We start from the raw sequence: 72,089 nt of genomic DNA, 5'->3' as shown, positions 1-72,089 counted from the left end.
GGGCCGAAACCCAGGGATATCATGGAGAGGAGCACAAAGGCCCCAAATCTGAACGCCATGCTCCAGAAGAATGCACTGCCTAAATGTGAGATGGTATAAAACTTATATCCCCGTGAACACGGCTAAGGAGGGAGATCTCATTTTGTACAAAGGTAGGAATGCAGTTCAGAAAATCTATGTTCGCTATAATTTCCTACTGAAATTCAGCTAAACGTGCGTAAAAATACGTAAAGTTTAGTCCGTGCAATAAAAATCAACTAGAGACTTTATAGTAATATTCACAAAACAGTTTCATAATATGCCTGGATAGTGTATACCAATTATTATTTCCATAGATCACCCCCAAACTTCATAATGGTTCTCATTGACCCAAAAGCACGTTTGAAGTTGCTGGAAGTATCGGAGGTCGGTACAAAAAGATCAATGTCCAAGGATCATTGCAAGTGTTTATTATACCATTTCATAGACTTTAATCTTAATGACGTCACGAAACAATAGCCGAATGTGACGTCTCTCTCTCTCTCTCTCTCTCTCTCTCTCTCTCTCTCTCTCTCTCTCTCTCTCTCTCTCTCTCTCTCTCTCTCTCTCTCTCTCTCTCTCTCTCTCTCTCTCTCTCTCTCTCTCTCTCTCTCTCTCTCTCTCTCTCTCTCTCTCTCTCTCTCTCTCTCTCTCTCTCTCTCCCCCCCCGGGGTAGTACTAGTTTTAGTACGTGAACTAACTGAATTTTCTTCAATACGACATTTGTCTTATCTAGGTTCTTCACACTTCTTGGACTATGGTTCATAATAAGTAATCAACATTATCATGAGATTGTGATCATGATATTTTGATCCCAACACTTGAAGAGCATACAATGATTGCCATAGTTACCATATATCAAGCACAACAGGTGATCTACCAGCAGATGTAATTGATAAAACAGCCCAACACAAACAGAAGCGCACAATACAATACAACGTAAGGTAAATGTCCAGAGATCAGATGGTGATGTAATACTATGCAAACGTTGACTTGTGTTGTACTCTGTGTGACCCCTGATGTTGTTATGTCTTTCTCTAGCCTAGATGTATTCACTATTTCTATCCACATAATACATAACTTGATAAATTGTTCATGACAAAAAATATTAACACGTTGTATTGTGAAAAAACGGTTGTTTTAATTACTTTGGGAATGCTTTAAATAACATGATAACAATATACAATGCTTTTTTTTACAAAATGGAATGCACTAACATTTCATAAACTACATTGTAACATCAGAACCAAGTACACCACTGTAATGGTTTCATACTGGTCTTCATAAATATTGATGTCATGTTCATCAGCAAAACTAAGCAATCAGAAATTAACCATCTTTCAAAACCGTATATCTACACACACAAAAAGTTGTTTTACATTCAAGCTGAAGCAGAGCCTGTGATTAATTAGGTGTCATACTAAACTAAATCGATATAACGTTCTGTCAAATACTGTTCGATGTCATCCCTCAGACCACGTCGTCTGTACGGATTGCGGCCATCGTTGATTCGAATGTATGGGAAGCCGTTCGGATCGATGATGAAGCGCTCTCTGAATGTCCAGCGGATGTCATCACTATGATACGGGTACCAAAACAACGTTGTACTGTATCCAAGATAACCCTCCGGTGATTTGCAAGTATCCTGTGTTGATACAGAGGTAAGGATGATTAACAGAAAGCAACAGGTAGAAAAAAGAAGCTGCCTGCCCTTTATAGATCTAAATATTATCCTAAAATTATTGGCTTTTCTTGGCAAATGTTTGTCACCTTGTTGAAATCCAGAATTAAACTGGAGTTATATTAACAATTACGTTACTCCTATAATACGCATTATAGAATTATATCAGTATATTGATGGCGCAAATCGAGCGATCTGATTGGTCTAGACACCATCTAGATCATGGCCATCCTAGAGGTACCCATTTGGAATATCTAGTTTGTCTAATATTCTAGTATTTGGAATATCTAGTTGTCTATCCTAGTGGGATCTAGTTTGGCTATACGAGTATTTTAAATACCATACCCTAAGATACTGCCAGACAGCTTGTGAACGACCTCCGTTGACATTTCCCTTCTGGAAGACAGGGAAGTTTGGCTCATAACCTCCACCAGGTCTCACATACTTAAGAGTATTCAGTATCTCACTATTGGAACCAGGCTCCTGCTTTCCTACAAACAGACAGTAACATAAGAAACTGCTTAGATTTTGTAACAATTACCATGGCCAATTACTGAAATATCTACCTAATGGGTACTAATTTGGTGAACCTAAAGATGAGCTAGAACACCAATTGTAGAGCTCCATCGTCACTTTCACCTCAGTATCCTATATACTAGAATTGTTCAAGTTGTTCCCTTGGTGACTAGTAGGCCTATGTTACAATTCCAAAACTAACGTCTAGTTGTAACAACCTAATATCATAACTCTTCTGACGTCATCATATCATTGAATACATGTGGGAGGGGTTGGCCGATGTGTGAGGGCGCCCCGTCACGGCGTACCTTACAAACGAGCAATCATTACAAAGACGTCTGAGTCTATGCGTACACATACTAAATGGCAAAGTGTAGTACAATCTGAAATTTGACAAAAGAATTAAAAAAAATACACAACTTACCAAAGTGATTGGTAGGATAGGCTAGGACAGTGAAGTTGTAATCTCTGAACTCATCCATTAGTGCATTCAGTTCAAGATACTGACGGGTGAGTCCTATAAGAGGACAACATGTCAGACATTCAGAGCTTAGTTTCTAATTATCATTGTACCTGAGTATGATCAAGCCCTTTGTTTATACATTTGAAATACTTGTCTTCATTTGCGATCAACCAATTAACCTTCATCTGTACACCTGTGTTCATTTCACTAATTTACGATCAACCAATCATGCTGTATCTTTACATCTGCGTACGCTTCGCACTAATTTGCGATCAACCAATCATTCTGTATCTGTACACTTGTGTTCATTTCACTAATTTACGATCAACCAATCATTCTGTATCTTTACATCTGTGTACATTTCACTAATTTGCGATCAACCAATCATTCTGTATCTGTACATCTGTGTACATTTCACTAATTTGCGACCAACCAATCATTCTGTATCTGTACATCTGTGTACATTTCACTAATTTGCGACCAACCAATCATTCTGTATCTTTACATCTGTGTACATTTCACTAATTTGCGATCAACCAATCATTCTGTATCTTTACATCTGTGTACATTTCACTAATTTGCGACCAACCATGTCATGCTGATACTCTATAGTTATTCATTACAGCTCATTGTGTAAACCACATATTTTGCCTAGTGCGCATGCCCTGCCCTTGCTATGACCTCGTTTGTTTTTCATGAATCATTGTACGCTATGTACAAGTTCGAACATTCGACTCCTTGTCAGTGTTTCTTTGTTATTTTAACTTTGTTTATTTATTTATTTATGCAGTTATTTATTTATTCATTTATTATTTATTTTATTGGCTGACTGGCTGACTGACTGACTGACAGACTGGTAGGAAGGTGGGCGGATTGATTGATTGATTGGTTGGTTGGTTGGTTGGTTGGTTGGTTGGTTGGTTGGTTGGTTGGTTGGTTGGTTGGTTGGTTGGTTGGTTGGTTGGTTGGTTGGTTGGTTGGTTGGTTGGTTGGTTGGTTGGTTGGTTGGTTGGTTGGTTGGTTGGTTGGTTGGTTGGTTGGTTGGTTGGTTGGTTGGTTGGTTGGTTGGTTGGTTGGTTGGTTGGTTGGTTGGTTGGTTGGTTGGTTGGTTGGTTGGTTGGTTGGTTGGTTGGTTGGTTGGTTGGTTGGTTGGTTGGTTGGTTGGTTGGTTGGTTGGTTGGTTGGTTGGTTGGTTGGTTGGTTGGTTGGTTGGTTGGTTGGTTGGTTGGTTGGTTGGATGGTTGGTTGGTTGGTTGGTTGGTTGGTTGGTTGGTTGGTTGGTTGGTTGGTTGGTTGGTTGGTTGGTTGGTTGGTTGGTTGGTTGGTTGGTTGGTTGGTTGGTTGGTTGGTTGATTGATTGATTGATTGATTGATTGATTGATTGATTGATTGAGCCTGTCGATTGGCAAACTACCAACTACCAAGTTTTCTCAAGTTTTCTAAATCATTATCAAAACGACTAGATTGACATTAAAAGTCGGTATCTTGAATTACATTACAGTAATAGATAGTTGTTTTCACTCAAACACGTCTGTACTATTGACACTTAACAGGTTGTACATCCAAGAAGAAGCTTGTTGGAAATAGTCAGTTACGTAGTCGATTATTTCTATTCTCTGAATTGTAATCGCCATCCCGGACGTATCTTGACTTACACCTAATCTGCCCTGGCCACTCAGTAGTATACATAGTCTGTAAGGTACGCCGTGACGGGGCGCCCTCACACATCGGTCAACCCCTAATAACAGAGGAGGTGTGACAGGAGGCCGGTGAGGGCGAAATGTCACGACGTAGCTTACAATCTATAGTATACATAATGTGAGTTTTAATCAGAGATGATCACAGAGATATGGTTGTTATGCAACAACCCCGAGTTATTATATAATATATAAGAGTTTCGGGTGATTAAAGGATATACGATTGGTTTGATAATATTTCAAGGATGGGATCAGCCCACATGGTACAACAACAACAACTGAGTTATAAATCACACCCTTTGTAACGTCAGAAATCAGAGCAAAAGAGGAAGCAAGAAGTCTTAAAATAGACACGTGTATATGACTAAATATACCGCCAAAAACAACATAATAATGATCAGAATATGCTACCAGAGCGCTATCAGAATCTGTACTTTGTGTAATTTGTAACAAGAAAGTTGTGCGACACCAAAAAGACACAAAAAACATTCGCCTATGAAATTGAAACTCTACTCTTTTCCACCTATGTAGTATAATACACTACACTCATTTCAGCCCACCGGCATGCAAGACGGATTTTCTGTCAACACTACATTGATAAAGTTCATTCTTCACCTTAAAATTCAAAGTCATAAACCTGTGTAAAAATCAACACCACGATATCGTAGTAATAAATTCTATATTGGCTCACCTCAGAATGACGAAGTTGGGACGATCAACAAAGTTGAACCTTTAAATTGTGATAAAGAAGTCACTTCATAGGAATTCTGCAAAGTGATTCCAGTAAATTCATGAATTGACCTTGAAGTAGCATCACAATACTTCTTCTTCTGTGAATAAACCCCTGATGGGCCGAAACCCAGGGATAGCATACAGAGGAGCACAAAGGCCCCAAATCTGAACGCCATAGTTCAGACACTAGCAGAGTCTCTTGAAGTTTCGCCTTCGGTCTCCCTCTTTAAGTAGCATGTTGAAGTTGCGTAAAAAACGATATCTTAAAGTTACGTAAAACTTGCGATGGGCTGACTGATTTTTACAGAGGTACACGTCAGTTTTGTCCTGTCGGTAACAGTTGGATATTTTGAACTTAAAGGGTTTTTTGTCACAGTTCAATGAAAACGTGCAGTGGACTCGAAATAGTGAAGAATTTCACTTTTACTTCATGTATACCAGTGATATCAAAATTCATCTAGATTCTACTGTAGTGTTATAAGAAGTCTTCGTTTGTTATCTTCTGTCTCCCACCAATTTTTCGAAAACAGTTTTGGTATTGCCTACAACCTCGCCCTAACTCACAAGATAGACAATTGTAGATTTTGATACGCTATAACTATAGCCTCTACAGGGTCTATGCTTTAACATTCCATGTTGAAATGTTGTATATATAATCGCAACAACTAAGTCTTTTAATATTAAAAATCATTACGCTGATAGAATTAGAAACGTGTGTATGTGTGTGTGTGTGTGTGTGTGTGTGTGTGTGTGTGTGTGTGTGTGTGTGTGTGAATGGCAGTGTTGGCCAAGTTAGACATTGCTCAAGAGATATTTTATCATTTGACTAGTCTTGTCACCTGTTCAATGACTTGTATGCTACCACTCTGAATTCAGATCATAACTCACTTCTTACTATACATTTTTTTACATCATACAGATCGACTCAAGTGCCTGTGGCTGATAGTCTGGTATGAGTAATCAAAGTTAGCAATGTACAGCTGATAGTCTGGTGTAGGTGATCAAAGTTCAATAGTACTTCACAAACGTCATACACGCCCTCACACACTCTTTCAAACAAGAAGACAACTACTGGTAAATTCAATATATTCATTTAATGAGATAGACAAAGAAACTTGTACAGGTTGACTCTTTACATGATGTGTAGCATATATGACACCCAAGAAGGTCGAATGCAGTTTTCATATGCAGTATACACACTGTAACTTTATACAACAGCCAATATCAGACCGTGGACGAACAGAACATGTTACAAACAGGGAAAGTAAACAACTGAACTGGATTAATAACACTTGGCAATGAGCATGTTGGAAAAAGAAAATTGTATTACATTCCATCATTTGATAAGAACACTTTTATAGCCACATTACATAATAGTTCATGTTCACAAACAAATTTTGCAGTTCCCCTGCCATTTCATGTACACATAAAGTGGCCATAAAACTGATCTTATCAAACCATGATGTGTATTACAAGTCTCTGCTGTTCCAACTTGCTGAGCCAAGTGTTGTTAATCCAATTCAGTTGTTTAGTTTCCCTGTTTGTAACAGGTTCCATTTGTCAACGGTCTGATGTCTGCAGTTGCAAAACTGTGGGCTCCCTATACATTGGCATGATGTGACCATTAACTACTGTGTATCTAAATCAATCACTTAGGGAAATGCAAAACATTCTACTATTGAAACATCAAAATAATTCCTATCTACACAGACGACTATGTTAAAGCTGTACTAGATGCAACTAGAACATTCTTTTGAAAATGTTTTATCAGACAAAATAACTTACAGGTAATATTGTACAACCTGATTAGCATTGTGAATCATCTGTGGGTTACCATATTTTTTTTGTAGCTGTACACATGATATGGTGCAGTAAATCAAATCAAATTGATTTTGGGGTCCACAGCCAACGATCAGCATCCTCACGATTTCAACCTGTTACTGCACGACTTGCGGATATGATCAACCACTGATTTACATGTACAATGTCTAAATATTGGTATTCCAACATAATTTCAGTGAATGGATTGCGGAAAAATGATACTACAGTTACCAACTAGTGCAAATATAACATGGCGACAGATCCAAAAACGAAAGCTTTAGCTCAAGATTTAAACTTGTCACTACACCACCCATGGATAATATTGACCACTAATTAACAGATACAGTGTCTTTTTAATAAGTAACTGACCAATTTTTAGTGAATATATCTTTAGTTATTTGATGAAAAAAAATGGCCCAGGTGTAGCTACTGACATTATAATTAACAGGAAAGAGTGAAACTAATGCATCCATCTGAAAGAATGTGTGTAATAAACTCCACCCTCTCCTCGATATTACAGCTTTGTGTACTTATTTCCTGAACAAAGTAACTCAATTATCCATCCGTACATTAATGCATGCAGTATATGATTGTTATCGTTTTGCTGCTTTCTTTTTCATCATTTGTAATCGTTTCATGGCATTAGCTGTACTGGTAGCACTAGATGTTCTGCTCGTTGTACCTGACTTCCCTGTCTGTAGACTCACAGGTTTACTGGGAGGAGGTTGTATGACTGGTGACGGTTTACTTGATGAGCTAGATGTCATCCCCTGTCGTATAGGGGCACTGATTGCTGATTTGCTGGCCACTGTACTGGTAGAGGTTTTCATAGAACTTGTAGAATGAGCTTTAGATGACAAGATGCTGGGTGCTACTTTTGTACCACTCTGTTTACCACTTAGATTTGCAGCTAAACTAGCTAATCCTACCAATGGTTGGTGACTGGTTGATGAAGGGCCTGGGGCCGAGTTCTGAAATAGTATATGTGTATGTGTGTGAGTCAAAGTAAGACAAGAACATTATAGGAAACAAGGACTATTCACAGAGTACAAAAACAGCTTTCTACCATGTATTATGTTATACACAGTACATAGTCACAGCTAGATACTTAGAGGTAAAAGCATGTACAAAATGTATTATGTTACACACAGTACATACTCAGAGGTAAAACCATGTATTATGTTATACACAGTACATACTTAGACTCAGAGGTAAACCATGTGTTTATTATATACAGTACATAGAGCTAGATACTCAGAGGTAAAACCATGTATTATCTTATACACAGTACATACTCAGCGGTACATACTTAGACTCAGAGGTAAACCATGTATTATGTTATATAAGTACATAGTCACAGCTAGATACTTTGAGGTAAAAGCATGTATTATGTTACACACAGTACATACTCAGAGGTAAAACCATGTATTATGTTATACACAGTACATACTTAGAGGTAAAAAAACATGTATTATGTTATACACAGTACATACTTAGAGGTAAAAAAAACATGTATTATGTTATACACAGTACATACTCAGAGGTAAAAAAACATGTATTATGTTATACACAGTACATACTCAGAGGTAAAAGTATGTATTATGTTACACACAGTACATACTCCGAGGTAAAACCATGTATTATGTTATACACAGTACATTCTCAGATGTAAAAAACATGTAGTATGTTATACTCAGAAGCAGATTCTCAGAGGTAAAAACCATGTATTATGTTATACACAGTACATACTCAGAGGTAAAACCATGTATTATGTTATACACAGTACATACTTAGACTCAGAGGTAAACCATGTGTTATGTTATACACAGTACATTCTCAGAGGTAAAAAACATGTAGTATGTTATACTCAGAGGTAGATTCTCAGAAGTAAAAACCATGTATTATGTTATACACAGTACATACTCAGAGGTAAAAAAGCATGTATTATGTTATACACAGTACATACTCAGAGGTAAAAACCATGTATTATAATTATGTTATACACAGTACATACTCAGAGGTAAAAACCATGTATTATAATTATGTTATACACAGTACATACTCAGAGGTAAAAAAGCATGTATTATGTTATACACAGTACATACTCAGAGGTAAAAAAACATGTATTATGTTATACACAGTACATACTCACAGCTAGATACTTAGGGGTAAAACCGTGTATTATGTTATATACATGATAGCATTCATTTACTTTGGAAGTACAGATGTATATATTGCAGTATTGTCATTTTATTACCTTACTGGTTGCCATGGATGATTCACTTCTTTTAAACAGCAATACAGGTTCTTCATTTTTCTTACTGTCTTTACTACTGGACGACATCGATGATTTACTCTTTTGTTTACTAGCCTGAAATTCAATAAATACAATACAAGATTATAAATAATACAACTCTGCCAAAAATTGGTGAATGTTATTTCCATCATTTCTTTACATTAAGCAAATAATTTTGTACATTTAAACTAATACGTACACATACAAGTCTTAGAAATTAATAAATGTTGTACTGTTTTGTTTGGTAGTATCTTTTCCATTTCCTGTCCACTTTTACATGTAGTACACTATCGTTGCATCAGTTCTTTCATTCCAACAATCTCCCATACAGTATCTTTGGCAGCCTCGTTTTAATGAATTACTTAGAATCTACAAACAATGCACATCTCACTTTCCAATGTTATACAATGAAGATATTAACACCTGTTAACAATGTTGGGTATGATCAATAAATCACGGTGTCAATCAAAATTTTGTTACATTTCATACTTACCATCTTTTTCATATTTCTGCTGCATCTATTACAGTACCATACAACTCTGGGATCATTGACATCAGCATCACTCAATGTTGGCTTGTGGCATTTCTAAAATTAACATATATGTGGATTTTATTATGTGGGTGTCACTATAAAACATGCGAGTCTGTTTATTTATCAATACATGTTATATATCATAATAGCCCCATTGCAATGCAACATTGTGATGCAACTTAGCTCCTACCTCAAGATCATATGTCATTCACATACATTATGGTAAATACTACAGAGTCAACCAAACTCACACAAAATGCAGTCATACTTATACAGATGTAAATAAGTAGTCTGTACGACACACCTCAAGATACACCACATCAATCAATCATATGGAAAGAGATGATCCAAGAGTGTGGCATGACACAATGTATCTTACAGTCTACCATGTTCATATTCAGTCTAGTTGCTAGACCCTTGGGTTAACCTGCTTACTTTAAAAGCAACTGGAAGTTGCCACTGAGGGCGCCCATATAGAGGTACTCCTCACCTTTCAGCTTTTTTCAGTAACCCCCTATGTCTTATATTTACTGTAAGACTGACAGAAGAAAGTCATGACAGTTTCAGGAGGGATAGAGGAAATCTCCCATAAGTGTCCTAGGTCATGTTCACATTTAGGCAAATAAAATAAAATGTTTCTTTTTGATAACCCGACCGACCCTTGTTTAAGCCGCTGACCCAAAACATTTTTCACACATTTAAAACCAATAAATAAGAAATTCTTTGTCTTCTTGACCTTCATGCACAATTTTTGTACGTCTATTTTCTTTCCCCAGCGATGTATCTATATATTTCATCAAACTATCACAGAAAGGGTATTCTGTCTGACATTTCATTTGCTTTTGGGTCGAAGTAATATTTTTCAAAAAATAAAAACAATTAAAAAGATAAAATACAATAAAATAAAATCCTGACCTATCTACCCTATTCTCTGAGGCCATGTTATCGGAAACACACAATTATTTTTTTTCGCCTTATGCAAACATCAAATTTTGCTGACTCCTATCCAAGATAGGAGTTTGGAGGGTTTTTGGTGTCAGTGGTGTTAATTTGTTAATTACTAATTAATTACCTGATGGTATAAATTATGACATTCTTGACATTCAACCAGTTGGTTCCCTGAAGAAACATCTAGTTGTCGACATAAAACACAGGCAAGCCCCATCTCCATGGCAAAATCATCTGCATCAGTTGTACTATCCTCTGTCTTCTCAGTACTGTCATCTTCATCAACAAGGTCATCACGTAGAAATGTGGATTCATACTTCTTGGGTTTGGAAACAGTCTCATCAAGTTTGGGTTTCTTAGCTTCTCTGGATGGTTCTGTTGTCTCTGGTTTGAACTGAGAAATATAACATTTTAAGTATGTGATAGTGTTTGGTGAAAAAGATGGAAAGAAAGAGAAACATCTATGGCAGCAAAAGTCATAGTAGTCTGACAACTGTCACAATCCTGGTAATCAAGCCTTTGGTTTACTGAGAAAGACGCAAACTAAATCTATTGTTCTTCAGTGTGGTAGATTACAGTTCCTTTGTTGGGTGATAGCAGTTCCTCTGTTGGTGTGATTCTAATTACCCTGTGATCAAGATAGTGTAAACATTGGATGTCCCAAAACAGTACACTGCAAGTTCATGCAATTCTGTCAACAAAACTCCTTACTGAGACTACAATTAAACCAACGTCCATTCAATAGCTTATCACTATTTTATCAACACATTGCACCAATAGTTTTACTTTGTGTCTATGCTCACACCACTAAAAATTTGTTAGTGGTCTGAGGTCTATGTTAGTAAACTGAAGGCTCAACTACCAGAGTAATAAAACAAGTACTCACTATGTCTTTCTCCTCCCCCTCCCTCCTCCCATGGCACTATTGTAAGATCATATGAATTGAAAACAACTTTTCTTGACGGACAAGACATACCTTTTCTGCACCTCGTTTTTCTGGTTCCTTCCTCTGTTCTGAGGACCTTGAACTAATGCTAGATTCCTTTTTACTAGCAGCTGAAGACTTGCTACTTGTGCCTTGTGATTTGCTGTCTGTATTCTGTATTGATTAAATAAAGTTGATGACAATGAAATAGCTACAATGTACATGTAGGTTGTGTGATTCTGCATATACATAAGATCATGCAAAACCATGTATGGTTCCATTATTGCATGACCTAAGCCGACCTTCGACTTTCCAATTATACCAGTAGTTTCAGGAAATATATCTCAATTTTTTTTTTAAAGTTTAAATGCTGACCTGCCCATGTATGAAATATACTGTAAACTTAGATATTTTCACTACTACAAAGTTTTGCAATTTTACAGTCTTCAGTAAGTTCTGAAAGAATAATTTTTACTCATTACCAGACTGGTACATTGTGTTTACATACATGCAGGCATTGTAGTCACTACTTATTTTTGAGTTTTTGTTTTCCAGCGTAATTAGTGAAAATAGGGTCTTTAGCAAAAATTTCCAGGTTAAGAGCCCACAATTTGCCAAGCTGTAGTTAACTGAGTACATTGACATGTGTTACCCAACACAACATAGAAACATTTCTTCAATATCCATGTTAGGAAACCTTCAGTAGTTACTACGATGTCGGGTTAAATCCAGCCCGGTCTGTGGTACCCGTCCCCTTGTAATTACTGATTACTGAAGGTTCCCTAAAACAGGATTCAATCAACACTGACACAACTTCTCACCTTACGATCTGTCCCAGATTTATCTTGTGTCGCTGCTAGAACGTCATCTACCATTTGTCTAAGTTGTTCATCCGATTCTCTGTTTTTAGAATGCAACAAAGTCAATGCCTTCACAAATATTGGGTCTAACTCAAAATTGGCCATGTTTTGGCACTGTCGTCCACGTCCGTCGCCTGTGTACGCGTACGTTGTGTTATTTTGATGTCTGTAGTTGGTGACTATTGCAATCAACCTACGCGTGATTTCTCATCTACAGATGAAATATAAATTATTTTAAGTTCTCACTAATCTTGCAGTTCGACAAGAAATACCGACTGACTTCTAATTCTAATGCTCGATGCTCACTCTTGAAAGTGTTTCCTACTAGATTACCTTTGACCTAGCCTCGTTTTCACATGGATTTTCGTGGCTGTGAATAGCGCCCTCTATGAATGATTTTGACATTTTGTGTCATTATTGAAGGGGGCCCGGGGGTGAGGATATATGTATATGTACAGCTCCTGCCATGATAAATTTAAATGATTTTTTTACAAGAATTTCGACCAGCTGTAGTACAAAAGAAAAAAACAGAAACAGTTCGGTGCAATAATGCAATAATGTAATCACTTTGTGAAAATTGATTTAATGATTAAATGATTCGACTGAAATATTATAGGCCGGTCATCTTTAACCGACGGGAGGACGTGTTGTTTTTTTGTTTTTTGTTTGTTTGTTTTTTTGTGGGGTTTTTTTTGGGGGGGGGTTATGTTTTTGTTTTTTTGTTTTTTTGTTTTTTTTTGCGGGGGAGTCATTTTGAAAAGCACCATTTGAAGTGGTGGGACCATGATGGAGAATACCACTTTGGAAAACAACAACATAAATGTCATTTTTTGTGACATGAAATGACTCCCAAACAACCCTAAAACGAATGGCAGCATTTACTCCATGAAATCGCTGGAATGACACTCTTTACTGCATTTAATAAGTTGAATGATATCTTCTGCTCTATTAAACAAGTGAAATGACAGCCGCCACTCTATAATAAAAGTGGAATCGTGACAGCAATTTACAATTTTTTGTTACGAAAACGGTAGAATGACACCTTGTATTGAAAGCCGGGTTTTCCTAAAGTACAGGATGGGGAGGGACCACAGTCACTGGAGAAATAAGAACACACACACAGACAGACAGACAGACAGACAGACAGACAGACAGACAGACAGACAGACAGACAGACAGACAGACAGACAGACAGACAGACAGACACACACACACACACACACACACACACACATACATACATACATACATACATACATATATATACACACACACACACACACACACACACACACACACAGGCTTAACTTCAACCAGTCTAATTTTTTATTAATATTTTTAATACTATTATCATCAAACATTATAAGTTCTGTATCATGGTAATTTTTTCATTATTATTTGTAAGTTTCTCTTGCTGTAAATGTTTATGTATTGTCTAATTTTCTTCCTTGAGTGAGGTCAAACTCCATTACTTGTTTTGTCAACTCTTTTTGTCCTCGTTTCCACGTCTTCTCATTGACAAATGTATTTTTGTTCTTCTCTCAATTTTTATAGTTTCAGTTGTATAATTTTTAATCTAGTGGAAATAAAGTCTTATTATTATGAAATACAACACTGTGTACAGCAAAATTGCTTGTACGAAAAAACTATGCTCAAATCTATAAACATAAAGTTCACTTGGAAATTACTGATGGTTGGTTGTGGCAAATTACACAAGGAATGCTTTACAATATTTAAGTTGTATTCTTTCAGCAGACTAATACTGGTTATAACCCCAAATTTTTGCACCATAGGTAATTACTGGTAAAACGAAATTCTTTTGTGTGGCAAAGCACCCAAAATCACTTGTATCAAAGATAGCGTTAAAGATAAAATAAAGTACCAGAATGAGTTTTGACTAATGTCTTAACTTTTAACTCTTGACTCGACTTAACTCAACTTGAGTCTTAACTCGACTTGACTTGAATTAAGCTTAATGTTTGCCTTGCCTTGCCTTGCCTTGACACTTGCCTTGACTTGACTTGACTTGACTTGACATTTGCCTTGCCTTGACTTGACTTGACTTGACTTGACATTTGCCTTGCCTTGACTTGACTTGACTTGACTTGACATTTGCCTTGCCTTGACTTGACTTGACTTGACTTGCCTTGCCTTGACTTGACTTGACTTGACATTTGCCTTGCCTTGACTTGACTTGACATTTACCTTGACTTGACTTGACTTGACTTGCCTTGCCTTGCCTTGCCTTGACTTGACTTGACTTGACATTTACCTTGACTTGACTTGACTTGACTTGACTTGCCTTGCCTTGACTTGACTTGACTTGACTTGACTTGACTTGACTTGACTTGACTTGACTTGACTTGACTTGACTTGACTTGACTTGACTTGACTTGACTTGACTTGACTTGACTTGACTTGACTTGACATTTGCCTTGCCTTGACTTGACTTGACATTTACCTTGCCTTGACTTGACTTGACTTGCCTTGCCTTGACTTGACTTGACTTGACATTTGCCTTGCCTTGACTTGACTTGACATTTACCTTGACTTGATTTGACTTGACTTGACTTGACTTGACTTGACATTTGCCTTGCCTTGACTTGACTTGACATTTACCTTGACTTGATTTGACTTGACTTGACTTGACTTGACATTTGCCTTGCCTTGACTTGACTTGACTTGACTTGACTTGACTTGCCTTGCCTTGACTTGACTTGACTTGACTTGACTTGACTTGACTTGACTTGACTTGACTTGACTTGACTTGACTTGACTTGCCTTGCCTTGCCTTGACTTGACTTGACTTGACTTGACATTTGCCTTGCCTTGACTTGACTTGACATTTACCTTGCCTTGACTTGACTTGACTTGCCTTGCCTTGACTTGACTTGACTTGACATTTGCCTTGCCTTGACTTGACTTGACATTTACCTTGACTTGATTTGACTTGACTTGACTTGACTTGACTTGACTTGACTTGACATTTGAATTGCCTTGACTTGACTTGACTTGACTTGACTTGACACTTGCCTTGACTTGCCTTGCCTTGCCTTGACTTGACTTGACTTGACTTGACATGCCTTGCCTTGACCTGCCTTTGACTTGACTTGACACTTGCCTTGACTTGCCTTTGACTTGACTTGACTTGACTTGACATGCCTTTGACTTGACTTGACACTTGCCTTGACCTGCCTTTGACTTGCCTTGACTTGCCTTTGCCTTTGACTTGACTTGACTTGACTTGACTTGACTTGACACTTGCCTTGACTTGCCTTTGCCTTTGACTTGACTTGACTGCTTGACTTGACTTGACTTGACTTGAACTGACCTGACCTGTCCTGTCCTGACCTGACCAGGCCTAACTTGACTTGACAATTTAGAATACATGTACCATATGTCACAATCGCCCGTCTATTCCCCAGCCGATCAAACCATCGGCCATAGACAGAGCTGTGTAAATTTACCTTGGGTTCCCGCTGCTGAGTTATATTGGAGCGCGTCCTCGCCGTGGGGTTAACGTCCCACAGGATGCGAACAAAACGATAACCAATCGCCTACAATTCAACACACCAGCCGTACTTTATTCTCCACCATCAACGTACTACAGTTCACAGGTTTGCACTACCAGACCTTACATACTACGGTCTGCATACTACAACTAACCGGACCTTACAACACACCGGTCCGCACTACTCGACGGTTCACGCTCGACTCTCCGTAAAACTACAAACCACATGTAAACCTGGGTATTTCCCGCCCAAACTGGCTACAATGTTACTAACTGTCCGGAGGTGACGTAGTTCTTCCGGATTGGTCCAGAAATAGTGAAAATGACCCAGCTCCACAAATTAAAGTACTAGCTGTCCCAATAACACGCTTTGGGTCTAACAAACAGTAATTTGGTAACTACTAAACAAATCTTACGAGGTGGCGGCTCGTACCGTCACATAGCCCCCTGCTGAGACTTTGAAGTCCCAACCAAAGTCAGTAACTTACCTAAAAAATGAATTGAAAGAAGAAAAGCACTACTAAACTACAAGCATGCAAATGTTGTCCATGAAAATGTTCCTTTAGGGTTCAATTTTAGACTTAATTTGCAAGGGTCCAAACAAAAATGCGATAATTACAATAAATGAAAAATTTCACAAAGTTCTCAGCGAAAGTTTATCTTCAACTGTCCGACTGTCATAATAAGATTTACTCTTCTTATTAACTAACGTCCATTGGCACACGATAACATCCCGAGGGTAGAGTCCGTTAAATTCCATTCAATGAGGCACAATTTGTCAAGGATTAACTCACAGCCTGCATACAGATAATTAAGTTCCCGAGTCATATCTCCAAATATCCATGTAACTACAGGTGCACTCAATAATTCGAGCTATCCGCAACCTTGTCGGAAATCCTATGACTTCACTCATCTGAAATAGTGGCAGCAAATCCAGGGTCAAAATGTTAACGACCTCCTATGAGAATAACTGCAATCCCTCCAGGTATCAACAGCCACAATCTGCTTCCATATCCTGCAGACAGTTGACTACACACTTTCTAGAGTACTTCTGTAAACACAAGGCACTTGAACACAGGGCTGCATTTTTGCCAACCATGATGACCATCTAGTTATATATAACTAACACGGATGTTATACATGGTGCTCCACAATTAGCTATGCTGTACTCCAAGTTATCAGGTGTGCACTGAGCATGCATATGGTCCAGGTATGAACCTCTCCACTATACGGGTATGCTGCAAATTACATATTCCAAGCAGAGGGTAATATCCTATAGCAACAGCACACACGTTGATTACTAAGGGTTCTGCCTTGGGTTACTGTATAAATAAAATATTGATTATCTATTCAAAAACTAAATATTTGCGTTTTTATGAATTCTGAAACACATTACCAGCCAAAGTATTTTGGTGTCCTCCGTCTTCTGCAGGGATATCTGCGACTTGAGGATGTTTCATGCTTGACTGGAGTTGACTCTTCAACACAATCACTGTCATTATTGTGGGTTTTTATAATCAAAGAATTGTCTGGTTCTATGATATTGTCATTATTAGTGTCTTGGTTGGTCTCTTCCTTCACATGATTATCATGTAATGGTTCTGGCTTTATATCTGTAGTTTGCACATCAGGTATCAGAGGTTCTTGTTTGACAGAAGTCTTCATGTCACTTTCTTTCCTCCAGTCTTCTGCCTGTGTACCTTCATAGGGTTTAAGTCGATCATAGTGTATGACTTTAGGCTTAGAATGTCGACTGCGTTGCACACGAAATGTGACTGTACTCAGCTTGTCGATGACTAAGTATGGTCCATCCCAATGACGGGCTGTGAGTTTCTTGGATTTACCTCGCTTGAATGCAGCAATACGCAACCAAACAAATTGTCCAGGTTCTAATGAATTGCCATGCACACCAACTTCATAGTGTCTTTTCTGGGCAATGGCACTCTTCTGCAATCCAGTTCTTGCTCGCTCATGGGCTTGCTGCAGATTATCACGAAGCCGTTGGGCATAATCTGTTGATATGTCATTCTGCTCTGGAAGGGGTTGGGAGAGAATATCCACTGGTAATTCTACCTCTCTCCCTAACATGAGCATATTAGGTGTCTCACCCGTGCTTTCTTGGACAGCACTTCTATATGCCATCATAGCATATGGTATGACAAAGTCCCAGTCTTCTTGACTTGGATCTACAAGTACAGAGACAGTCTGTACGAGAGTTTTGTTGAAACGTTCTATAAATCCGTCCGATTTCGGATTGTACGCCGTAGTCCTGGTTTTACTGATGCCAAGAAGTTTACAAGTCTCTGCCATCACTGCAGACTCAAAGTTGCGTCCCTGATCTGAATGTAACGTGCGAGGGACACCGAATCTAGCAATGAATTCATCAACTAACTTTCGGGCGACTGTTGTGGCTTCTTGGTTAGGGATAGGGTAGGATTCTATCCACTTAGTGAAATAGTCACCTATGACCAGTATCCACCTATTTCCTCGTTCTGTAATGGGTAAGGGCCCAAGAATGTCGAAGGCTATCCTCTCCAATGGGGCGCCAACAAGGTATTGTTGTAAGGGGCCTTGTCGTTTACGACCTGTAGTCTTCCTTGCTGCACAAGTGTCACATTGTCGAACCATGGATCTTACATCAGCTGTTAATCCATGCCAATAATAACGTTGACAGAGTTTCTGCTTAGTTTTGTAGACTCCAAGATGGGCTGCTGTTTTCGAGGAGTGCAGTTCATAGAACACTTCTTTCCTCAATGATGCAGGAACTATCAGTAGTGTACGCTTCTGCTCTCCATCTGTGGACTCCCATATGCGATGTAAAACACCATCAATCACCTTCAGCTGGCTCCAGGCATTCCAGTAGGCTTTAGTAGCTTTGCTCAGGTGTGATACTGCCTTCCATTGTGGTGGATCTGAACATTGTTCCATAGCAGCTAAAACTGGTTGGATGCTTGGATCTTCCAACTGTAGTCTCCGTAGTTTACTAGAGTCCCAAACATGCTGAATTGCTATTGTCTTAGCACTCAAGGGATTATCCTGTATGTCATCCCTTACACAGTCTTGTTTACCATCTGACAGATGTGATCTAGGCTTGGCCCGACACTTAACATCTTGTTTAGTGCTCAGCATTGATATAGTCGATTGAATCAGGCTAGATGTTTGTGTACTAGCATCTTTGACATGCAACTCATCAGATGACCCACTCAGTATTTTGGTTGTGTTGTCATCTGGGCTGTTAATTAACACAGAGTCTGTAGGTAATGTCTTACCATGGTCTTGTCCACACTGTCGACAGGGACGTCTTGACAGACTGTCGGCATTAATGTGTCGCTTCCCTGGACGATGGACAATTGTGAAATCATACTCACCAAGTACCTCCATCCATCTCGCTAACTGGCCTTCCGGCTCCTTAAAGTTCAAAAGCCATCTTAGAGAGCTGTGGTCAGTGCGTAGAGTAAAGTGCTGACCATAGAGATACGGTCTAAAGTGCTTGACGAAATGAACAACAGCCAGTAGTTCTTTCCGTGTCACACAATAATTGCGCTCAGGCTTTGAAAGGCTCCTGCTGGCATAGCTGATAGGGCGCTCAACACCATCCTGCATTTGGGATATAACTGCACCTATTCCATAGTAGCTGGCGTCGGTATCGACTATGAAAGGTGCTCCTGGTATTGGGTATGCAAGCACAGGGGCATTAACTAGTTTGTCTCTTAATGTTTCAAATGCCATGTCACACTCACTGTCCCACTCAAAAGGTCTGCCTTTCTCCGTCAGTTGGGTGAGAGGCTTTGCTATTGTGGAGAATCCTGGAACAAATCTACGATAGTAAGATGCTAGTCCAAGGAATCCTCTTACTTCATGCACGTTAGTTGGAGTAGGCCAGTTTTTGACAGTGTCAACCTTCTCAGGGTTTGTCTCAATGCCGTGTTCGGAAACACGATGTCCAAGATAGTCTACTTGCTTCTGGAAAAGATGGCACTTGCTAGGCTTTAGCTTTAGTCCAGCTTTGCGCAAACGTTGAAATACAAGATCCAGATGCTTAAGCATGTGGTCAATAGACTCAGAGTACACAATAACATCATCCAAATAGAGGAGGAGGATGTCCCACTGCAATCCTGATAAAACACACTCCATTAGCCGCTGGAACGTGGCAGGGGCGTTGCATAGGCCAAAGGGCATCACCCGCCATTGGTATAAACCTCGCCAACAGGTGAATGCAGATTTCTCATTGGCTTCAGAGTCAAGTTCAACCTGCCAATAGCCAGATGTTAGATCTAGGGTACTATACCACTTACTTCCGGCAAGGGCATTGATGCTATCTTCAATCCTAGGAATGGCATAAGCATCCTTTCTGGTAATGTCATTAAGTTTTCTATAATCTATACAAAATCTTGTGCTATTGTCTTTCTTTTTCACAAGCACAACAGGTGCTGCCCAGGGGCTGACAGATGGTTCAATCACTCCTTTCTCAAGCATCTGGTCAACTAGCTTTGAGGTTTCCTCACGAGCATAGGGTGATTGACGTCTGGGTTGCTGCTTAATTGGAGGGTGATCCCCTGTATCAATGTGATGCTTCGTGATATTAGTACGACCAACATCACTCTTGTCTTTAGAGAAGATGTCCGACCAATTGTTCAGAAATCCTGTAATCTTCTGGCGATAGGCTTCACCAGTTGCTGCTACACTCTCCTCAAGTAATGACTGTACATGTGGAGGCACAGCACTACAGGGTTCTGTTTCTGTCTCACAACCAACTGACTGTGGACAGGTGACTGGTTCTGGTTCATGTCTAGTGTCAACACATGTTGCCATGGCTATAGTTGTCCTCTGTGGAATAACCTGGGTAGTAGTACTTATGTTCATTATGCGTACTGGAACACTCCTACCTGTAGTATCCACAAGTGCTCTCCCAACCATTATTCCTTCCATCTGTAGGTGTCTACTCTTTGTAGGTTCAATTAATCCACACTTACTGGTTTGGATTGACCGTGACAGGACACATGGTATCACCATCTCATGACCAGCTGGCACAGTAATGTCTTTCATTGTCATAACTCTTGCACTTAAATGTCCACCTTTCTGATCTAAAAGTGGTACACTTCCTTCATGGAATCCTAGGGTCAATGAATGGGTGCGAATCTCAGCAGGTGCAGCCAGGATGTAGTCATTCCCTAGAAGCACATCTTCTCCTATGTCAGCAACCACAGCCCTTATATGGGTGGTATTTGGACCAACTTTAATCACAAAATCAGCCTCTCCCATTACTGGTAGTTGTGTAACACCATCAGCTTGAAGAGCAGTAATAGTTGCTGGCAAGAGAGGGGGTTGCTTTGCACACTTCATTGCTTTGTATATACGACTGGATATAATTGTGATCTCGGACCCACAGTCAATAAATGAAATTACTTCCCTTCCATGTATGCTTGATGCTACATAGAATGCAGGACGGATGGTTCTTTCAGTTCCATCTTTGGTTGACACAGTTTTATTCATATGAACTACAGTACAAGGTTTCTCTGTGTCTCGCTCAACTGGTTGTTTGGCTGATATAGTAGCTTCCTTCTGACAACGATGGACTGGTTGTTGATTGTCAATATTCTCTATTGTTGCATGATCTCTATTGATTGGCTGTGTTGATCTTACCGTCAGGTTTTGCTTAGCTGCATCAACATCAACATGTCCTTTATGCAATGGGCACTTAGTTACTGGCTGCACTGGCACTTGCAGGTTTGTTGTCCCATGCTGTGTGCACTCTCTTGTATGTTGACTACCTTTTGGCTGGGCCTCTGACTGTCTATGGACTGGGGTTGGGCCCTTAGTCCCAGCCCATTGGCGTTTTCCTGCATTTGATTGGTTGGGCAATCACGACGTATATGTCCCAACTGCCCGCAAGCATAACAGGGTCCTTGTTGTCTTCTCTCATCTCTATGAGGTTGGTAATTACGTTGCTGAACCTGTAATCTTTGTACAGCAGTCATAATGTCATCAAGAGAATTCAGTCCATGATTTTGGCCTGAATCCAATAATGTCTCTTCATCACAATAATCACTATCTTGCCGGACTCTCATAGTGTAACGCCTCCTTGCGGGTGCAGTTTGTTCCATTTCGGCCTGAATGTAAGCTTCAATAGAGACTGCAGCCCTAATAGCTTCCTCTAGTGTGCGAGGATGCTCCCTATGAAGATCCATCCGGATTTCTTTCTCTGGAATAGCTTCAGCAAATTGTTGTTTTGCTATACGATCAATAGCTTCACTTGGTAGTCCAGGATATGCTAATTCAGTTAGTTCTTGAATAGCTTGTCCTAATTCAGCTAGTGATTCATCACTTCGTCTCTTTCGGCTACGTAGTTGCCACAAATATTTGTCGGCCTGTCCCGTGGTTCCGTAGCGTTGCTCCAACAATTCCACAAGGTCGTAATATCTAACACTGTGAATGTCAGGTATTCTTTTTAAGATTTTCTGGGCTGGTCCACGAAGTGACGCAGCAAGAAACTGTGCCTTCTGATTGTCATTCCACTTATTTATTTTAGCACAGAATTCAAAGTGGTTGATATGGTCTCTCCATGGTTTGTCTCCATCAAATCTATCAGGTGTTACAGTTGGTTTTATTGGAAAATGAATTCCATAGTCCTCAAATTGTTGCTTACCAACAAGGCGTGGTTGTCTCCTCAATGGTGGGCGGGGCACATCATATTCATTTGAATAGTTGGGATTTTGTGGTAACCATGGTGATGAACCAGTGTCACAAACTTGTGCTTGGTCACCATTATTATATGTTGGTATTACATCACTTCTGTTATACTGGTAGTCCTGACTACTCTGATTGTTATCCCTTACATTATACTGGTAGTCATGGTTACCACTGCCATGCATCACAGTTGTACCACTACATCCAGGTGATAGACAGTTGCAGTGCCTAGAGTGTTGGCTGTTACTATTACCAACTGTTGACATAGAGGGCAACACACTTTGTGGCGTGTTGGCCTGGTAGTTACTGTTTTCACGTCTATTACATTGCTGACCATGGGGAAGGTCATGTGTATAACCATGACCATTATCATAGCGTCCCCAAGCGTTCGATGTTTGACCTGTGTGATACTTTTGTTTTTCCTCATATGTTGTAACTGGCAATGAATAATTTCCAGCACTCATCATATGTGGTTGAGTATGCAGCCCCCTGCTAGGAGAATGGTCTGTGTTGTGTACTCCCAACATTGATTGGTTGGATGGACTGCTTACTCCAGTATTGGACTCGTTTACACATACGTTATTTCTGCATTCATGTGATCGTTGATTATTGTAAACACATCGACACTGTGGGATATGTTTGTCCAAGTTGGCCTGTTGAGGGCGTCGTTCCGGTTGAACTGTGCCAAATGTAGGTCGATTTCCTCCCAATATTGGTGTACTTTCCGATCTACTCAGCTCATTCTTAAAGGCACAGAAGTCTAATGAATTGTTTGACAATAAATGAGTGTTATTGTCGCTAGACATGTGCTTGGGTCTAGCTCCTTGTTGTACAAATGTGTCACTATTCGATGAGTGTACGTACCTAGCATCTTGTACTCTACCTTGACTTGGAACACGTTGTGTTGTATAGCGACCAGCAAGTTGATACTGGCGATCAAGGGGATGTTTATTTTGCGGTGTCATAAACTCGCTCGTTCTATGCTGTGGTACATTGTCAGTCTCTGGTTTATAATTTGGTGTGTCCATGATGACGAATGATTCATTTAATTCGTCACTTTTACATGTATTTATTTCTCCGCTAGTATTTCTGTTCGTGATCGGAGAATAATTATCTTGGTCAAAATATATAGAGTTTGTTATTGTTCTCTGTTCATGTCGTTCACTCTCTCCGTTGAAACCATCAAGTTGGTTTTCGATGTCAGGTTTGTATTCTGGCAAATCGTGTCGCACACTTCCACTGACTGCATCCAAAACTCGAGATCGTTTCATTGTTCCAAGTGGTTGATATACTGGACTGGAATAGTCATCAGACCGGTAACCACTTTCTCTCAACAAAGTTGTACTCTGTCTAGCCGGTGTCGCTTGACTTCGTTCACCAAACTCAACAGATCTAGAGTCACTTTGAAATCTTCTTTTTGAAGGAAAAGAAATCACATCATCATTACCGTTCATACCATCCGTTTCTCTAGCTGTAGCCATTACAAAGTTCACAATGATAAATACAGAAACACACTGCTTCAAAGTTCGTCGACGAAAAAGTTCACAGCTGCACATGTAGACTTAAATATTAGACTGCAAGCGAAAATATCAGTTTTCTCCAAACTCGACAGATATCCAAACCACTGCCACCAATGTCACAATCGCCCGTCTATTCCCCAGCCGATCAAACCATCGGCCATAGACAGAGCTGTGTAAATTTACCTTGGGTTCCCGCTGCTGAGTTATATTGGAGCGCGTCCTCGCCGTGGGGTTAACGTCCCACAGGATGCGAACAAAACGATAACCAATCGCCTACAATTCAACACACCAGCCGTACTTTATTCTCCACCATCAACGTACTACAGTTCACAGGTTTGCACTACCAGACCTTACATACTACGGTCTGCATACTACAACTAACCGGACCTTACAACACACCGGTCCGCACTACTCGACGGTTCACGCTCGACTCTCCGTAAAACTACAAACCACATGTAAACCTGGGTATTTCCCGCCCAAACTGGCTACAATGTTACTAACTGTCCGGAGGTGACGTAGTTCTTCCGGATTGGTCCAGAAATAGTGAAAATGACCCAGCTCCACAAATTAAAGTACTAGCTGTCCCAATAACACGCTTTGGGTCTAACAAACAGTAATTTGGTAACTACTAAACAAATCTTACGAGGTGGCGGCTCGTACCGTCACACATAGTTCAAACTCGCGGAATGAAAATAAGTACAAATATCGAGCATATACAAAATAGCTAGCCATGATCAACATGCTGAATGAACTTGTACTATCACCATTGAAATCATAAATGAAGCCTGAATAATGAATTTAATTTGTGCTGACTGAAACAATTAAATATTAAACTAATAGAAACAAATTCTGAAAAATGCTTATCAATCATCATTGTTGAATATGTGCACTTCTGAAAACGATATTCAATAACTTCACTTTAAAAGAAATTCAGCAACAACTCCAAAGATCACCGAACAAATCAGAGTTGATGGAATCATGGTGTATTACTTTCATACCAGTAAGGACTAATGCTGTACCCAAAATAATTCAAAAGTATTAGAAGGAATAAATTTCAGATGAAACCATTTGGCATTTCACACAAAAAACAATGTATTGCAGTCTAACGCAGAGTATTCAACTCAAAGTATCGACTTCACAAAAAGACAATATAAAATTAATTACAAGTCACAATAATATGTATATAAACTTCTTTTTTACTTACGGTTGCTGACCTATTCACCAATGGTGATGAACCAGACACTGCAACAAAAATGTTCTTTAGCAGTACAGTACCAAGTTCGAGTATTTTCAGTCAAAGTTCAAAGTTAATATTGTTGAAGAGTGCACACAGTTCACTCTAGTTCAAAAGCATTAGCAAGTCTACAGCAAGCAGGCAAAATTAAGTTCAATGGCAATTCACAATATACACATGCTGCGCAGAGATTCCTTTAGTCCAGGGATTGGAACACATTGAAAACATGTTAATTTTCACTTCAATTTCTGTCCGGATGAAATGTCCGTTTTACAGTACCCAGCACAGTCGGGTCATTCCACAATACCACCTGTTAAGAAGTACCCCACAACCAGTTCGAGCGACGTCCTTTGTCTCGTTGAAGCATCGGCGTATCAATAGAATGGTCTCATTATCATTGCCTACTTCCTCACTCCAAGTCCAGCTCCGTGTTTTTCCTCTTCTCGAACAAAACTTTTCACCAGTAATTCGGCATATCTATTGATAATAACCTCCTTCCACAACTGTGGCTATAGACATTATCACGAGGACATGCCCAAATCTTGCCTACTACTCCATTTATCACGGCGTTATCCAGTCTGCAAACTGAGGGTTCCAGCATGTGTTACCGGTTTGGCTAGAGATAATGACTGCACTCAAACTACGAGTGAAGATGAATCTGATTAGCAGAAGTTCATCAGCGTGAATGTGATTGGAAGAAACAAAAATACAGGTGGACATGTATTATTAGTGCAATGTCAGAAAAGAAGACTGAGGTACAATTACACCTGTCATATAGACATACCTCAAACATCAAACAAACAATTAATTGTATCCGTGCAAGGTGTATGTATATGGTGTTGTATGTGCTCTGATTACTTTGTCAATCTTAGCTATATATTAGTTCTACTCACCGAAATATAGTACAAACGAGTATAGCATCGCGTGAATTCCCACAGAACTGCTTGAACCTGCAGCTGCTAATACTACACAAAACAGCAAATATGGGCTTTATTGCATTCGAGAATTTTTTGGCAATGGTTGCAGCTCAAACTGGAATTTCAAAAAGGGTCTTTCCAAGTTCATTGATATCTGTTTCAGCTATTCGGTATTTTTTTCCTCTTTTCACTCATTTGTAGTGGAGATATTCACACCAACCCAAGACCTGTTAAGTGCCCCTGTGATTATTGTTCAAAAACAGTCCGCTCCAATCAAAAAGGAGTATGTTGCGACACTTATGATGTTTTGTTTCATGCATCTCTCTACACTCAAGTATCAACATCTGTCGGTGTCGAGTAACAACATCGTCCCAATTTCAACTCCCATTTGAACTCGTCTCAACTCGCCCCGATTTCAACTCGCCCCAATTTCAACTCGCCCCAATTTCAGTGCATTGGAGCTATGGGCTGATTATTTGTGTTTCATTTTTTATTTATTATGTATATAGCAAAAGTCTGGGTTGCTTTGCCTAAGCGATGGAGTGATAAAAACCAAATTGAAGTAAATATAGTGGACGTGTGTTTTACATCTACCGTTACGTCTTCTATAATCAGGAAAACGCAGTCGTGACCACATCACGCTAATCCTAATACAACGTCACTGGCTTCCAGGAATTGTGACAATAGCAATCCTATACCAAACTTTGTACTTTAGCATTTGAATCTTAGGCTGATGATATGAGAAGACACAATAGTTAAAGTGTTTTGATTGGGGTGAACCTAAAATGAATGACAGCACATAAACGTTGGAGATATGTCTAGCGACATTGTTGACTGGAATCAATGCAATAACTAATAACAGCATTGTCATCGTGAATTTACATTCAATACTTTAGTCAAAAGAATCGTCACATCTCATATGTTTCACCGACAAATACTGTAAACTGACACAGTAACAGTCGTAGAGGGCGATATTTCCCCTGCTTCATCAAAGCTATAAAGTGGCATAGCAGTTTCACATCGGCTGTTTCGACTCAGTCACATGCGCTGTCGCATGTGAAGTCATATTGTTTTGCTGTCAAGAATTACAAATGGAAACTATGTGTTTTCTTTCAGCTAATATTGCCAGAAAAAATTGTAATCAAGATTTCAATGTTCTCAAAGCGTTGATGCACTTTGATAACAAACGAGCTCGACTCTAGTCTCGGTAGCCTAGTTCCAATTACTCTAGTTCCTGGCAACCGTATTCCGATTTTACCCTACGTAATCCTCATACATAATGTCAGGAACTAGACTAAATTCCAATACGATCCGTGTTATGATTTAGGCTACGTTTATCACGGAATGATGTGAGAAGAACGTCGCGTAAATCGTAAGACGGATCGTATTGGACTATAGCATAGCATAGTCTCAGTTACCCAGACTCTCCACTGTACAGCCGGGCCCCCAGCATCTTGCTCTGCCAAGAAATGGGCCATCAGCAACGTTAACCGTGACTAGTTCGAGTATGTATGTATAACAATCACCTGGATTTGCCAAAACAACCAAAAAACACACACAAGTTTGCATGTGACGTACGTGTGTCTCTACGTGTGTCGACCTCATTATGAGCCACTGATAAACGTAAACCCTTACTTCGGAGTGGTAACACTGCAAAAACGATGACAAACCATTTTACTGCTTGGCAACATAAGAATCAAGGCAAACGGTAGTCTGTTCATGAGTACGACTGCGAACATTTGTAACTTTTAAAAAAAATAAATTATGATATTATCATTTTCAGCTCAGTTTAGTTCCAATCTCAACACAAGTTAGTTACACTACTTGTAAGTATTTGAGGCGTCATCATTTCTCCCGTTTTCTTTTTCTTTTTCTTTTTTTTTCATTTCATGTGATCAATAAAATTACAAATTACTCGTATATGACACCATTATACTGAATGTTGAAAAAGGCAAGCTTTTGACCCATTTACAATAAATCGCTAATTTTGAGAGCTTTTATTATCATAGAGCCAAAATATTGAATTTTGATATGCACGTTTCGTTGTAATTACTTGCAATCCCTTTAATACTTTATACTAGCGAAGCCAATGAAGCCGTTCTCGCAGAAAAGCTGCCCGGAACCGGAAAAGCAATTGTTCGTACACAATTTTTCAGTGGGAGGGGATTTTGTTATTTTGGTCAGTGTGGGATTGAAAAACAGCCAGTACTTCAGACAGTGGACAACATTTATTTCCAGCAGATTGTGTGGACAAGGGGAGAAGGTAAAGGTACCGACAACGCAGCAGTTCAACACGGAATGATGGAGAGAGGTTAGCGGGAAGTGTTCAAAAATGGAGACTCATTGGGGAGGGAAGGGGACAAAGAAACGGACAAAGATATATTTGGGAGTTCATGTTGGCAATGGCACAGGACAAGGAAGAAAATCTGTTGCAGTAGGCATGCATGTGGATCCAGTAGGATAGCATTTTGTGAAATATTGCAGTGCCGTGGAAGGGCACATACGAAAAGTTTTCATTTTCCCCTTTAATCGACAATAAAACCAAAAGTTGTGTCAACATAGTTTATTAACTGCATCTGAAACGTAACGGATAGTACAGAAGCGCCATCAGCGGTGGTATTGCATTCCTTTCCAGTCCTTCTGTAAGATAAGTGAAAAACATTTAGACTTATTCCGTCAAGAGATACCAGAGGCACTTGGACATTAACACGTGACTACTGCCTTACGATTACTGACTTATTGGGTAGTTACCTGTTGACATTGCACAAGTATGTAAATCGTTCTACCCTTTTACCTCCAAACATGATGGGAAAGCTAAACATGTGAAAAGTGCATTGACCTGGCAGATTTGCTCAAACGTGTATCACCAATACATCTAGGTATACGGAGGATATTTGTGTTTTCAAGAGCTATGGTACCTATATATTAAAATGTGACCAACAACCCATGCTCCATGAGAATTAGATTTAAATTACTAATGTTGACCATGTTTGATTTTTAGATTTTAAAAACAAATGTTTTATAAAGAAGAAAACTAGGAAATGTTCTAAAGTAGATTTCAGAGTTGGGTTTCTATTCGTTATTAGACATGTGGGACATAGCGAGAAACAGAAAGACAGATAGTTATTGAAATACAAAGAGAGATGGATAGGGAACGGAAGAAACAGCCTAGAGAGACAGAGACAGAGAGATATGGGAGGGGATGGTAGAGACAGCCTGGAGAGACGGTGACAAAGACAGACGAAAGGGGATGGTAGAGACGGTTCAGAGAGACGGAGATAAAGAGAATGAGAGGGGACTGAAGACACAGCTCAGAGAAACAAAGACTGGGAGATGGGAGAGGTGGAAGAGACAGCTCAGAGAAGCTAAAAGAGTTGGAGAAGGGACGGAAGAGACAGTTCGGGGAGGAGATGGGGCAAAGAGATATGGCGTGGGAAGGGAGTTAAACTGAGTGAGCTCTGAGTCGGAGAGACGGAGACAAAGGGACGATATGGCGTTGGGAGGGAGCGAGACACAGCTCAGATTTACGGTGCATTATGCAGTATGATTTTTGTTTTCTGTTTATATGTTGTTATTTGTTTGGAGTTTTTTTGTTTCCTTTTGATGAGACACATTGAAGTGTCCGTATATATCCAACAACAGATGAGGCACACAACTAATTCGTCTCACTAACACAAACATACAAACAGGCCTTCCTTTTTCTAAAAGTTCAAAAAAGTTATATCGCGGAATACATGCCGCATATTCAAAGATTTGATTCAGTTACCTAAAACCAAAAGACACATCAATACACGTTCCCCCTCCTCCACATAGACAGACACAGACAGACAGACAGACAGACAGACAGACAGACAGACAGACAGACAGACAGACAGACACACAGACAGACAGACAGACACACACACACAGACACACACAGACACACACACACACACACACAGGCACACATACATACATACATACATACATACATACATACATACATACATACATACATACACACAAACACACACACACACACACACACATACATACATACATACATACATACATACATACATACAATGCATGTCAGACATACAGTCGACATCAAAAGAGAGTATCAAATATTAACCATTTCCTTTATGAACTCGGACTATTCCAATTTGTGATAACTTTTTACTGAAGCATTATACGTCTGGTACGTTAGAACACTCAAAGGTCTATGGTTAGAGTGACGATCGCATGATGTATATTCAAGCTTTTCAGTTATGTACATTATAAATTGTTTCTAAAGTCGTCTCCAAAGTCAATCGATTACTAGACTGATAGACTCCTTTAAATTGATTTGTTTAAAGACTTTTAAAGTCAACAGATATTTAGACTGCATAGATTGAAAGTTTACAAGAAAGACGTGAAGTGGGTTTTTTTTTTACTCCATTACATTGATTTACTGAATGGAGATGGGTTACAACCGTGTTTTCCCCTTCTCATATCGCCACGATATTCCCAAGAAAAATGCCAACAAAATTGCGTGTGAAGAAATATATAAAATTTAGCAATTTGATATACCTAAATCCCCGCCCTTCCCCTCCTGGCATTCTGAAATATAATTAATTTTCATGATGCTTTCATCACAGAAAACTAAATTCAAAAAATTTGTGGTGGTGATGATTTTCGCCCTTGTTATTTGTATTATTTTTCCATATCCAAGATTAGTTAGCGAATTGAAATTTCCCTGCGTTATAAACGAGAAAACGAAGACTGTACATGTACATGTGCGTTGGTAACCTCTGACATCCTCCCTCCCCATCACCCCAAGCACGGTCGCGGGATACAAACAGAACTGCGAGCATTTCATTTTAGTCTAAGAATACATTGTAAAATCATCTAATAAAATAATTCGTTATATTGCTTGATAATATCCACCACAGTGACAGCGTTCAATGTCACCTCATCAAGATGCAGTTTGAGTGTATTGTATATACTTTATTAATAGTATGGAACATTTACAGTTCCATACGGCCAAACATTCTCTCAATACATGCAATACGTATCTTTACATACTGTCTGTTATCACTGAAGGTCCGACAATATTACCGACGTCGACTACCGACAATATATAACACGTTTTCACGGAAAATCCAAAACTAAAGCTCATACATGTATTACAGAACATATATAAAATTTTACGAAAATTAGATTAAATAGAATTAAATAATACATGTAGAATGATTAAGGGGACGAAATGTCAACAATAAATAAAATGATGTTTTTATAGTTATAATAATAATAATTGGCTATGTAGCACATTAAACCTAAAACAGTCTCAGTGCACTTTTAGGAAAGAGAAATACTAACATTTTAAAAAGAACAACAAGATCAAGTCATAAGGGAAAACATACTAAAGTGATGTTGCTTTTATGTTCAAAGCACAGCGACTTTGTGTATCCGGAAATAAAAAAACACAGTGTTTATGATGAAACATATGCCGATAGGAGCAAACACACGATATACTATCAACACAACATCACGAGACTTCGACTAACGAATACAAATAAGATGGAGTTAATGCGGCTAACCAAGCATCGGCCTCGTCTTTGATACTACTTGCACTCAGATGACATGAGGCTGTTATCGGCGTTATTATATCATTTATTTTATCTTACTCGGCACGATATGACATACAGTGGTTTACACTCTCTTTTGATCAAATAATCATGTCCATGTTGGTTTCAATCAATCATAGATTAATCGTATTTGGTTATTTCACCATATGTCGTCAAAAGCTGACAACATTCTTAATTCTTTAGTGAACCAAGACAGACACAAGCAACAAACACACCTTATGTGGTATTGCTGACGTCACCGCAACGTCATATCAAGACCACCCTCATTCATCAGCCATTTGCACGACTTTCCTGGCTTACTCAAAGACTTAAGGTGTTCTTTTTCGTAATCTTATATTTTCACGTTCTGCACGTGCGTGCAGAGAGTAAACGTGATCAGAGAGTAAACCCAAACCTACACACACGCAGGTATATTACGAGTGGGTGCATGCATACACACACACATACATACATACATACATACATACATACATACATACATACATACATACATACATACATACATACATACACACACACACACACAAACACACACACACACACACACACATACACACATACATACATACATACATACATACATACATACACACACACACACAGACATACATACATACATACATACATACATACATACATACATACATACATACATACATACATACATACATACATACATACATACATACATACATACATACATACATACATACATACATACGCTTATTTATTTTTCAATTACGATAAAGCTATCTTAATATTAACTTGGTTTTATATACAATGGGATGTATAATGGTAACATAGGAAATTAAAAAAATCTATTTACAAATACCCAACTTATCGATGATGTTCGATTGAAATGTGTTTCGTCAACTTAATATTTGGACTTCTAAATATATATTTACCCAGTTCTTATCTATTCATTATTCATTTTTCTCTTATCTATTTTCAATATATTTCTTGTCAGCCTATTGCAAATGTACCATCATAGAGATACTGAGTGAAATGGTCAAGATTTGTTATTTAAAAAAAACCATAGCTGCTTCCCTAACAGACATATTTAGGAGACACAAGACGGTTTAATAAAATAGTCATAGTTAGTCCTAGTTTTAGTATATCCATCATGTAATTCACCACAGTGATGGGAAAACACTGTATTATCCCATAAATACAACGAAGCTGGAATTATAACAGCTGTAACTCCTTTCCCAATATGGAAATATTATATGGTAATAGTCATTTTAATATGCGTCTATTTTCAAAGCACATGTATGCATGGTTTTACTGCACAGCAACACACAGTGATCTTAGATGATCACATCGTTATTAGCTCTATTTCCATCGGAGTAGAAACTAATGTCCCCGGTAAAATCAACATAACCTGACGAATCACCTCTAGCTAACTCAAATCGCATTTGTCGGAAGATGAAAGGAGTCGTTGACGTAGTCATTTTAAAGAAAAATACATATGTTTTTGTTTATTTTCAAATGAAACATCTGGTGAGAACTAGCTAAGGAACAATGTACGTGATTACTTAGTAAGAATTACATTAAAAGTTGAAAAGTATAGTAGGACCCACAATTACACTATTTGAAAGTTTCTACAACAGGTTTGCATTAGAGTATTTGGGATTTTTAATTTACTACACACGTGCAACGAAACCGAAACAAGGTTTTATTTGAACTATAATAATTGTAAATTTTCAAGTTCAACGACGGGTGTTCATTTTTAAACTTTAACCGAAAAACAAAAATGAGTTTGGTTTTTTTAACATCAATCTCTTGAGGTAAAGAAGATTTTTGAAATCTTTACTATGGTTGTCGTGGAAATTCATGGTGCAGACTGGAAATAGACGAGGGGTGTAATGTATTTCCCACCCCATCTCTCCAGAAAGACCCTTCCAACAAAACATTATCCTGTTGAGTTCCGCAGTACCTGTCCACTGGTACAGATATTTACAAGAATTCAATCAATCATCAATTTTTATTACGCTACATGCACTACCAGAGAATGTTGTATGGTACAAATCTTGAAAAACAAAATGTACTATACAACGCTCACAATTGTATACGAGCAACTGGTTGCATGAAGCTACTGGAGATTCAGCACATAGCAGTGCTTTAAAAAAAAAAAAAAAAAAAAAGCAAGATCAAGATAATTGTGTTTCATTTATCATTTTTAAGACTTTTTCTTTCTGTGAGATAGTGGAAAAATTAGAACTGAAATTGAAAAATATTGAATCAAGAAGATTTGATGAATTAGACTGAATCACTGTGTTTGATTTTTTGGTTACTCAGACATCAATCATGAAAGATAGTAAATGTGTGTCACGTGACCATCACTCTTCTTCTTTCATTGTCTTCTATTGATTGTGTGGTCGGCCAGTACATAGAAAGCAACATGGCCAAGTTCAACTTAAAGTGCAAGCCATACTACAACAATAATTCAATTTTTCAAAATGGAAACTTTCCCAGGACTATCTCCCATTGTCACATTTAGGCCTACCTGGTTCTCCAGGTGTGCACTTTACAGAAGATACATGTATTACACCCCTCCATATTTACTTTTTTTTGTTAGTATTGTCACCCAAAATTGATGTTTAATAAGGTGACGTGTGTAGTACAAAAAAACATGGCTTTACTCTAGTGCAGGACTTGTTTATGTTAGACTCAGATACATTACATGTACATTATTGTAGGTACTCTCCAGGAACTAGAAACAGCAGACATGCACTGTCCTTCACCGTCCTGAGACTATATACACGAAGCACAGTGTGCTTACGAACTCGACACATTAACAACTGAATATCCAATTAGTGGTACATGTATTACCATAACTAATAGAGCGATAGATGTAACACATTTAATACATAAATTCAATTCTCACTCCTTCACTTTTCCTTTACGTCAACACCTTTACTGTTGACATCGTGAGATAACGATCAAAACGTACCGTCGGTTTCTTTTTAACACTGTCATCAGTCAAGCCGACCACAAAATCTATTAAATCTTGGGAATTAATGCAGTTTTCGATCATTTATATATGTACAACCCAAATCGTTTATTCCTGACATATTATACCACCAAGGACGTGTTGAATATCAATCATACAATGCTACGAGCTTGTGACGTCATCAGTCACGCTGAGGTAATTTCAGCCTAAGATGGAAGAAAATGCACAACGTTCAAACATGACGATTAGTGATATGAACAGTCAATAACAAAACGTACACAACATAGATAAGCACAATTATAAGAAGCAATGCACTGATGTTGATCCCCTCCTCCTCCCATCTCCCCCTCATCCCCATCTCCTTCTCCTCCCCTCATCCTCATCCCCATCTCCTTTTTCTTCTTCTTCTTCTCCTCCTCCTCCTCATCATCATCATCATCATCATCATAAACATCGTCATCATCGTCACCACCACCACCACCACCACCACCACCACCATTATCATCATCATCATCATCATCATCATCATCATCTTTTTAAGTAAATTGTCGCCGTCGTATACATCATTGCCGTCGCCGTCGATACTATTATCAATATAACTATCGTCATCAGCTGAACATTAATTCTGGCGGTCCTAATGCCATTGAGGTTGTGTGTTGCAATAACGGCAACGCGATGATGCAGAGCGATTCTCGTAAACTATATATTGTCATCATGAGGGTGACAGACGATTCTCGTAAACGGTACACTGTCGACATGATGATGCCGCGGACGATTCTTGTAAAGTGTACATTGTTGACACGACGATGCCGGACGATTCTCGTAAACCGTACATTGTCGACATGGTGATGTAGGGCGATTCTTGTAAACCGTACATTGTCGACACGGCGATGCCGGGCGATTCTCTTAAACTATTACTGTATACTCTCGACATAGTGATGCCGGGCGATTCTCGTAAATTGTACACTGTCGACATGATGATGCCGGGCGATTCTCCGAGTCGAAACCCGTATCCTGTTATCTTGACGGTGACGGGCGATTCTTGTAAACCGTGCACCGTGCACTGTCGTCAAAGAAAGCCTCCAATCTTCAGAAAATGGACATACAGATTTTTCAATAAAATACACCTCAATATTTTTTATTTACTATGAATGGTTATAGATATGATCAACCATGCCGTCGATGAGTGTGAATCATACATTAAAGCTATTACATTGGTTGACCTTGAATGGCACTTCGTGCCTTCTCAATCAATTTTGCAGACACCAGTCACATTGACAAAATCACCTATAAAGAAATTGATATTCACGACAACAAACTTGAGATCGAGGGGTCAGAAAGACGGTCTATGGAATTTGACACGGTGTTTGAAAGTTGGATATAACAAGATTCGGTTTCCACTTAACGAGTTGTTATTTTAATGGATTATTACGGAGCTTCTTTCGGTGTTTGGGAAAGCATTGAATATTACCCAGATCTACTGATACCACCTCCGAGCTGCTCAATGCTCTTATCATTAGATAAAATCAAAAGGCAAACAAGTCAAAATTTACACGAATCAAAATATCAACATGTTGAAATTCCCTCAACTCAGGGGAATGTGAGGAATTTATCATTTGGGTCAACTGAAAAAATGAACTTATTGCAGCCAAACATTCTGAAACAGGTCTAATATATAGTCATCATGTTATGTAACTAAACGACTGCTTCTACGCAGGTGTGAATGTTCAGTATTTTGACGATTTCACAACGTTTAACCCTGTAACAAAGTGTTGGACACTCAACTTATAATGAAGTCAAGTTTGGAAGTGGTCGTTTTAATAACGGTCTTTGCAAAATAACGGTACTTGGTATGTTTTGTTGAATTAGCACGCTTTCTTCATAGTTTTAAGCATACTCTAAGTAGCTGCTTCTAAACCTATGCGAATTTGCAGCCTATTCGCGTCTACGCCGCTAAGTTGCAAAAGAAACAACTTGAGTTGGATAAGGAGGTAGAAGAATGGATTGATCAGCACTTGGAACATTACACCTAAAAGCTCTCCGTATCTAAACACATAATAATCCCTCCTCAAAAAACGCTCTTGAAATTCCCAAAGAAGTTACTTGAATTCCTCGAGGCATGTCAACATGGTTTCACGGACCCCGTTTGAAATTTCTTACGTGTCTGAGATGACCACTTGTCTGACAGTGTGAGTGGCATATCTTGTTTTTTGGGGTTAGCACTGTTAAGGGGTACACCATTTGATATCTGGAGGGGGTGCTGAAAGATTCTCTGAAATGACAATTTGTCTGAGAGTGGGTGCCATATCCTGGTTCTTGGTTTAGCACTGTTGAGGGGTACACCAATACTCTTGTCAAGGGTTCTAGATTTGATATTGAATTTGTAGACGTCTGTTTTAGAGCCTCGCCACGTGTACTCTACGATGTGATATCCAGTACATTCTGACAATGTTCATGCCTTATACCGTCCCAGTTTATCCAGTTCTACGTTTATACAAAATACGTATACCATGGATCAGATCTTTCTCCGAAATATTTTGGTTATTTCATCTAGATGCTCTTTGGAATCGCCCAGTAGTATTTACACACACACACACACACACACACACACACACACACACACACACACACACACACACACACACACACACACACACACACACACACACATGCACCTACACCTAAACATACATACATACATACATACATACATACATACATACATACATACATACATACATACTCTCTCTCTATTGCCTGTCTGACTGTCTGTCTGTCTGTCTGTCTCTCTCTCTCTCCCCCTCTCTCTCTCTCTCTCTCTCTCTCTCTCTCTCTCTCTCTCTCTCTCTCTCTCTCTCTCTCTCTCTCTCTCTCTCTCTCTCTCTCTCTCTCTCTCTCTCTCTCTCTCCCAAAAGTCATATGTGAGTTGATAGTAAAAATCATTTCAAGTGTATTAAAGGCAGAAATAAGACTAACTGGAGTTTTCTTTTAATATTAGTTCGAGCTGGTCTTTAGAAACAATGTTCAGGACTGTGGTATTAGCATGTGTAAATGTTTCCATGCAAAAACTATGACAGAGTATTATTATCTCTGTATTGCAATACATAGTGATGTTGTGCTAGACGTTTCTGAAAATTAAGCACACTAGCTATTGTTTAAACAGAATTTCAACAGCAGCTGTCCTTATCTGCCCTATAAGCAACGTATTTGTTGTGTTGGTTTTTTTGTTGCAAATTGTCGATCTTAATTTCTGATATGTGGATCGGATGCCCGTATGGTACAAACAGACGTTGGTATTATCTGTGGTCGAACTTTGACACTAAGTAATGCCATAGTGCTCAAAAAAAGAATATGTACCCCCCCCCCCCCATCTGTCACTCCCTCCTCCGATATCAATGGTTGACTCCTATATAGGCCGAAAAGCGAGATTCCAGCGATGTCAACAGTGCGTGGGAATGACAGATATGGACAAGTTTTCTTGGTTCAGCTTGTTCCCTTATTTTGTAAGCTCTGTCAATCAAACGTCCAATGCCATACCACACACTTGTTTTACTTCCTCCATACAAAGAGTGTCTGGGTATACTCCCCATGCTTCACCTTGCTGTAGTTAACACTATCAATAGTTGTTCAATTTCAATTTGTTTCACATACAAGCTAAGTCCCGGGGGTTACTGTTTTACCGCCCAAGGAACTAAGGACGAGGAATGTTATCAAATCTTTCCTGGGACATGTCACACGGTTCTTGCTGCAACTGAGACATGTCAATAACCAGTCTATTGAGTTGACATGGATTCATTGGTCAAATTCCACTGCCCGCCCTTTAATTGCTTTTCTATTGTGCCAATACAGGCGAATTTGAAGGCGACATGTCACTCTTTCTTGTTTATATAATGGCCAATTGAATTGGAAGTAAAGCCAATGTAATTTTTATTCGCGTCGTTTTTAACTGGTTACTTACAGTGGAATTTGACTGGTGCTGTCCGATTGCTTAATCTCTCTAATTGTGAAATAGTAATTGAATTGTCGAAGGACACATTGCGAAACAAAGCTAGTTGACAAATGATAAGAAAACGATGGGAGCTTTTAAGTACATTTTAATTGGTTCTTTTTTTTCAAAATGAGATAAAACCTGTCAAGTTAAGGTGAGGATTAGTCTACCAATCTTCCAAAAATAGAAGTTTCGTTTATTGTTGAATGGAGTCCGATTGGAGGGTTTTTTTTCCCAGCTAGCTGTGAATGGTGTGACCAGTGACAATTTTGGACCTCCCTAGTGGCTGACTTTGTACGTGTCTGTGGGTGGGAAGTCAACCCAGTTTGTCCAGACTGCCAGTACAACGGTGTTGAGTGACGGAGTAGCAAACACCCACCCGTTCTGGTGTATACAGAGAGAAGTAAGTATCAAGCGAGAATACGACATTCCCCTGATTAAGTTTCTTTATCTTAATGTGCCCACTTTGTGTCGTTATTAGCGCCAAAAAAACTGGGGCGTTCTCGGAATGCAGTGTTCAAGTTGTTATTTTTGTCTGTTGCAGATCGAACAGTAGTGAATATTTTATTTTGAGATATAAAGCTTTATCAGCTTTGCGGCATAGTTTTATGATAGAGTAACGACGTTGGAAGAACAAGCCGCTGTGCCATTAAGAACCATATATCGCCTAAACGTCAACTCCAAGCAGGTAATTACTACATTTATTTTCATGAAATGGACTTTCAAACGGTTATAATCAAACTCTTGGTGTTTACTACATTATCTCGGATAGTCTCTTAGGCCAGGCTGAATAAACGATTCGAGAAGTGAATTCTTACAAAATCAAATTTCAAACCTGAAATCTGCCGAAATCGTCAAATTAAATTTACAATTGACATGTGTAATTTTTGCTGTAATAACTTTTCTGTACTCGCCACGATTCTGTAGGATGTATCTCACGATCTTTGACCTGTAAGGTTTTTTATTCAATAACCAACTTATTGAAACAGAAATTGGCTCAGAATTATAACGCTAAGCTAAATATGTATGTGTATTGTAGCGGCGATGCAATTACTATAGTTGAATTGACGTAAGGCTGACATCGAAGTGTCATTATTTGGAATGGAAAGAGTTGGTAAACACGGTTTTTAGATATGAACCTTAGAACTTTGTGTTTAATTTTCAAAGAACAGTAAATCTATGGTATTGGCGTATAATTGTATAGTCGAAGCGGATGTGGTTTGCCATCAATATGTTACTGATGAGAGCCTCATAGGAGCGTGCAATGGCCTGGAATGACTCTTTAACCAGTAGTCATAAATGTCAGCAGGTATGAAAATTGATGAAGTTTTGCACCGTGTTCGTGTCGTTTGACTCATTCCAAGATCTTGATATTTTAATGTTGGTAATAATTTCAATTGTCACTAAACGTGAGGTTTACGAGAAAACCATACTTCGTAATTAATGTTCACCTTGTGCGAGGCTAGATAAAAGAGGCTCACTTTTCACGGTGAGAGATGATAGGTTTGCCGTGCGCATACCTAACCTAGACCTGGAGTATAATTGTCTGTTCACCCCGACTGCAGCATACAATAGTACGCTAGCGGACAGAACGTGTTGAAGTAGTAACGGCGACAGAGATGATCACGAGTCACCTATCGGTCTCGACTGTCGACCTTGTCTTAATACGAAATATTGCCTCTGCATGTGCAGTAATGAAAACGTGTGATTGTTGTGATGATTATATTGATGATAATAATTATGATTTATGGTTATATCAATAGTGCATATTATAGAGTAAAGCTGATAGCTATGGATAATTATCACAAAGTTAATCAGATTTTATGTTTACCTGGAATAGTAATTACAGAATATTATGCGACGTATTGACTGTCCATGCAAAACGATTTCTTACGCCTCTGTATTTCATCCGACGTGTGAGTTCCCCAGTTTACTTGCTTCAAATAATTAGCGTGGCGACAGTATGCAATCTCAATTTTATCAGCTCTTCTGCAAACACGTGTTCATAGTTGCTCGTTATTGTGCCAAGTACCCATTGCAAGTTGTAACTCTAAGAAGTGAACACTTAGATTGCTTCTCAAATTATTCCTTAAATGGACGAAGTTGAAATACAGGTTACTGAGTCATTCTTTACCATGGGCCATTTTAATTTCTTTCTTAGTTTCTACGACTAAAAAAAAGTGAACATTACTACTGAGGTACAGTTGTTACAGGGTACGGTTTACTTCATAGGAGCGGATCACCCAAAGTGAGTTCAGGAAATAATGGGTACTATTGGAAAGCGTTCCTAAAAACTCGCAATGTCAATTAATGTTGTGGGATAGAACAGAAAATGTCACGAAAAACGAAAAACAACAAATGTTCAATGGTGCAGCATGTATCATTGAATTGAAGATTCAATAATAGGCCGAGAATTTAAAGTGACTGGAGTAGCTAATTCTGTACAAGTAGGTCGGTAAAATCATGACAATCGATCGTTCTACTTCAGATGTGATTGGTCTCTTAGTACATATAAGTCTACCTAAGCAACTTAGGAAATTACATTCTCTGAGATACTATCATTAATTTGTAGCTATTTCCAATTCATTGCTCTACAAATCTTGAAACATGCCGCCTTAACATTACTCTGTGTTCAAAGTAAACCGTTGACGTCAAAAATAATGCATGTATCCCTAAAACGTGTGTACGTGGGAGGAAAGTACGCGTACGGTACAAAAGTAGGTATTATTTTAGAAACTACTCCAGTGATAAACTGTGTGTACAGAGCAAGATGTGTTTGCTTAGTTGAGACAACATACCATAAACCGACTATCCGATGTGTGACTAAGAATAAAGAGTTAAGATTTGGTAAACAAACAAACTAATAGTGGTGGCTGCACATAAGATTCCAACAGTACGTAGATGACGTCACCGGTTGGTTAAGCCAATAAATATGCCGATATAAGAGCAATTATGCTAGTATACCTTGAAGCTTCGAAGTTGGCAAATCAACACAGGAAAACCTAGGATGTCGGTATAGGAGTTGTACAGTGGTGAGTATGCGACATTTTCATCCTGTATCACAAAATTGTCACGTATGTACACCTACATTGCATAATGAATATTGCTAAAGTAGATTTGTGGGGGATTTGTACATAATCAGACACGCTTCGCGTAGGCCTACTTACCGTCGAACGGAAAACCACTTGTAGATTTTCAGAAGCAATTTGGAAAAAAACTCTCCTGTTGTTCTCCATTTTCAGGGAGTAATGTATAAGTATAGCTGATATCACCGCAAGCGGAATCAGGGGTCGGTAGGGAGTCAGTTTACGGCATTAAAATTACAAATTCCAACAACAAAATTCGAGAACACGAATTCAGTAATTGCTGTTGTAGCATGCCTATCGAGGCAAACTGATAGTACTGAAGTAGACTATGACTGGTATAAAAATGTTGGATAACGTGGACAGACCACATTTACTCATAACATTGAATATCTCTTTACAGTTTTAGAGGCATTTCTATTATGAGTTTATTGTTCGATACTTGAATTTCCAGATTGAATATTCGTCATCAGATCTGATATTGTCTTTCGTCAATATGAAAAATGTATTTAAAACAAATACTTTTCACTCTATCAAATCGATCATCATCATCATTTATATATAGCTGAATGTCTGCCTGCCTGTCTGTCTGTCTGTCTGTCTGTCTGTCTGTCTGTTTGTCTATGTATGTATGTATGTATGTATGTATGTATGTATGTATGTATGTATGTGTGTGTGTGTGTGTCTATCTGTCCGTCCGTCCGTCGGTACGTGTGTCCGTAAGTGTTTATATGGTTTGATTATCAACATTAGACAAATTCCATTGTATAAGGTATTGTATTTGCATGCCACAGTGACAAACCGAGAAACGGAATGTTACAATAACTATACGATATAGTCGAATATTTTATACATTGCAAAATTGAAACTATATTTAAGTAGTGCGAAGACAGACAAGATGGCGGCTGTAAACAGATTTGTCGACAACCTGTCAGCATTGAGTGGTGATTATGGAGTTACCCAATGGCTTTTATTGGCATATTTGACATCGAAGTAAACCAAGCTTCATGTCAGAAGTTACTACGTGACGCATTTAAACCAGCCGACCATGAACTATGCCACGGGTATGTCAACTCTAAACTTGAACTTGGCTGGACTCACTCGTTAATAAACACAAATGACTTTTACCTTGGGATTTTTGTCCCTAGAGTGTCTGTCGTTCAAAATGTGGTGTCCTCCAAAACAAAAAATACTAGAACACGGTACAAATGACTATTTACTATCTCATGGTGTAGAACATGTCACAAGAAGGTGGTTTTTTTCTGGCTTCGAGGTGCTTCTGTACACGGATGTGGTGAAGGAGGGGGCTTCGGTCGTGCGGCAAAGTGAGAATGCAAAGAGACTCGCTCATATCCCATGCTGTAGAACAGGTCGAATGTCAACTTGAAATTTTCAGCGAGAGAGAGAGAAAAAAGATAGTTTAATCACTTCTACAGCTCCATAAATGACATCTCGACAAAAAAAATGACGCATCACTGTAAATGGGACAAGTCCTCCATTTACACTTAGTAAGTTTTAACTATCCACAGTGACAAAATTATGACGAATTCATGTTTTCATAAAGCTATGTACCGTGAAATACTCTAAGATTATCTTAGCGGAAAGTTTTTCATTGTGTGTATCTTTTGAACGTGGCAATATATATTGTAGTGGAATAATTGAAGAAAATATTCTGGTTGAACTCTCTGCAAATATAGGATTCAATCTAAATACTTGTAATGTAAGCGTATATATTCGGGTCTAGTAGTTTCTTAAATTAGTTTGTTACTTCAACCGGAATGTAAAAGGAATTTGCATTGGATGACATTTCAGTGATAGTGGCAAATGTGAAATTCTTTGTAAGAAAAAATCCTACGGCCATGTCAGAGACCGACTATCGTTACTAAGTGTAGTGCTTGTCGGCAAAATTACTGTAATCCCCGAGTATCTGAGAAAATGCTGACGACAGAAATGTTATATATTCTTGGCGCGAAAGTATGTGCTATAACTACGTGAGAAAGAAAGGGAACTTGAAGACGACAGAGGAACAATCGTAAAGATATGAATATATGAGTGGATGGTACTTGGAAGAGGCGATACATCAACCACGTAGAGTAGAATGGGATAACAACGACGGCACAGGAATAGCATAGAGTAGACAGTTGTATGGCGATAATGTTTACTGGAGACTCAGAAATAGATACACTTGTGATGTTACACTGTCTCTGCTATTGGAGAATATCCAAAAAAACTCTTGTGCGGTTCTTTATTTAGTATCCATTAAAACGCTATAAAATAACGTAAAGTAGCGTGATTTACTGTGACAATTTAATGTTGACTTGACTTCATATCCAGTCACGGACATGAATTACACACACACGCCTCATAAACAGAATTTCTTACGATTTTGTAGAGATCTGAGTCATTTGTGCAGTTCATTAAAAGCACAGTCCAGGGTCAGTCTAACGGTGAGGTATAGACGTGAAAGGAATCAGAAAATGTTGAAGCAGTATTCCCAACTGACTTACTCATTTGGACATAAATGGAGCCTTTTGACAGTAGTATTCAAAGTTGGGATAAAAACAAATTTCAATTCCAGATAGGAAATGTTACTAATGGCGACGAAGTTGAACGGACTCCAACGTGCCTAGCTGTAGTCTCAAATTGTACAGTACATACCAAACTACGTACATGTGATATATGAATTTATATTTATTTTTCCAGTATTTTGAATGCAAACGCAATGAACCTGTTACTATGGCAACTAGTCATCAAATTCAATATTCACATCCTCGTCGTACATTTAGAGGTTTGAAAATAATGTTCCCCCCGATGGATATTTCATCCCTTCTGATTGTTAAGCTTGTCAAGACATTTCCAGGAAATCAACAGTGATCTGCACTGCTCAGTTGTTCGCATTCTTCTCATAATACTCCTGCGAGAGTGCATAGTTTGGATCTAAACATATTTTAACTCACTGAGCGCTAAAATAAACCAGTCCGCTTTGAAATGCTGATGAGTAACTGCACGTAATGAAGGCAAATTCGTTCAAATAATACCCAAACTTATAAAAGTGACTACAAGTTCACTGTGTCCAAACTTGTTCCGCCGAAATGTGAAATTGTGTCTTTTTCCTAAAGTTTTGTTCGTCAAAATTGATACATTCGCAATAACACTTAATCGTCTTCAGTGGTCGATTTTAAAGCCATCCACCCACCTATCCGTCAACCAAACACTTTATTGAGCGACTGGCATCATCAAAGTAACCGTTCGTCCATCCGCATACCCAACTCACTCACTCACTCACTCACTTACTCACTCACTCACTCACCTACTCACTAACTCACCCACCCTTCCCCCTCACTCACTCACTCGCTCACTCACTCACTCACTCAACAACTCACTCACTCACCCTCCCACCCACCCTCCCCCTCACCTAACAACAACTCACCCACTCACTCACTCACTCACTCACCCATCCATCCATCCACTCACTCGTTTGTTCACTCACTCACTCACTCATTCATTCATTCACTCACTCACTCACTCACTCACTCACTCACTCACCCACTCACTCACTCACTCACTCACTCACTCACTCATTTCCATATAAAATTGGCGGTTCGTCCGACCAAAATATCGATCAGATCGACCGAACTAACCGGCAAATCATTTCCCTCCGCAACATCCAAAACAACAAACAATAACAGCAACATCCATCCATCCATCCATCCATCCATCCATTCATTCATTCATTCATTCATTCATTCATTCATTCATTCATTCATTCATTCATTCGACTCAGAAAACCAACCAGTCAGTTACTATAGTCATTCACTAAGTTGGCAATTAGTCGCTCGATCAAGAAATAAAACAATCTGTCTGTCTGTCTGTCTGTCTGTCTGTCTGTCTGTCTGTCTGTCTGTCTGTCAATGAGTAAGCCTGTCAAGCAGTCATTCAGTCAGTCAGTTAGTTAGTCAGTCAGTTAGTTTGTCGCTTAGTCACTCAGACAAGCAGATAGCCAGCCAGTCAGTCCGTCCGTCCGTCCGCCAGTCAGTCAGTCAGTCAGTCAGTTGTTCAGTCAGTCAGTCAATCGATCGATAGATCGATCAACGATTAGCAGATAGGTTAATCAATAAGACAGAAGGACTTGTCATTTCTTTTACCAAACCCAATTTCACACTTTCTCGAGTCCATGTCTCCTAGTTGGCTCACCATTGTAGTTGGACTGATGGTGGTGGTGGTGGTGGTGGTGGTGGTGGTGGTGGTGGTGGTGGTGGTGGAGTTTTCGGCATTCAGAAGATTAACATTACAGGATTCAAATATATTACTAATGTATATGCAGGGGAAACGACTAGACAGGCATAGAGAGACTGAGATGACTGTTACAAATGGCATGGTTGTCATACAGGTGTGGTTACATCAATGCTATATGCATGAATTCAGATAACATAAGATAAAGGCGACAGTTGACGTGCAAAAGTCATTGACTGACGTTGTCAGTGACAAATTGTCTATTTGTCACTCGGTGGAGCCCGTACTTGGTCCTTTACAAAAAAAATCCCATCCGCTTCCCTGCTGTGACTTGTTGAAAGCATGGACAAATTTTAATAAACGGGCATGTTGTCCGACGTGTCATTGTACCAGGGTGTTCCATTCACACCCTAAAGCCAAGTTGTGAAACACTCCATTGTCTTCTGATAACGGTTACCAGTCTCCCATTCTCTCTCAAGTACTCACTTTCCCATTACATAAAAGACTGTTAAAGAATAGTTCTTAGTCGCATTAGGCAGCATTGGTAATCCTATTACATTGTAACTGTTTGATTGGCATAGTTCATACTAGCTGGCAGCCCGTCGTGTCTAAGCTACTGTATACACAGACAGTTAACAATACTCAAAACAGTGAATTTGTAAAAACCACAGCAAATGGCGCAATACAGATTTCTACTTAGACTTTGTGGGGGCAATGCCCTTTAATATACTGTTGTGTCGTCATATCTAAACGTAGACCTACAGCTAGCTAGCATCTGTCTTTATTGACACCTTTAAATAGAGTCGAATTGATGGGAATTTCAGAACCAACGGCAATGTCTTGTTTTACAGTAGATAAATCGTGAATACAGATAAGGTTAACCATTTACATAAATCAGTCATCTATACACCTTGTGGTCGTAAGGAGAGAGTTTTTTTCTGACAGAATCTACTACATTAAAGCTAGCATGCCTCAATATCGTCTTGCAATTGGTTGCTTGAAATAAACTGTATAGTGAAGATACGTAAGCATCCGACCAATACATCTGACAATGTGTTACACCAATGGCACAAAGGCCATCCCCCGTCGATGGCTTTATTCTGCAGCGTCTGAGAAAACAAGTAAGGAAACTTTGAATTACAAAACAAACATAGAAATAGTCTTTCAAAATGTGGAGGTTTTTACCGTCAACATCTGCTCGTTGCCCTTACCTACCTATGGCACTCAATAGAGAGAAAATAAGCGATCGTTGATAAACTAGTTGGTAGAAAGTCACACGACATTGGACTATACGTGTGGTCTGTCTTCTAACAAGTCAATCTAGACAATGCAACGTTTGAGGTTGCAAAGATTTACACGCATAATTGTTTACTGTACTTAAAAACAGACCTGTCAGTTTACACAGTGTGGTTCTGATCTCCTTTTAACAAAGCTTAAATACTAAGAAAAAGAAAGATTGGTACGTTAACAGACAGAACTTTTGGATTGAATTCAAGCTAATAAGGGAGGATATATACTAGTATGCTATGGAGAGACTATACAGCAGTTATAGACAATTACATACCACAATTATAGACCGTCACATAAATAAGATAGCTATTGACTATGCATCCAAAGGTCTAGACCGTGGTATACAAAGACCATTACATACAAAAAAAATGATAGATTAGTTCAAAAAATTATCATTCTCGCAAGCCGGGGCATATATTTCTGCTAAAGCAACCCTTGACGGGTACGTTTTGGAAAGTGCCGTAAAAGGGGCATGTCGTTTACGACGTTGACAATTAATTATAGAGCACTATATGCAACACCTATAAATACGTATGTCTACATATTGGTGGAGACCATCTGTTACTTAGTTGTCGAATGTACGATGATTTGATGGTACAAGTACAAGTGCAAGTTTAGTTATTTTTTACGATGTCATCTTGTTGACAATCAATTGTTCGTGCATCATTAATATAATTGTACAAGTCGATGCCCTCCACACTGTGTCTTTGTCTGTCTATGTAGACAGAAGTAAGTCTTTTTTAACATCATTATGATAATTATCAAAGAAAAACGTTAAACCCAGGTATGTGCAGTGTTACTTTTTCTCCTCCGGGAACACCGTCTACACTTGATTTGGAATGCCATTTCCTCCCACGCCATCCCTCCTGTATCACTCTCTCGGGGCGCCATTGACATTGTCAACCGTACAATCTCAAGGGATAGGCCGAGTTGACGCTCATTTCAACCACCTGTACAGTGTCTGTGAGTTGTTTGCCACCTGGGATTGACATGCTCCGCCTCTTTATCCGCCGACATTATTTAAATATTTAACTAACAAATAGTTAGACAGTTAAGAAATACAAGTATAGAGTATGATTTGTAGTTCAACTGATATATGTCACATTTATCGGTGAGGTCATCAAACGTGCAGACAATGTAAAGCCACTCCACAAATGTCCGGCATGGGACGTCTTCACACGCACATTTACCCCAAAAGATAATGTCCGACCACTAACGATTTCCCCTTGTACACACTATCAATGTGATAACAGTGGGATTTAAGAATGGCAGTATGACAATATATCAATTCTGACATGGCCTTCCATTTCCTCTGAGAAAAGTCAATTGAATAGAGATGCTATTAGGTGCACAATATGATATTAGGATTGTTAAGGGCTACTAGATTACAGGAAAAAGACATAGCCTGTGTCTCGAGATAAAATGATCTCTTTGAATCCAAAAACCTTTCCTCGTAAAACTAAAACGCTTCCTTCTTCTGTATTGAATGATGAAAATGATGGCATACATTCACCATGTTTTCTCTCACTGTTAGAGACAACTTCTATAGACAGGTTACACACGCATGGTCAATTGTTTTAACGACTTGCGTGGGTATACCATGTAATACCGGATGGTTGACTCAGTTATAACCATTTTTGTATTGTGTTGTTTTTTTTAATGTATTTTTCCTTTACTTCAACCTGTAACGGTTTAATCTGCTACCGACATCGATGATCGACGCCTCCACTCTACTCAACTCCGATATAACTCTGAATATTTAGCCAAACATTCCCATGCAATCGTCGAATACGGTTTCTGGGTATTGAGCTGTATACATCATACGGCTATATTTGTACTTCTAGAACCCTAAGTAAACTTTGTATTTCACCTTTGCTTCCATTGTAAACAAGCAAACATATTGCTAGTGATATACGCTATCTGTATTTATCATATCGATATGGCCACATTTCCCCCAACGAGTACTACTCAGCGGTTGCCATGAAAATAATCATTGACTATATTATAAGGTAAACTATGATTCATATCTTTAGTTTAAAATCTTCAATGAAGAAGACATGACATGCAGTTAATACTTTGGCGCCTTTCCATGAACAAAAAAAAGCTGTCTTGTTATGAATATCACGGTATACCGCATTACGAGTGCAACGGATTGGCACTGTCTTTATTAGTAGTTCTTCAGAAAATTGTAAAACCGTGTCGTTTCTAGAAGACTGATTTCTTTGGATGAAATTAATCAAAGTTGAGAAGCGATGAATGAACATTTGAAAAGATATTATTTAGCTCAGACAGTGTACACTATGTGTGTGGTGACGTCATGATATAAGGAGAGTATAGAGATTGCAGGAAGTAACCAGAGTAGACCAATGGATAGAGGTTATCATACGGCTGAACTTTGTCATCATAGCTCAGCGACATGACGTCTTTTAGCTCTATATTAACACGACGTTTCGACCCTTCAACACGTATTGCACAATTATTAACTATGATATTCTTAATACTACATGTATTATGATGTGTATTAAAATACAAGAGATAAGATAGTGTTACTCGGCTGGCGCACTTGATACTGGTTTAAGTTGAAACCGTACACACTATTCAGTTGGGATAATATTGATGTAACTGTGATGTAGCTGTCAATCAGCTGTGTTGTCCGGAGAGCAGACGTTGTCGGTGAACTATACAAGTGTTGAGGTAGTCCTAATGTCTTTGTATTTGTCACAGGTTGGGCAATGTATTACAATGTAACCTTCCACAAAGGACGTGAATGTTATTTCAAGTATTCACTACCTTTCGATTGGTTGACACAAAAACAGAAGAGGGCGGAGATCATAATGGACAGTTTTCGTATCTTTTATATGACTTGACGGGGCTTTGGTTCAGTACTGGTCGGATGGTAATTGGGCAGTGTGTGGCAACTGGTACGCAGCCTTGGAGACACAGTAACTTGACGAATACTTAACACTTCTATGTTTGTTTAATCGTTTCAGAATTGTTAAACGGGTCTCAAATACTTGGTGGAGAGTTTGGGGGACACCGTCAACCTCCTCTATGCGTACAAGCCAAGTCTCGTTTCGTCTTGCGTCATCTCAGCTAAGGAAGACACAACGTAGACTCTAAGTTGGTGTGAAGTTCACAAATATTTATCAGCTCACCTTTGACAATTCTGCCCTGTCTGTTGGAATCACACCGGGCAAAATGAGCCAAGCTCGAAGAGATTTGAAATATTGGTTTATTTATATGACATTGATTGTACAACAAATTTCTCGTACGTATTCAGCAGCATGCGAACCGATAGAAATTCCTATGTGTAGGTCTATGGCGTACAACAAGACGAGGATGCCAAATCTACTACACCACAGCACCCAGGAAAACGCCAAATTGGCAATTGAACAGTTTGATCAACTCCTTGAAACCAACTGCAGCGACTATTTACTTTTCTTTTTATGTTCGATGTACGCACCCATTTGTACTGTCGACTTCCAGACCGATGCTATACAACCTTGCAAAAGTGTGTGTGAACATGCCAGAGATGGTTGTTTACCCATTATGCTTGAACACAACGTGCAATGGCCTGATTATTTAGCATGTGAAGATCTACCGGTGTATGACAGAGGTGTGTGCATCTCACCTGAAGCCATTGTTACAACTGCCCCGATAGGTAAGAATCGAATATGGTTTCAAATCACTATTACTTCGCACAATTACATTCACCACTCAGTCATTGCAGTATCAACTTTATCTTTTCGTGAAAACATTTAAAGTTATCGTTCAAAGAAAAATGTGCCCACTGGGGTCAAATGAAACACGAGAGTGGCGGGAGGCGATGTTACTCCGAACACGTATAACAAAGTTGAGTGCATACATTCAGAACGATTGAAATGTGTCACAAGGAATGTAAGGGTAAGACTGGGCAGCAATACATCACACAGACTGCTGACATCAAGGTTTGGGTAAGGACGGTAAGTACACAGGGCACTCAGGCTTAGTTAGTTATGTTGACGAAAACAAACAAACGATAGATAAATAAATAAATAAATAAATAAATAAATAAATAAATAAATAAATAAATACTGACAAGCATCAACAAGAGAGTAATTACAAATCATTATCAACTACAAGAATTACTATATGCTTTCCTATATGCGAAATGTTCACAATTGTACATACCAAGTGTGGCCATTTCGCATATAGGAAAACATATAGCAATTCTTGTTGTTGATAATGATTTGTAACTACTTTCTTGTTGATGCTTAGTATTTATTTATTTATTTATTGTTTGTTTGTTTGTTTGTTTATTTATTTATTTATTCATTTTTGTTTGTTTGTTTGTTTGTTTGTTTGTTTGTTTGTTTGTTTGTTTGTTTTCGTAAACATAACTAACTAAGCCTGAGTGCCCTGTGGGTAAGTATAGACGATTTCAATACATCACAATGTTACGTTGGTACTGTAAGGAAAACACTAACTAAACCTCCTTGCCTGCATGTCCGTCTGTCTGTCTGCGTGCTTGCTGAAATACTTTACAGGATAATTTTCATTCTCAAGTATCAAGTAGTGTACACAGTCAATGTAAATAACCACTTAACTCTTTGATAATACCATCGTCTTCTTATTTAAGTAAATTATTAAACAAATACTTCATGGTGTATGTATTGCAATGATTGGCTTACTTTGGATTAAATACATACACACAGAACAGTATACATGGTGTTAGTATTTGTGTCTTCTTCATTGGCAACATTTTCTTGCCAATATACAGCGGTATCTACAAATGTCTTACATTTTATCTTCACTACACAATGACACTTCACACATGTATAGTTATATTTAGTAGTTTTCATGTCGACATATTAAAGTGTCTGAGTAGAACACGATGTTGGTCGGCATACAAGGTAGGACCACCAGTAAAGAAGCCAGCGGTACTGCCATTGTTATCTGACCTATCAATCAGCCCAAATTCACCATTATCCCCCACCATTTGCTTCACCTTTAAGACCGACTGCTTTGTGTGTTCGACTCCCATCGACAACATCACCATTCATGACTGCATCGCGATAAATTTTCCAGTCGCCTGACTTGACATTCTACCGCCGAGAGATAATGATTAATACGGGGGTTGTCCACTTTCAATTGCAAATTCTTCAATAGCAAGCTCCGTGCTCACATTCATAAGCTTTCTAGGCAAGAAACAATAGTCGCTGAAATAACGTACGTGTAGTGACTACTCAAAAGTGACGGCTTTATCGCCTTTCGTCAGACAGATGCCCTGTGTAGACAGACTAAAAAAACAGCCTGTATCATCTACCAGTCAATATTTCATTGCCTACAGGCTATAGCTATGCACCTCTGTTGGCTTGCTGCTAACCACAAACCTCCAAAAACAGTACAGTAGCCACCTATCGTTGGTAGCCATGACAACAAAACCCAAACGCATATTGGGACTAAAAGATAACGTACAAGTGGGAAAGCTGACAATTTCCTGATCGTCATCCAGACAACAAATACATCACGATATATAAAGATAAATGATGCGCCGACTAAAAATAGTTTTGTCTGAGATATCAAACATTGTTACCCCTCTCCCTCTCCCCTCTCTCTCTCTCTCTCTCTCTCTCTCTCTCTCTCTCTCTCTCTCTCTCTCTCTCTCTCTCTCTCTCTCTCTCTCTCTCCATAAATCAATCAATATGCCTCAGACAAATTGCTAAGAGTTAAGAGTGTTAAGGTTACATTTATTACGATATGAAATAATGTTAAATAATTAATCTATATCTACATTGCATGTCGATAAATTACCACACACGATTACTACATCTGTTAACCTTCACATCCGCACTGGTATTACCAGATGAATATTTTACACTTTCAATCATTAATTGGTGTATTTTTCTTTTAAATTTTCAGAAGATGGGACGGAAAAACCGGATCCAGGAGGTGAGAAATTTAGATTGTTATTAGATACCAAGTATTAAACAAACACCGTCTAAGTATACATTTATATAGGTTATTTTAGTTTAGAATAAAAAGCTAGTTTAAAACGGTCCTTACTAAAGCAAGCTTACAAATTGCTATTAAAATAGAAATCGTAACTGTCAATATGAAAAACTACTGTATGATTGAATCTTAAATACTAACTGGTGGACGTGCCAGTATTGGACTCGTTCAAATACCTCGAGAAGCGCCTTGTATACAAAACAAACACTACCTACTACTAGTAATAAAACCGTAAAGTTCTGGTCTGAAACCCCCAAGTTGATTTGACAATGACGTGGAGACAGTCACTCGACAGAGGCTATAAACCTCCGTATAAACTGGAAGCATGGTTCAATGCCTTTTTGAAAATGATATCGAATGTATGCACAAGCCCTTTTCCTACGACGAGTTATTCAAAGCCACCGAGTAGACAGACCCGCCTGGTATGAAAACAGTGACACTGTCGCCTTGCCCCTTTCCAGTGACACAGGAACGCAAATCAAACTCAACAAAGTAACTATATTACGTTCAGAGAAATTATCAAAGTTATGTTTTCTTCCATCTCCAAATCGCATGCACATTTTGTGTCTATCCGGTGTGTAAACAGCATAGACCAGACTGTGAGCTGGGTGCTTTAATACGTTTTCTTTCAGACAAACTTTGCGTATAATATTTCAATTGCGATATCACATTGTGTAACATAATTAAAGTTCATACCTAGACGCACTTGACGTTGTCGTCCAGACTTCACGGTAATTACATGTAATGTAGACTGCGGAAGTATTATAGCAATTCGGATTACATAGATTAAAACTCGCATAAGTTGCCTGGGGACAAACAAAAATCGTCGACATAGAATGACATGTCTGTACTTTCACAGTTTAAGTGTTTGGGTATGTGTACAAATTTGAAACATTCGTGGGTTCAACGATCGATCTACGTGATGTAAAAACTTTTAATTCCGAAAATTGAATTGGAAGTTGTCTGTCTGATATCTGAGTGTGTTTGCCATCCAGCTGGCAGACTGTGTGTATAAAGGGATAAAGAATTTCTGATGGAGTTGGTTGTCATACAAAATAGCTTATACTGTTCTTTGCGTATATAGTTTGCAAACACTGCGTGAGTGTTGGCACAATTTGAAACACGTGCAGACCTATGTGATCAAAATGACGAGACATTCGTCATTTCATAAAATAGTACATAAAGTTTGGAATGTCAATGGTATAACTGGTTAAGGTCAGTAGAGGTATTAATCAATATTATATAGCTCTCTGGAGTCCATACATTATGTTTGCAACTGTCATCTTAGTCTCCTGCCTTTTAAGACTCCGAATATGTATCTTCGCCGACACAGTTCTCCCAAGGATTTCCAAACCGACCCGTCCTCGACATTCGAAGTTTTCACTGTGACTTATGAAACCTTGCTAGTATTGAATGTCGGTATAATACGATGAGCGTTATTAGATAGTGTACATGGATGATAGTTTTTAACATAACAATGTATACTGAATGCTTTACCGAGTTTGTTTTAAGGACAGGCGCCGACTATAGCAAAACGAGTAAAAGAATGCGTGTTATGTACGCTGGCTCTATTAATTCAACTCAAATAACCTAACCAGAACTCTAGAAATTCCTCCGATTAAAAAGAAATCTCCAATAAAGAAGAAAGTAAAGAAAACAAACGAATGTAGAGAAGGAGAACACATTCCTGGGAGACAAAGTTGCAGACATGTTGATAGGGAAAAAACTAACATAAATTATTCACAGACAGGCATTCTATTTGATTGGAAAATACGAAGAGTACAAAGGGAACAGACTTGGTAGCCTCCTGTCTGTGGTACATGTTAACGTGATCTTTATGCTAATTCGGTACAGGTAAAAGAAATTAGCGAACCATTGCTAGACAAACTCACTGTCTTTAGGCAAATAAATCGTCAGCTTTGAACACAGTGTATTTGTTACCTATGTTTGAAATTAAACACGAAACATTGCTATACTTGGTGTTATAGCTTACTCAAGGCGGTCCATTGTCGTCGAATACCACTGCAAGCGTTTTAAGTATTTATAAATTGTACAAGACAAAACGATCGCGACCTTCTTGGACAAGTCGATTCAGTCTGTCATGAATCTTTTGGCCGTAAAATCTATTTGAGGCCTAGTTGATCTACTTTGCGTCAAGTCTGGCGTGTAAACAGATAAATTGAGAAAACTGTCCTGTTATTCAAAACATCCCCCGACAGGGCTGTCAATGAAAGGGGAAAGTCAACGAGAATATCTATCTCGCCCTTCTGACCTACATCTCAGAACCGTTAGAGCGACATGTGTTAAACAACTCAATATTTTCTATCAGTCAATACAAATGAAACACAGATGCAGATGCAATTGCAAACCTCAAATGAAAATAGTATCTTCAGCTAGTAGTATTTGTTGAAGAAACTTAATGAGTTAACAATTATGGCGTGCACATATATGTTCATTTTGTTTCCTGTTAGCTTAATGTCTGCTTCTATATGTTTTTACACAACTCAGTCCAACGAATTACGGTAAAACACGTCGGAAGAATATAGAGTTCGCTCGTTAACTTTAATGACGTTCCTTAGCTCTAAATATACAACACAAATCCAAATAGATATAAAATATACTATGCAAATGTTTACATTTTAAGAACTATTTATATATTGTATACACTGTGAAGCTAATATTAAAGAACATATAATATCTTTGCAAAACATTTTGCCGCGGTGACTATTTTTTTTTCGTGAACACTATACATAAAAGTTCAAGAATTTTTAAGAGGATAATTGTTGAATGGGAGTAAAGGATACACGGTGAGTTTCAAGTTACTGATCAAATAGACAACATGACTGTGTGTCTCAGGTGTTGACGTTATACTGAGAAAGTAAAGCTATCCGCCCAATGGTTATAAGTATGACTTCCCGTCACCGACCAGCTCCTTGAAATATACTCTGTATATTTTTTCTACACCTCTTGAGTTCGACCTTCGTTTTTCGATATTTGTTCAAATTTCCGGACTTAAGAGGGGTGTGTCGCGGAGAAGGTTGAAACACCCGGCCGCTGGTAGGCGGTGTTGTCAAATGCCTTTCAAATTAATTTGTTTGGCAGAAACTTAATTGAATATATTCATATATTGGTAGATTTATAGCTTTGTGTTACATTTGTTGACAAATATATACACTACGGGTTTAAATCTCATTCATTACGGTGTACGAATGTCTAGCCTACGTGACGTAAATAACAATGAAATAAATGTGTATGTGTATGGTAATAACGCAATAACAGTCACTGATGTGATAATAATGTAACAGCTGTCAACATGACATAATGATGTGTGTGTGCGAACAATACATAACAATAATGAAATAGTGCCAATGCTATTATAATGATAATGTTATAACAATTTCAATATTATATGATAATATCATAACTGTCAATTAAACATGTATATGACAATAATGTGACGACACTGCCAATCATATATAATACAATAACCGTATCAATAATGTAAGTATGTTGTCCAACTAATCACTGGTAAAGTTCTTGTGGCAAAACCTATATAAATATTTATGTGTATATAGTCGTTACTCAGAGTTTCACGCTTAGAGCGATCTTCAGACCTGTTATTATCTTCTGAAGATCGCTCTAAGCGTGAAACTCTGAGTAACGACTTATTACATCTTTATTCTTTTGAATTAAGTATATATATATATATATATATATATATATATATATATATATATATATATATATATATATATATATATATATATATATATATATATGTATGTATGTATATAATGTAGGTAGGTAGGTAGGTAGGTAGGTAGGTAGGTAGGTAGGTAGGTAGGTAGGTAGGTAGGTAGGTAGGTAGGTAGGTAGATAGATAGATAGATAGATAGATAGATAGATAGATAGATAGATAGATAGATAGATAGATAGATAGATAGATAGATAGATAGATAGATAGATAGATAGATAGATGGATAGATAGCGATGTGGCATAGTTTGGTGACTAGTCTCTCATACCCAATGAAGAGTCACATAGAGTAATCAATCCGAAGTTATATATACATAATGCTACAACAGAATTGTGTCTCAATTTGTATCACTCGTATCTTCTTGTAGGGTAAAAGTTGATTAATATTAATCAAAGAAGGGGTCTGTTGTAACACTAACAGTTGGTTAAGTGTTCTCGGCCAACTTTGTCGTAGCAGGGTTGGTATTAATCTTAGGGGAGCGGCCCGTTTGTTGGAAATGTGTCCCGTCAAATTGTCGTAGTAGCGGTCCGTTTGTTGGCCATGTGTCCAGTCAGATTGTCGTGGTGGGTTCCTGTTACAGTGGCATTGAGTACTCTCCAGATTCAGACATGTTTACCCTCCGTATAGACAGGTGTGATTATAGGTGACACTTTAAAGTTTCCATTTGTTTGATCGATTTTGTTACTAACAACAATATTTTGTAGAAACCAAGACAACGCCGAATCTGAGCTTTGTAATCGTGTCATAGCAATGTGGTAAAAGGCAACTGTGGGTATAATGTGTATTGAAAACTAAGACAACGTCGACCGAATAGACACGTCATACAACTAACAGTAATAGTCAACTCACTTTCTATGATATATGTTGGGAAAACTATATTGCACAGTACAATTACATTCAACCTTGAAATAGCTTGCATTATGTATGATCAAGTAATGTATAGCATTTCAGAGTGTCTCGTCCAGCGATGTCATTTCTTAAAAATTATCTTTGATACAAATAGTATTAATAAATCTACCAAATTCTGGGTGGTCTGGACAAAATGCAAGTAATAAGTTATTAGTGAATACAGCGACTAGTTACGTCCTGTAGATAGGGCACCATTGGGTGAACATTGAACACGGCACATTCCTGCACAGTAAATGACACTTGCAAGGTCTAGTATGTGCAGACGGCCAGCTATCGGTCTGTGAATAGGTACATAAACGTCAACTCAATCGGAAACCATCGGCATACATGTATGTATGCTGCATGGCTTGCAGCCACTCAGTTCCTTATCGGCTAATTTCATTGGCAGAAATGAATACCCAAAAGCATATGTCTGCGTAAGGTGATATTACATAATACAGCACTTTTAACCCTGATTCAGTTTGGAAATATTCGTTATATTTGTGGCACGTCATATCGGCATAAAATATCATCCTGCTGGGGCGATCACATTTACAGAGTATACTTACTATGTTCTAAAGACAGCACGTGTCGGAACCAACGGGTACGTACTGGGTTAACCCCTTAACCTCTAACAGCCAGCTGTGTTTGCGTTTCCTTTCATCAACGCGACACAAGTCAGTTATCGAAAACTTTGCACTTTTAAAGTGTTGGCCGCAATTCAAAATATCACTTGGTTGTCTCTAACACAGAGTACATGATTTCTAAATCGGAACACAACTCAAAATAGCACTACAGAGTACATGCTTTCCAAACAGGCATATAATCTATGCATATATCGGTTGTAGCTGGCCCTTACATTTTATGTTAGACCTATACACTTTTTGATTGCCCATTCCACAAACAAACATTAAACATGAAATGTTATGTATATCTGAAGTAGGCAAGATAACATAACAGTGACACAGTATCCCATGTTTAGTGAACTGTTCACTTGCACTTTTAAAAGCCTACAAACTTGTTACTACACTCTGTGTTTTATGGTTTTCCAAGGTAATAAAGCAAACCATGCCGGAGCATAACAATTACATGTTTTTCGTGGATTCTTTCGCCTCGCCCTGGCACGATTTGCCTGCACATTGCAGCAGTCTTTTCCATATTGACGTCGTTTTGTCAGAGGCTAAAACTTCAAATTATTAGAGAGCGAACAACATTCAAATCGTGTTGAAATTACGCTCAACAGACAGATAACAAATTGAGCAGTTGAAACACGTGTCGAAGTGCATTGAGGTGTAGCATTGATTTGTGAACGAGACGAAAACAACAATCAGGAAATCGTATAAACCGAATGAGATTGTATTTCATGTAGATCAAACACACTTGACAGTAACTCGAGGAAATACTTTATGGCTAGATCTTGGAATATTTTCAATAGTTTGCAAGCATCGAGTTTCCTTTTTTAATTTGATATCCACCGGATATGCCAACCAAATATCCGCTCTGCAGCAGAAATAGGTCAGTTAGATTTGGTGTAGACAGAAATTTGTCAATTATATCTGGAAAATGAATCATAGTGTTACAGGTATCAATAACCGACATCAGAAGGCCTTAACACTTAACGGAATACATATTATAACAAGTTTAATACTATGTTTCAACTTCTGAATCAGGAAAGGTTTTGTAAATAATTATTAAATTTTACCCCAAACTGTTTGTATTAATTTACTGTAAAGAATATACTAGTATCTGAAATAAAGTTGAAAGTGAACAGTCATAGAAGTATTTAAAGGAACAGTCCCAGTCAGACTTATTTCTGCCTTTAGTAAACTTGCAACTTAAAGGAACAGTCCCGGTCAGACCTATTGTTGCCTTTAGCACACTAAATTGTATTGATTACTGCTATCAACTTAGAGGAACAGTCCCAGTCAGACTTATTTCTACCTTTAGCACACTAAATTGTATTGATTACTGCTATCAACTTAAAGGAACAGTCCGGTCAGACTTATTTCTACCTTTAGCACACTAAATTGTATTGATTGCTACTATCAACTTAAAGGAACAGTCCGGTCAGACTTATTTCTGCCTTTTAGTATATTTGTATTGGTTACTGCTATCAACTTAAATGTGATTTTGGGTAATAAGATAATTACCTTGGTAACTTATTCAGCTTTGAAATATTGTAGAGAAGCCTTACTACATATGAAATTGTGTTTCAGCCATTTTTGTAGATTGTTTTGCAAGTAGAGTTTCTTTTTTTACAAGATTTCAAAGTTGAGAAAGTTACCGAGGTGCTATTTTATCACCCAGAATTATACTTAAGTTGATAACAGTAAGCAATACAAGTGCATGAAAGGCAGATATAGACCTGGCTGAACCTTTTCTTTAAGTTGACAGCAGTAATCAACACAAGTGTACTAAAGGCAGAAATAAGTCTGACTAGTTTGGAATGAGAAGAGAGTATAATATATGCAGTTCAGACCATACGTCGCGTTAGTCAAGTATACATCTGGTACAACATTAACTGGTCATTCAGTTTAATTATTCACTTATCGTATGAAAGTGTGAAATATAAAACATCATATATCCTATTTGTCTGATAATACACCGTTTTTTGAACACTCACTAAAGACCCATATTTTATCTATTTCTGTGTTTCATTGTTTTCAAAATATATCGTTTGCATTTTAAATGTGTTATTTTGTCAAGCAATCAATTTACGAAATTTAAGTGATAACTTTTTTTGAAATGGCAAAAACGTTAAAAATCACGGTCGATTATATTAAATACAGTGTGTTTTGTCAACCGACTAATGCGCAGTATCTTAAGATTTTTTATAACTAGCCAACTTTATCATTCCGAGTATTGTGATAATAGATTAACAACAGATCGAAGTTTACTAATAACAGTGTTTGATCAAGTTTATGATCAAGCACATATCATTTATGCAAAGTAATGCTCACAAATTGCATATTAATTTACTTTTGTTACCATTTCAATTTTATTTTATTTTATTTTATCAACGTCACATATTGCATAGTAATTTAGGAAAATTTACACGGTTCCAACTTCCAATACAACGGAGTCAGTTTACATCTATCAAATATGTAATAGATCGGGGGTCAAAGGCACATGTCATATGTACAGTACACCCCTGTACGTTTGCTGTACTCGCGGGTAGGAATTCATAACCTTATCGTTTTTTAGTACAACTGAACTGAAATGGTTCAGTAGTGCTATAGGCATGGCAAAGTGTCTGTCTGTCTGTCTGTCTGTCTGTCTGTCTGTGTGTGTGTGTGTGTGTGTGTGTGTGTGTGTGTGTGTGTGTGTGTGTGTGTGTGTGTAACCAACTTAAAGTTAAAAACCGCTCGACCGATTGCCATGATATTTGATGGGTGTATTACCTTTGGTGTCTAGTTGGGGAAATTATTCAAATCAAAATGATCTTGACACTGGTGTGTGATTTGGATCAAACAAATGTGATTTTTGGTCAAAAACTTAAACTCAAAAACTACTGGGCAGATTGGTCTGAAATTTGGTGGGAACATTTTTAGGGGTGTTTAGATTAAAAATTGTTCACGACATGATGATCACATCGGTAATATGCAAATTAGGTATAAGAATGGGTCGTTTTGGTCAAAAATCTTTAATTCCAAAAGTACTAAGCAGATTGGGCTGCGGATGCATCTGGGAGTGTACATATGAAGAAATGTTAAGTATATAATGATCTCATCAGTGGTATGCAAATTAGGTGTAAAAATGTGAATTTTGGTCAAAAACTTATATCTCAAAAAGTACTTGGTCAATGACACTGAAACTTGGTGAGATGTTTCTAGAAGTGTTATTCTGCAGATTTTCTCCAAAACATTTTGACACAATTGGCCCTAGCAATCATGACCACACCCTTAGCAACAACCAAGTGGCAGTATATTTTGGCCAAATAACAACATCATCTGATAGGCAAGTGAGTAAACATTAAACAAATGTATGCAAATATCCCTAGCAACCATGCCACGCCCATAGCAACACCAAAACAACGGGAATTCTTACACAAGTGAACAAACATTCAAAAAGTGTTTGCAAATGTGCCTAGCAACAAGAACACACCCATGGCAACAGCCAAATGATCACATATATTGCAAAGATAACAACAGGAATCAATAGACAAGTGAATAAACATTCAAAAAATGTATGTAAATGTGCCTAGCAATAAGACCACGCCATAGCAACAGCCAAACGATCGTGTATATTGCAAAGATAACAACAGGGATTAATAGACAAATGAACAAACATTCAAAAAATGTATGTAAATGTGCCTAGCAGGAAGACCACGCCTATAGCAACAGCCAAATGATCACGTATATTGCAAAGATAACATCGGGGATTCATAGGCAAGTGAACGGACATTCAGAAAATGTACTTAAATATGGCTAGCAACATAACCACGCCCACGGAAACAGCCAAATGATTGCGTATATTGCAAAGATAACAACAGGGTTGGGTGGGCAACTGGATAATCATTCAGCAAATGAACACCTATACCTAGCATTGATAAGAATGTGGGCTGAATGTGGGTATTAAACATTTTTAAAAACTGTACAGTTGTGCTACAATGCCATTGGCGGTATTTTTGTAAAAAGTTGATCTAAAAGAAATGAGTAAATAATTGTCACCTGAAAACGTAAGGTCACTATGACAACGGGATGAACTTTAAGAATACATCAAAACGTCGTTCACTTCGTTAAATACAGATCGTTTTCTGTACATGTTAGATCAGGAGCTCTAGGAGGAACTGAGGTTGAAGTGGACTTGAGAAACAGTGACAAATTATTGGAAAATGACATTTGCCCTCAAAGGAAGTAAAGACAAGCTTCCAAGGAATTCTAAAGATGAATTTAATATAGGGAGTTCAGACGCTGTGGTTTAGGTAGTTGCCCTCATACAATCTGAATCACGTGTTTGTGATTACTTGCCTTGATCTATTTAACAGCAATGTCCTAGTGAACTATTCATAAATATTCACACAATCAATGGCAGAATGGGCATAAGTACACGGGTTACTTCTCTACTAGAATTAGTTTTTTGTTAGGTCTAATTTTATGTTCAATGATCTTTATTCATAATTGTCGACCTTGTCGTTGAGGTTCCCTTCTCTCATTTGACGTTCAGTCAAAATGGACGTTTTAAAAACAATATTTAGAATAACGGTACACAACCTTAGTTTATACGTTTTGGGACGTAATTTTTCTGCATTTTTAAAAGTCATTCACAATGCTCTACTGACGGACACATACTTAACCATTGCTATTGACTGAACTTTGAACGAGTAGTAAGATTATTACCCTCGAAACGATCCGATGACGTAATTCGTTATACGTATAAGAATATCGAGGAAATCCTTTCTATACTATCACCTGTTCTAAAAATGACAAAACAAGAGACGACAAAAGTAGAATCGAGTTTTTTATGTAAGTATTTTCATTTCAGTAAAACGTTCACAAACTCAGTTTGTGCCATGATTGTCAGTGTCACTACGTATATATGGAAGTCTTTCTTACCTATAGTTTTTGAAATAAAACCGTAATGCACCAGTTTTGTGCATGCAAAGGACCATAGTTGAATAAGTATTGATGGCAATAAATAGGTGAAAAATCAACCTACGTGTTATGTAGCATTTTGCCAAGTACAAGTAGGCGTGCATCGCATTGGTGTCTGAGCAATGTTACAGACGCCCTGATCGTCCATCGTTAGTGTGCCAGGGTCGCCATTCATTAAAGACATTGGAATTTCACCGCGATTCAATAAAGCTGACTCGTAGATATGTGTTTTGGATGTATTGTCGTAAATTCTAGTGTTAATGTCGTGTTTGTGCATTAAGTGAACAATCTATCCCCATATAAGGTGAAAGGTAGTGAGTTAACAACTATGCCTCGCGGTAGTCTTTGTGTAAACCTCTAAAACTTCACATATAAAGAATTACTTGCTGTACTTTCGTAGAATCTTAAATTCTCCTTTCTAGTGCGGTGATTGATCGTGATGTGTTTACAAAGCAAGTATACATATGATGAGATGGATGCCGACATGTATAAAAGAGAAATGTACTTTACTACTCAGAACGATTATATATAGGGGGGTCAAAAACACTAAGTGGAAATTGTATATTTCCGTCTTTAATTTTGTTACGTCTTTTGCTAACTGTGGCACGAGGTAAATGAAATCGACATTAATAACAATATACACTGTCACAACACGAAAACTATGATCAAAGAAAACATACACAAATCGACACTGAACAAACTATTAGACGTGTTTGTAAATGTCTGAAATCTATACATCGTGAACTTCCATTAATGCTTCCAATTCATGCAATTGCATATTACGTTTAGTTGTATATAGCGGTTGTGTAATGATCTTGTTAACTTCAGTTTTCTTATGAATTGTTTAGTGACAGCTGGTGTTTGCGACAACTGTAGGAAGAAGACCAAGACTTCCAAATCTAATTACGTGAAGAACAAGTATGAATTTGGTGAGTAAAATTTTTTTAAGTAAGTCATAAATTTATAATATTACCGTGGATGTCTTGACTGTATAATTAGTATATTGGCACTGGAATGCTATCAAGGGGTCTATAGGACAAAGCTATCTCACATAGCATCATTTCAACGACAAACATCAAGGGTTCAATGTACATACACAGTTGGCGTTTTGATAATGAAAGTTTTTTACCTATATCAAAAACATAGATTGCATCATTTTAGTTATGACCTACATTATGTGGGTGTGTGTGTTCCATTTCACAGCTGTTGTCTTCCATATGTATTATATATATATATATATATATATATATATATATATATATATATATATATATATATATATATATATATAGACAATATAAGTGACTCGATGGATAGATAGTGAAAGTTCGAAGTCGTCCTTACTTCCAATCCCAAGTTGAAATCTTGATAGCGACGTTTCGGTGTGTCTTGCACACCTTTATCAAGCTACAGTACAAGCTACAGTATAATATATATATATATATATATATATATATATATATATATATATATATATATATATATATATATATATATATATATTTATATATATTTATATATATATATATATATATATATATATATATATATATATATATATATATATATATATATATATTGTACTTGAAAGATAGAAATTGAAAGTTGACGATAACTAGTCACTATTTTATTGATAGCTGTTCATGTTGAAGTACTGTCATTTCACGGAGAAAGAAGTGGTGATTTGGTTGGTACTAGAGTCAATGTGAAAAATGTCATAAAAGAGTCCACGGTGCCAATAACAACAGGGGAGGTAAGTAACTTTCAAAATCATTATGTGACAGTGGTCTATTTCCGCAATTCGGAGGCATTCTGTTGTTTAAAACAAAAGTCAAGTACGGTAATGCCAATATCAAATATGATAAGGACAACATCAAGTACGGTATTACCAAATGGATTATCCTAAAGACAATATAAAATACGACAAGGCCAATATCCATCACGATGAGAAATAATATTTCTCCCTCGACAAACAAACAGACAGACAGACAGACAGACAGACAGACAGACAGACAGACAGACAGACAGACAGACAGACAGACAGACAGACAGACGGGCTTACGGGCGGGCGGGAGTACATACGTACATACATACATACATACATACATACATACATACATACATACATACATACATACATACATACATACATACATACATACATACATACATACATACATACATACATACATACATACATACATACATATACATGTAGCTAGTGTGGTGTGGATAATAAAGTACAACCAAATGTATAGTATTGCGAGTAAATACACATCACACTTGTTGTTAGAAGAGTTTTGGTAGACAAAGGTGCAATACTACAGATGCGCATTGTTTGAACTGAAGGGTCCTGGCAAGGTTACGATGGGTGGAGTTCTTTATGTTCAAGAGAAACGTGCAAGAAAGCCGGTATCAATTTTGTCGGTACCAGACAGCGACAACGGGTTATCTCATTTACGCGTCAGCGTGAACAGCGAAGACAAGGGTTGGGAAAAGTTCCGTGCAGAGATTTAGATGACAGGGCACGTATTTTGGCACAGAATCAGTCATTATTGTGTCGGTACATTCACAGTCTTTGTCGGTAAACATAGCCGTCACGATTACATCTGGGACCGACACGGAGCGGGTCGATTTATTTATACTTGTCTACAAACTGTCGGAGTGGTGTTAACGTTCACACAATTTATACGTTATACATTTCATTTCACTTTTCACACAATGACTCTTGCCCAAAGTACAAGTATTGACTCGTGTACTACATTGTCACATCTACTTTCCATAGATAACTGTTTTAAAACTAGTACTATAAAGCGGGCTTCTGTCAACGAACAATAAAGAGAGTCTTTTATACTATACCGTTATTGTACTTACAAAAGCGATCGTCTTCTACAGTTGTCCAAATTTTCCGTAGTATTAAACAAATTATTTTCGCGATTCAAGATTTATAATTCCTTTCGATTCACATTAGTATTAGACAAAGCATTTTACAGAACCCGCGGCATATCAAAGGTTCAATAAAGTTCAAAGGCTATTCGTCTCATTTTGTGTAGGGTCTAGGCTGAAACGATACATACAAAACAACTTATAATATAGAAGCTATCTGCAAATGAATTGCGCCCTCTTTCGGTGATATAGGTTGAAGTAGTAATATCTGTAGTCGGCTTCGTTATCCGCAGAAATCACCCTCTGGTATAAACTGTCAGCAGAATCTTGCTCATATTTGTCATTAAAATTTAATTTAGTAAAGTTCAAAAAAGTTGTAGAGGTTCTGATATTTTCCTGGAATATAATTACTTAGCGCTGAAAGCGTGTGTTATGTGACGTGCTGTTACATACATATTATATTGGTGTTATGCTTATCATGAGCAAATCTTTGAGAGATTTTTTTTTTAAAATTTAATGTATGTAGATGGACTTGTGGACCAACAGTTCATGCGTTTGTCCAGAAGTAGCTAAAGAAAAGGAATATATGATCGCAGGACACGAAGACAAAGATAACGGAAGACTGATGTTATTACCGAATAGTTTAGTGGAAGACTGGAAAGAGAAATATGTGAAATCGATCAAGGTTAGCTATTACTTACAAAATAGTTTAAAATAAACAAAATGTCAATTTCGTAGTGAGATATTAATAACTGTTTATATCAATTTCGTAGTGAGATGTTAATAACTGTTTATGTCAATTTCATAGTGAGATGTTAATAACTGTTTATGTCAATTTCGACGTGAGATGTTAATAACTGTTTATGTTAATTTCGACGTGAGATATTAATAACTGTTTATGTCAATTTCGTAGTGAGATGTTAATAACTATTTATATCAATTTCGTAGTGAGATGTTAATAACTGTTTATGTCAATTTCATAGTGAGATGTTAATAACTGTTTATATCAATTTCGACGTGAGATATTAATAACTGTTTATGTCAATTTCGTAGTGAGATGTTAATAACTGTTTATGTCAATTTCGACGTGAGATATTAATAACTGTTTATGTCAATTTCGTAGTGAGATGTTAATAACTGTTTATATCAATTTCGTAGTGAGATGTTAATAACTGTTTATGTCAATTTCATAGTGAGATGTTAATAACTGTTTATATCAATTTCGTAGTGAGATGTTAATAACTGTTTATATCAATTTCGACGTGAGATATTAATAACTGTTTATGTCAATTTCGTAGTGAGATGTTAATAACTGTTTATATCAATTTCGACGTGAGATATTAATAACTGTTTATGTCAATTTCGTAGTGAGATGTTAATAACTGTTTATGTCAATTTCGACGTGAGATGTTAATAACTGTTTATATCAATTTCGTAGTGAGATGTTAATAACTGTTTATATCAATTTCGACGTGAGATATTAATAACTGTTTATATCAATTTCGTAGTGAGATGTTAATAACTGTTTATGTCAATTTCGACGTGAGATATTAATAACTGTTTATATCAATTTCGACGTGAGATATTAATAACTGTTTATGTCAATTACGACATGAGATATTAATAACAGGTTATGTCAATTTCGACGTGAGATATTGATAACTGTTGATGTCAATTCCAACGTCAGATATATCATTTTCAACGTGAGATATCATAGTATTTCAACTGAGATATTACACACATAATTGTAATGTCAATTTCGCCGTGAGATGTTACATACATACATACATAACTAATAGTGTCGATTTCGCCCTGATATATTATATACAAAACTAGTTTTATTTCGATGTGAGATATTATATGCATAACTATTTGTCATGTCAATTTCAACGTGAAATATTATACACATAACTATTTATGTCAATTTCAGCGCGAGAAATTATATGCATAACTAAGTCAATTTCGACGTGAGATATTATCTGCATAACTATTTGTTAATTTCGATATGAGATATTATATACAATACTGTTTATGTCCAAAAAAAATCGTCGTGAGATTCACAAAGTCAGATACCATAAATCGTCCCCTAAAGTTTCACTTCGTGGTTTTCCCACGACGTAACAATCATAAGTGCGCCATGATTTCATCTCAACTGAATAAGAATTCCGGAAGTGATGTCAGAGAGATAATTTCCACGGTTGCTGTCGAAACAACTTTTTGGCGAAATAAATCGACATCATACAACGACTCAAAACTGTTTTATTCGGCAAACCACTTCCTTTCTTGAAAAATATCAAAAACGGTTACATCGCTGAACAATTAATTTTATAGACAAAATACTATTCATAATCTAATGACCAGTTCCTTATGACTGACTTTGTCTATTACACTTTGTTCAGCTGTATATAATTGTTCTGGATAGGATTGAAAACAATAAACCTACTAATGTTGAAAATATTTTTGTTGAATTTCCTAAAATAGAAATGGGAAAAGAAGTTGCAAAAGGCATTGAAGAAAAACAGCGGCAAACGAAGGCGAGGAGGTAGTGGTAAAAAACGAAAGAATTCACCGAAGCCACCTGAAACGGTGACAGTACCCGTCGATGAACCCGTTCCTGAGCCCAATAACAACGAAGGTGGTGCGAGTAACGGAGGTGGTGACAGTGGTGGTAGCTCCGGAACCAGAAGAAAAAATAAAAACCGAAACAAACAGAGAAGGTATTGAAAGTAGCTGGATTAAAACGTAATGTAGTTATAATTAGAACTAAGTAATATCAAAATATAATTTTAGCTAGAAGGTAGCTAAATCAAGATAGTGCTAAAATAGTTTAGTTCAAAATATATTAGGTGATGTGAGACTATTAAAATAACATCATATTTGATATTGTTAGTTACAAGACCTAGAAAATGATATATGACATCACACATGATTTATTACATAGTAACACAAAGTATTATCACAGTTAGATCATATTAAGGTAAATTGCGCATCGGGGACGAATTTCACAGAAATTCCAAATTCTTAATATCTCGTTTAGTTATGAAAGGTTGCTTCCGGTCCACAATAAAAGAAATTCGGGGGTCCGCCGTCTTGTTTTCAAGGAAATCGTCAATCTATTTATACTAGTATTTTCCCGTAGCGTTAACACAGTAGTCGGCGGCCATATTGGATGGCGGCCATATTTGATTCTAAAATGACTAAATTTTGATAACATTTTGACTTCTATTTCAAAGAATTGTACGGTGACCCCTGATTTTTTTCTTCTTCTTCATTTTAACTGACAGTGGGTTGGAGTTTATCTTGAACAAAGCAGCGGCGAAAGTTTAAACAGTTTATTTAATTTCTAAAGCGCATTTCACGTTAAAAAATCTGCACAGAGAAAAGTAGGTTTTAACTGATTAAGTGATATTTGATCCACCTAGAAGTGACAACTGTTCGGATAAATATATCTAATTATGTTAAAATGTCGCCATGACACCCTTCCAGTTATTCATGGTTTTGTATTGTATCGTTTATTTCAAACGTGTAGACGAATAAGTAAGATGGGGGCAGACATGGACAAATGTGAATACAGTTTGCAAATATTTACGATGAATAACAAGTCGAAGTTTGTTTCATTTGTTTCCCTTTTTTCACTTTTAATTTGTTTTCATAGGCGTACCAAGAAACCAGAAGAGTAAATGGTTACCATGCCAACTACTTTCACTGTTTATGAAGAATTGTGTGTGTTTGTTTGTAACATCTATTCGTGTGAAAGAAAACAACTATTTTCACCTGTGTATGTGTAAGCAGAGACATTCTATTCTATGTTATCAGTGATGAACACGAAAGCTAAAGCTGTATGTAAAATAATATTGAACTTGCTAAGTTACCATTTAAAGAAAAAATAAGACTGTCCATCTAAATTTCGATATGAAGTTACTATTACCAAGTTCTTTGCATTTTTGGGAAAAAAAGACGAAAATGTCTCTAACTCTAAATTTCAATGAAAAGAACGACATTCATTTGTTGTGATTTTTAAAATGTTATCTACCCCAAGACCAAGATGATACAAAGAATGGATTGACAAGACCACCAAGGGACTACAACACTCTTACTCACGTGGTAACTATGGAAACGATATGAAACACTTTTAGCGTCCATGCATCTCGATTTCACTTTCGGAGAAATTTTCGAAAAAAAGAAACGTTCTGTAAATATGTTTTCTGTAGGAAATTGTAACGAAGAATTGGAAAGATTACTCTTTAGTACTCATTTTTAAACTTGACTTTTTCACTCATTTGGTTTGTAAAACCGGCTTTGATAGATAATTTCCGTATGTACATGTACTTTGTACCGCAATAAGGAACACTTCAGCCATCTTTCCCATTGTCTTTATATTGCAACGAAATAATCTATTTAATGTCTATCATAAATCTAATTAGTAATCTAGTATCATATTGTACTGGTTCAAAGGTCATCTCCGACCAATCAAACTTCACGTACACTAAACGTCACAGTGACGCACTAGTATCACTTATAACTGTAGTTCACCGTTAGTTAAAGTGTATTGATGGACGTTGATGGCGCCATACATTTAATACTCATCGGATCAAATCATTTATCAATTTGTAGGTACTGAGTGTTATTTATTATACACATTCGTACACGTCACCACAGGGATGACGTAATGTTTTGTTTTAGTTAGCGATACGATATACTAGTACAGCACGAACAAATCAGATAACTTTAGTAAATTTGTTATCCATGTAATTTTTCTTCACTACAAATTACAAGTTATGTCGTCAACTGGCATCACGTGTAAACTCAAACTCAAAGGGTATATTTCTTTGGAGAAAACATAGAGATGGTATGCAGACGATGTGTAACAAGTGTTCAACTTTGTATAGCTATAAACTACTACAGTGTCACATCTCATTAGGACCATGTCTTTCTTTTTCAAACTTAAAAGGAAGTATACCCCATGGCTAATGTTATATGTAATACCCAGCGTTTTTTGTATGATGCATGACATTAAAAGACACTGAATATTTATCCATGTATATACTGAAAGACTCCGTGTGTTTCTATGTCTGTGTGTACATGTGTATCTCTGTCTGTCTCTCTGTCTCTCTTTCTCTCCCCCCCCCTCTCTCTCTCTCTCTCTCTCTCTCTCTCTCTCTCTCTCTCTCTCTCTCTCTCTCTCTCTCTCTCTCTCTCTCTCTCTCTCTCTCTCTCTCTCTCTCTCTCTCTCTCTCTCTCAAAATAGTGTGTTAGACAAACTCTGGTTATCATCGGGTAAGGTCACCTTAGGTTTCCTTAAACAATTTTTATCCAGACTTTGAGTTCCGGGAAACAATCCTTTAATCAATACACATTTCAGACCGATCATTAGACTGTAAGATATGTCGTGTCGTTCCGCCCTCACCGGCCTCCTCTCCTCTCTGAGAGGGGTTGACCGATGTGTGAGGGCGCCCTGTCA

General features: G+C 37.8%; 3 protein-coding genes across 6 annotated transcripts; 1 reads left to right on the top strand and 2 right to left on the bottom strand.

Moving 5' to 3' along the window:
* Nucleotides 1-1,371: 1,371 nt before the first annotated feature.
* Nucleotides 1,372-3,118, bottom strand: LOC144434275 (glutathione peroxidase 3-like). The gene is made up of 4 exons (XM_078122728.1): nucleotides 3,112-3,118; nucleotides 2,640-2,732; nucleotides 2,045-2,190; nucleotides 1,372-1,663 (listed from the first exon to the last, which is right to left on the bottom strand). The coding sequence occupies exons 1-4, from the start codon at nucleotides 3,116-3,118 to the stop codon at nucleotides 1,439-1,441; spliced, it is 471 nt and encodes a 156-aa protein (XP_077978854.1). The 3' UTR covers nucleotides 1,372-1,438.
* Nucleotides 3,119-6,231: 3,113 nt separating this feature from the next.
* On the bottom strand, nucleotides 6,232-12,784 carry LOC144434084 (integrator complex subunit 12-like). 2 transcript variants are annotated; one of them, XM_078122541.1, is made up of 6 exons: nucleotides 12,435-12,784; nucleotides 11,681-11,796; nucleotides 10,829-11,098; nucleotides 9,718-9,810; nucleotides 9,186-9,299; nucleotides 6,232-7,899 (listed from the first exon to the last, which is right to left on the bottom strand). In XM_078122541.1, the coding sequence occupies exons 1-6, from the start codon at nucleotides 12,592-12,594 to the stop codon at nucleotides 7,522-7,524; spliced, it is 1,131 nt and encodes a 376-aa protein (XP_077978667.1). In that variant the 5' UTR covers nucleotides 12,595-12,784; the 3' UTR covers nucleotides 6,232-7,521. The 2 variants fall into 2 exon arrangements, with proteins under 2 accessions (XP_077978667.1, XP_077978666.1); XM_078122540.1 differs by having other exon boundaries at nucleotides 11,681-11,803; nucleotides 12,451-12,784.
* Nucleotides 12,785-41,887: 29,103 nt separating this feature from the next.
* LOC144433629 (secreted frizzled-related protein 3-like) lies at nucleotides 41,888-71,660 on the top strand. Of its 3 annotated transcripts, none has more exons than XM_078121971.1 (8): nucleotides 41,888-41,940; nucleotides 50,505-51,175; nucleotides 53,416-53,445; nucleotides 64,591-64,671; nucleotides 65,380-65,495; nucleotides 67,155-67,313; nucleotides 69,110-69,345; nucleotides 70,284-71,660. In XM_078121971.1, exons 2-8 carry the CDS (start codon nucleotides 50,713-50,715, stop codon nucleotides 70,306-70,308), a joined length of 1,110 nt encoding a protein of 369 aa, XP_077978097.1. In that variant the 5' UTR covers nucleotides 41,888-41,940; nucleotides 50,505-50,712; the 3' UTR covers nucleotides 70,309-71,660. The 3 variants fall into 3 exon arrangements, with proteins under 3 accessions (XP_077978097.1, XP_077978098.1, XP_077978096.1); XM_078121972.1 differs by lacking the exon at nucleotides 41,888-41,940 and adding an exon at nucleotides 49,997-50,208 and having other exon boundaries at nucleotides 64,597-64,671; XM_078121970.1 differs by lacking the exon at nucleotides 41,888-41,940 and adding an exon at nucleotides 49,997-50,208.
* Nucleotides 71,661-72,089: the final 429 nt, after the last annotated feature.

Source organism: Glandiceps talaboti, chromosome 4 (genome assembly GCF_964340395.1).
Source record: "Glandiceps talaboti chromosome 4, keGlaTala1.1, whole genome shotgun sequence".
NCBI classification, from domain to species: domain Eukaryota; kingdom Metazoa; phylum Hemichordata; class Enteropneusta; family Spengelidae; genus Glandiceps; species Glandiceps talaboti.
Note: the sequence above shows the minus strand (reverse complement) of the source record. Positions and strands in the feature narration are given on the sequence as shown.

What these genes read in the sequence shown, in the direction of transcription:
- LOC144434275 (XM_078122728.1), bottom strand. An exon ending in CTATCCTACCAATCACTTTG is followed by an intron (nt 2,191 to 2,639) that starts GTAAGTTGTGTA and finishes GTCTGTTTGTAG; the next exon opens with GAAAGCAGGAGCCTGGTTCC. An exon ending in CTGTCTGGCAGTATCTTAGG is followed by an intron (nt 1,664 to 2,044) that starts GTATGGTATTTA and finishes GTATCAACACAG; the next exon opens with GATACTTGCAAATCACCGGA.
- LOC144434084 (XM_078122541.1), bottom strand. Translation starts at nt 12,594, where the DNA reads ATGGCCAATTTTGAGTTAGACCCAATATTTGTGAAGGCATTGACTTTG. An exon ending in TAAGGTGAGAAGTTGTGTCA is followed by an intron (nt 11,797 to 12,434) that starts GTGTTGATTGAA and finishes TACAGAATACAG; the next exon opens with ACAGCAAATCACAAGGCACA. An exon ending in GTCATAATTTATACCATCAG is followed by an intron (nt 9,811 to 10,828) that starts GTAATTAATTAG and finishes TGTTAATTTTAG; the next exon opens with AAATGCCACAAGCCAACATT.
- LOC144433629 (XM_078121971.1), top strand. Translation starts at nt 50,713, where the DNA reads ATGAGCCAAGCTCGAAGAGATTTGAAATATTGGTTTATTTATATGACA. An exon ending in GAAGAACAAGTATGAATTTG is followed by an intron (nt 64,672 to 65,379) that starts GTGAGTAAAATT and finishes TTTTATTGATAG; the next exon opens with CTGTTCATGTTGAAGTACTG. An exon ending in AATATGTGAAATCGATCAAG is followed by an intron (nt 67,314 to 69,109) that starts GTTAGCTATTAC and finishes TTCCTAAAATAG; the next exon opens with AAATGGGAAAAGAAGTTGCA.